General features: G+C 36.6%; 3 protein-coding genes across 4 annotated transcripts; 1 reads left to right on the top strand and 2 right to left on the bottom strand.

The window, feature by feature from the left end:
* The first annotated feature begins 6,240 nt into the window (after positions 1-6,240).
* LOC131046824 (uncharacterized) lies at positions 6,241-8,264 on the top strand. Its single transcript, XM_057980611.2, has 5 exons — positions 6,241-6,499; positions 6,863-6,930; positions 7,037-7,293; positions 7,484-7,574; positions 7,662-8,264. Exons 1-5 carry the CDS (start codon positions 6,318-6,320, stop codon positions 7,745-7,747), a joined length of 684 nt encoding a protein of 227 aa, XP_057836594.1. The 5' UTR covers positions 6,241-6,317; the 3' UTR covers positions 7,748-8,264.
* A 49,352-nt stretch (positions 8,265-57,616) lies between these two features.
* Positions 57,617-61,128, bottom strand: LOC131046761 (protein DMR6-LIKE OXYGENASE 1-like). The gene is made up of 5 exons (XM_059209992.1): positions 60,820-61,128; positions 59,043-59,093; positions 58,612-58,859; positions 58,177-58,498; positions 57,617-58,070 (listed from the first exon to the last, which is right to left on the bottom strand). Exons 1-5 carry the CDS (start codon positions 60,991-60,993, stop codon positions 57,816-57,818), a joined length of 1,050 nt encoding a protein of 349 aa, XP_059065975.1. The 5' UTR covers positions 60,994-61,128; the 3' UTR covers positions 57,617-57,815.
* Positions 61,129-66,679: 5,551 nt separating this feature from the next.
* On the bottom strand, positions 66,680-68,370 carry LOC131046760 (protein DMR6-LIKE OXYGENASE 2). 2 transcript variants are annotated; one of them, XM_057980550.2, is made up of 4 exons: positions 67,982-68,370; positions 67,657-67,904; positions 67,443-67,566; positions 66,680-67,137 (listed from the first exon to the last, which is right to left on the bottom strand). In XM_057980550.2, exons 1-4 carry the CDS (start codon positions 68,204-68,206, stop codon positions 66,880-66,882), a joined length of 855 nt encoding a protein of 284 aa, XP_057836533.2. In that variant the 5' UTR covers positions 68,207-68,370; the 3' UTR covers positions 66,680-66,879. The 2 variants fall into 2 exon arrangements, with proteins under 2 accessions (XP_057836533.2, XP_057836531.2); XM_057980548.2 differs by having other exon boundaries at positions 67,245-67,566.
* Between the last annotated feature and the right edge of the window lie 3,719 nt (positions 68,371-72,089).

Genomic DNA, 72,089 nt, shown 5'->3' on the forward strand with positions numbered 1-72,089 from the left:
GTTAAGAAAAGATCTTTTAGGTTCAGAAATCTCATTATTTGCTTAATGCTTTACTTCATGAATGAGCTACCCGATCTAGGGAAGAAGAGTTGGGCTCATGACATACCGCTAGGTATGCAAATCAAGGAAGCAATCACCGGTCTTGGTACCAACAGGGATGAAAAGATTTGGGGCTATTTCAAAACGTTCTAGGAAAATATGAGACAAAGGGAAAGAATATCAAAGAACATTGTGGAGAAGTACTCCACTGATATATGTTTTATGGTGAAAACTGATGAAACTCTTATGGAGGCAGTAGAACCTAGGATCATACGAGTCACCGAGCTTGGATATGAAGTGGATGATAAAATTTTTGAACTTTATGCAAAAATGTTGCTTGAAGCTCCATTGGATGATAAGACATAAGACTTTGGTATTGCTGAAGAAAAGGGTCTTGAAGTCAAAATTGGATTCGACAAGAAAAGAAGAGAGAAGAAAATAGATAAGATGTCTGCATATATACAAGATGTAATTCATAAGATAGACACTCAACTGGGTTCTGGATCCAAATCGGCAAAGGAACCGACAACGATTAGTGATCCTAAGGCAAAGAGGCCTGAAACTTTCATTTCTTCTATCACTTCTAACTCTAATCCAGAGGATAATAAACCTCTAGCATTTAGAAGAGTACAAAGAAAGAAAGTTGACCAGCCTCTAGTAGAGGAGAAGAAGGTGGAGCCAAGGAGGAAGCTTGTGAGAAAAGTAACAAAACCTATTGCACCCGCACCTCGAGCAAGGAAACCCATTCAGAAGAGGAAACCAGTTACATCCACTCTGGCAACCCACAACAAAAAGAAGAACAATGATGATGATACTAAACCTGGTAAGGATACAATGACCTGTGCTGAATTGATTGATGAAGTAACCAAGGATGTGATGTTGAAAAATGTATCCATTTATTATGAAGGTTTAGAGGATGATGAGCAAAATGAGATTGAAGAGGCAATTTTGTTATACATGGATATATATAAGAAAGCCTTAGTAGAATTTTTGAAGGAAATTCCTCTATCACTGTCCAATAAATTAGATGCTAGAAGACTTGATGCAAACAAGAGGGATAGAGAAATTAAGGAAGTAGAACTTTTGGGTATGTGTAGTTCAATAAACAATGAGGAAATGAAATGATGCATTGATGTTGCAAACAAAATAGTTTTTAGTAGCAAACCCCGACAAATAAGCCTAATGATGGGCAGGGTAAATGAGTTAGTAAATGAGACAAAAGATGGTTGGACCAAATTCTTCCAAAAGAATCCCGATTTTCTCACATCCCAAGAAGAATTTGTAAAAGCAACAACTTCCACCATCCTAGACAGATTTAAAGGGAGAGGTATTTTGGATAGTTCAGCTCCAATTTTGAATAAGCTGACAATAACTATAAGTATATAGACACTATCGATAGTAAAGGAGAGTGCATGGTCAATAGTGACATAAACAACTTTTAAACAAGACATTGTATAGGTTACTGACAATATTGTGGATAATACTCCACCGACGATAATAGATACTATACCAAGTGGCGAAGCCACCGATGCTAAGGAGGATAAGGCAAAGGGAATTGAGACTATACCGACAGTTAATATTGATTCCTGACAAAGGTTTTGGCAATTGACACTTCTCAAGTTGAGAAGAAATCAATCACTGAGATGAGTCCCACTGATTTAATGATGATGGCTACTCAGAAACTAATGAAGGAGGGATCGGCAAATACAAGAATAATAGATAACTCAATCACAGTTTTGCACAAACTAATTCCTGATTGTAAGATTGAAAATGAAGCAAGCCCTTCCGACAAGCTTAAGGAATTAACTGAGCATATATCTAAGAACTTTCAATCTTTGCAGCAAATTTCAGATCAACAGGCACTTGAGAGATTTGCCGTGGCTAAGAGAGCCGCTTTTGATCAAATTATTGAAACAGAAAAAAATAAAATTGAAGGAAATTGATCCTTATTGAGAATTGTTTGAAACAGTGTACAAATATCTATAAGGTCTATTGTAACATAGAAACTCTTACAACAAATGTAGATAGCACATTAAAGGAATTACATGGTAAGGTTGCCAACATTGCAAATTATTTTGATGGATTAACCTCACTAACAACATCTGTTGATGGACAAATTTTGTCCTTGGAGAACCAATTTTTTTGCTTTTGAAAAGGAAAGAGACAAGATCATTGAGAGAGCAAGGAGTCTTAGAGGATTGGTGAGTCCTAGATTGGATTCACTCGGTGTACATAAGAGGGAATGTATGGATATGATTGCTAAGCCCACAAGTCAAAGAGAAGGAAACATTTGCACATTTACTAGGTGGACTTGTATCCATATCTGATACCTTCAGAACTGGCTGGGATACTTATTTACAGTTGCTAGACAAGGCTTACCTAGAAATTTTAAAATTGGTCAAGCTCCGGTAAAGTAATCTATATTCATTAATTCTTTCAAATTCTTTCACCGGTCTTTGGCATTGATGCCAAAGGGGGAGTGTATATAATGTGAAAAATATCAGACACAAAATATGGAAAGGATATTAGGAAGGAGTTTATTGCTCAGGGGGAGCATACTTCAGGTTGAACCAACAGGGAATCCATTTTTCACATGAGTGTTGCCATCAATGCCAAAGGGGAAGATTTTTGGAAATTGACACTCATTGGATTCATATGTTGTCATTGATGGAAACATGGAAACATGGTTACTTGGCAACAATATTCATAAGGAAGCTTACACCGGCATTCATCGATAGATACTGGCATTAGAGATTCCATGTTTACACCGACACTGACATCCAACACTTCAGTGAAGCCGACATCAGGCTTGGACCCGAAGGAAGTTTTATTTGTAAAAATCATTTTGTAATTATTGTATAAAGTCGACATTGTATATCTTTTGTAATACATTGAAAGCTGATATAAGGATTATTGTTTATAAGGGTATATAGGTCAGTCTGCTAGGTTATTTTGTATGAAGTGATATAAGAGAATAATAGAAGAACTGTATGATGCGAAGAATATGTATGTAGATCATTTGTATACAAATGTTATATCATGCAATGATCTGTAGATAGTTTGGAAAGCATTCTTCGAAGAGAAGAGATACCAGTACAAGTGTTCAGGGTTTATGAACCGATACAGAGCTGAACTATAATTGGAACTCTTTTTGGCATAGCAAATGCATTTTGTGAGTTCATTATTACTGTTTTATTTTAGTAGAAGCTTGTAGTTAGTGAGACTCTTTTTGTGATGAACAATGTGCTCTAGGCAGTGTGCCTTCCTGCATGTGCAGGCCCCCATTTTATGTTATATCCTTTCATATGGCTAGTGAACTGATATTGTGGGTCACAAATCCCACCGTAGTTTTTCCACATATAAATTCTATGTGTTATGGTGTTCATTTATGTGGATGGTTTATTTGCTTCAAGTTATATATTTCCTCATTTACCGGTTTATATGTGTATGTTATAAAAGGGTAAAATCATATCTTACCGGTAGAACACTGATTCACCCCCCCTCTCAGTGTTCTTGGACCCCAACAAATGTCCTGGAATTCTCTTAGTCAAAGTAACCAACTTCTTGCCTCCAATAAGAGAACATACTCTGTATTGAGGGAGTCATGTATATGTCTCCAACTTCCTAAGCAATAATTTGTGGTGGAAGATAGATTTAATATGTTCAAGTGGGTTGATGGTTCTCTATTAAGGAACACCAAGGCCAAGTATGTCTATGATTCTCTATGCAATAATGTTGAGTTAATTAATCATCTTTATTTCAGTATGGAATTTGAGTCAAGGAATAATATGGATTGGCAAAAAGTTTTTATCTATTTATGGGGCAGTAATATCATGCCCAAGAGGAGATGTTTTTAGTGGTTATTTAATATTAATAGATTGTCAATTAAAAATAAGTAGCAAGGTACTCATATCCATAGCATTTGCAAGATTGTCGAATCTAGTGTTCATACATTCTTTGAATGTGTTGTGGCTAAAGAAATATGGAATAATTTGGCACTAAATTCTCTAATAGGTTTTCTTACCATGATGTGATTTTTGGATTCATCAATGGTATTAAACAAGATAGTAACTTATTTTGGTTTTCGTTATCCTATGAGATTGTATGGATGATTTGGTCTCTTAGGAGTGAAGAGAAGTTTCAAGGTAAGGGTAAGCTGCTTATTGAGTCTTTGAGAAGACTCATCCTTTACAATGTTGACATGTAGGTCACCATTGCCATGCGATTAGAAAAGAAGAAATTTGAAAGATTTATAGAGGATGGTACACTAGAGTCTACATGTTAGAGCTATCACATGGCTACACGTGGTCAAGGTTCAAGATGGATAGAACTCCCTTCATGAATGCATTGGAGATCTTTATGAATGAAATCAACGAAGCCAAGAAAGTGGAAAGGCAAGAATAGGTCAATCAGGTGGCTACAACAAAAGAGGTAAACTAGAACACGAATATTATATGGGTGGAAGGACCCTTATGATGGACAATGTGGATAGAGGAATAAATGTGAAGATGTTCTCATTTTGTATAGCGAATTTTGAATTTTTTTTTTATATATGGATCACAAATGTATACAATCAATGTTAGTAATTTGTATATGGGTCAATATTTTGTGTATGGAGCACAAATGCATACAATCAATGTATTATTGTACAATTGACTAGTGCATACAATCAATGTATTATTGTACAATTGACTAGTGCATACAATCAATGTATTATTGTACAATTGACTAGTTGTGTGTTGTTGGCCCTTTCAGAAAGAAATATATTTAATATAAAAAAAATATTTCTATACAAATATTAATTTTAAAAAAATAGAAAAAATATAATTATTTTTAATTTCATAAATATTTTTAAAAAGATTATCTTAAAAATTTGTAATATAAATTTATAAACTTAAATGTGAGTTGTAATAACAATTTCCTCATATTTTTTACTTTTGACTTACTTGCAACACATTTTGCTGGTTCTACTAATTTGATTAATGGGAATTGCCTCTTCATACTAAGCTGTACTATTTTTTTTTTTGGTTACTAAAACTCTTCTATCAATATATTTTGTGTTCTAAAAAAAAGTGAACCAAGATCAAGATTTGCCCAAATGTTATAATTAGATTGAAAATAGATTTTACAAAGGTTAAAAAATCATGTCAATCTAGCAAACCAAAGATTTTAATATGTTATTTTAACTTTTTACTTTCTAAAAATAGTGGGAGTTTTTAAAACTAATTGGATAAAAATGTCACAAGTGACTGAAAATTGTCAAAATAAATTGTTAATAAATTGTGTTGTTCATTCTTGAAAATTCTTCCACATCCTTTAAAATTTTAGACCAATGATATTGGTGATAAATAATTTAATATTTTTAAGTTGAAAATTTGCATCTAACTTTAACAAAAACAAATATTTATTTGAATAGGAAAAAAATTCTATATCTGATTCATTTAAAAAAGAGTTATTAATAACTAATTTAAAACAACGTGTTATCTATAGTTCAAAGAGAATTTGGGGAAGGGTACCAATGGCCATTATAGCTAACTTAAGGGATCTTAAAAGGTACATTGATTTCACACACCATAGATCCTAAACGGTACATTGTATTTCCAAGATCTTTTTTGGTTGTCTCACATATGACTTAGTTGAACTTATAGTTATTGTTTTGGATTCGACATGATAACGATGAAAGCTGTGGGATCCATTATGCTAGTCAGGGTCAAAAAGTGGTCATTTCAAAGTTTCACCCAATAGTTACTTAAATATGCCTCAATAATCGAACACTACAACCACCTAAAAAATGAGCGATACTTATGCACAAATGCCCATAGTCCTGGGCTATAAATACCAATAAAGTTGCAAAACTCCTCCAATTAAAATCCAAAAATTCTAACTACTAAGATAAAGTTGAGGGACTTATGATAGGTGTAAATTTTTTTATGAGTTTTTTAGTTATTATTTTTTTGGTTTCTAAAAAGTTAATAATTGAAACTTGGGTGGAAAAAAAGTGAAGGGTAATTGGAACATAGGCCATCGTGCTCTTCCCCCAATCAAAATGTAAATTCAATTTTTAAAAAAAGTAACATATTAAATTTATATTAAAAATATTAATTGACAGCTGCAATGGCGCTTCATTTTCAATTCCATTTCAGCTGGTAATTGGAACTTCTATAAATTAGAATAGCATCTGTCAGGAATTTCTATAAATTAGAATGCATGGAGCATCACTTATCCTCATCCGTGAAGAAAATCTTGTGAGAATTGAGGAGAGCTAGAAGTTACAGAAGATGGAATCGATAAGAAAATGGAGGGATTTTTTTGAGGGCGCAGAGGCTGATATTTGCAGTGTGATTGAATATGCAATCCTCATTGCAGCTTCTGATTGCCCTCATGAGTTTACGAAGAGGAGAGACAAGATTGTGGAGAGGCTTTACACATCTACATCCCTCTGTGAACATCAATATAAAAGGTTACTTGCTTTCATATGCCCAAATCAATTTCTGGCTCTTTGTGAGAATTGAAGTCTTTATATAGGATGAATTCAGCTTTTACTTATACCCAATTGCAAGTTCTTTGCTGGAGTTGTTGCTTTTTTATGTTGCAAAGAAGCTCAAAAGATCTTTTGGTTAAAAGTAGGAAATAATGGAAAATATAGGGATACATTACATTTTTTTGGGATGCCCAATATATTTCTTGTCATAAAATGTTCTCTTATTCATCAGTATTGGACTAGCAAGAGGTGCTTAATTTGAATGGCAGATTTTATATGCATTGCTCTACTTGTTTAAGATGTTTACTATGGCTTGATTACTTTTTGTGTGATGAACTGTAGTAGCTGGAGAGAGGTTTCAGATGAAGCGATAAAATCTGCTGGAAATGTTGCTACAGCTACAATAGCAGGTGTGATCAAACTATTAACCCTTCTCTTTGTTTTCTCCTTCCATTCTTTTAGTAGGTTTAATGAAAGCACAACTTGTATAATATTCATAAGTTTTTGTGTTTTCAGGAACATCTAAAATGCAAGAAGTGCCTGAAACAGAGCAGCCAGACTATCAATGCTATTTGAAAATGGATGCCAATCACTGTAGAAAGCAAAAAATCGCAGCAGAAAACACCAGAAATGGGGTGTTAAAAATGGATGCTCAAAACCATAGTGCTGGTCCTAGGAGACCGCAAATTGTGAGGCAGCAACATATGTTCCATGAAGAGAATTTGCATGACAAGTTAGATTTCAACAAGCCTAGCTTTCTTCCTTCCCAACATGTAAGCAAACTAACTCTGAAATTGAAATTTGATGTCACTTCACCTCATTCCAAGTTTGTAAGAAGTGAAGATATTTATGCTTGTAGTTAAGTTGTGGACATTTTATTTAGATAGATCTTATAGCCTGAATGATAAATTTCTTTGAAGATAATTTCTTTCTCAAGGCATGCTTGTGATATTTTTTCTGCAGAAATTGAACTCTCCCCATGATAAATGTGTAAAAGAGAAGATGAAAGCAGCACAGAGAAGTCTTCAAGAAGGGTACCAACGAGTAGAAAAGGGTGTGTGTTTTTTAATCTCTTAAGTTATGTAGTGGGTGACAAGCCATGAATGAAGTGAGCTAATGAACCAATAATGCTTTTTTGCAGCCAAGAAGCAACGCACAGTTCAAGTTATTGAATTGCAAGACCTTCCATCATTCAAATCTATTAGGCCAATCAGGAGGCGAACTTAAGACATACATCCTTGATTTTGAGATTAAGATTAAATGTTCTCTTTAAGGACAGAGAGATCATGGATTGAATTTTGTTCCAATGTATTAGCTATACATTTTTGCACGCTTAAAGTTAAGGGGAATGAAATTCCCTTGCCCCTAAATTTATTTTGGCTCTATCTTGAGTTCAATATCTGAGAAAGATAGTCGAGTTGTACTTGTGACAGTCATGGAATCTTAATCTAATTCAATTTGAATGTCTAGAAAATTTCTGAGGGTTTTGAAACCTGCATTGAGTCTGAGGTAGAAGATGTTTTGAAGGAGAGTTGCCCCAATTCAATGTGAGATTCTTGAATAATATGAAGTTGAATCTTTATATTTATGCTGTCTATGCCAATGCCCATCTGAAATTGACCAGTACTAGTCCTAATGCTGGAATAAAATATTATTGGATGCCTGTAACGCTCATACATCTCAGGTGTACTTCAATTTGCAAGGTAGGAGTGGTGAATGGAATCTTAATCTAATTCAATTTGATTGTCTAAAGAACGTCCCAAAGGTTATTTGTAGGCTTCAAGCGATTTAGTTCAATTTGTAATCATTGAAGTTTTGTACAACCTGTAATTTGTCATTGAGGCTTCTCAAGACAAATCTTCACAATGTATATGAAATGTAAATTGCCACTTGTTTTGTTTCCTAAAATTTTTACTGTATCTCTTGAGTGCATTCTCTTTGCATACAGCAGATCCTTAGTTCTTGATCTTGTCAGTGAATCACATGCAATAAACGAGAATAAGTGTTACAGTATAGCAATTCTATATATTCATATTTAATAAAAGGGGTAAAAATTTATTCAAAGAAGAAGAAATGCAAAGTAAGGGCATCAAACCGTTCTGTCAAGATCTATGAAGTGATCTAATTGAAGAGACAAATCCAGGGGTAACTGACTCTTATCCACAACATTCCAATTATGCATGTGATCAAAAGCCCATTTGACCAGACAGTCTGCAACACCATTCCACTTCCTAAAAATATGCAAAAAAGTAACACATCTTAATCTCTTCTTTTCTATTTATTTGTTTCTATCAATCTATATTACCTAGCATAGAACTGAATTCATAAAATTACAAGAGCGCTATTTTTAAGAGTAAATCTGTATAGGGTCATATGTGGCGTTTGTTCTAAATGTCATTCATCAAGTAAGATACCAGAATGCGAGTGCCATTATTAGTATAATCTGCCTATTAATTTCTTGACAGTTTAAAAATAAAATTCATATACATTGTAAAAAATTCATGCTATCATTTAACAGTTTAGAAATGAAAATATATACTGATTATGATACCAAAATCTATACTGAGTGTGATACCAAAATCTATACTGTTTATGATACTAATAGTTTTTCTGGCCTGAAATGAAATCTGCAGATGTAAATATAAATTTAAAAAAAAAAAAAAAAACTGGAATTTGTTCAAAAGCTGTAGATGCAAAAATGAGTTAAAAAGGGATTTGTTTGGGACAATTTGTGGGAATATCTGTTATGTAAACTCTGTTTTATCAAAACAGCATCATGAATAATGAATTTATCAGGACCCTTCACCACCATGATATGTCTATTTGTAGTTTTTTTTGGACAAATAAGATTGTTTTTGATATTAAAAGCAGCGAAAACAAGGGGGCTGTCCCAGGTACAGATAAGAAAACAGTGACAAATCAACTGTCAGAGAGAAATCAACTGTCAGAGAGAAGCAGCAAAATCACACCCTCCTAAACTTTCCTCTATCAAAACTTTAAACATGCTATGCATATTAACCGAGTAAATAAAAGTTTTAATTAAAATATGCCACGCAGGGCAAAAGATAGTTAAGTCCAAACATAACCAGAAACTGTAACTATAAGCCACCATTAGGGCCATTCAAAAAACCAAAAACCCAAACCATAGAAAACACAGCTATTTCTTTTTGCCATGGCTCTTCTTGGGAAAGAGCTTCCTTGCCCATTCCTTGGTGAGGAATTTAAAGAGGTCCCTTTAGTCCTCGTCCTCTTTTTCTTTACCTTTGATTGTGCTCTCCTGCAGGAGACAAAGAGTGGTCGTCCAGCTGTGCATAACATTCAGAGAAAATTCTCAATGGCCTCCATTCTGTTGGTAATTTCTTGCAGGTTTTCAAACATGCCCTCCACTTTCTTTTCCAAGTCTGCCAGTCAGCTTCCTCCTTGATGCTGCTCACTTCCTCCACCACCACCATCTTATCAAACCTGAGAGTAGAGAATGGAGAGTTGACCCGGGATATGAAACCACATTGTCAGAGGAGATGAAATTCCCAGTTTCATGGGATGTAGCGGGGTCCCTTAAGGATTTCTCTCAGGGGGTTTGGACTATGCCAATATTTCAGGGGGTTTGGATGCTAATATTTTAGTGAATGTTGCTGAGATTAATTTTTAGGAACTTTTATGAACATGAGGTTTTGTGAATCTTTTAATAATGAACAACTAAAACTTTATGCTCCAAAATATTTAGAATGTTGACGCTCTCATAATTATCTTTTAGCAATAAGAATATTAAATTTATAATTATATAATTAAATTTAAAAAATACTTAACAATTTTTTAAAAATTATTATTAAATGACAACAAAATTTCATTTATGGAGTTTCCTATAGAAAACAACAAACACTGTCAGGTTTTGAACTCTATTCAAAGTTGTTTGTGTTTTCCATTTATTTTATCTATTGTTAGTTGAATATATTTTTCTAACATTAAAAATCAAATTAACGTTAAATTAAAACATGAAATTAAGTTTTCTAACATTTTTCTAAGTTTTAGTTTTGCTAATGTTTTTCTAGAATTTTGACCCTATAATTAGGGTTTATGATTAAATAATTAGGATTTTGCTAATTTTTATGATTAAATAAGTTTTAGTTTTGGTAAAAGTGGGAGCCATTAATTTGGGATCACCCCAAGCCCAAACTTGGAAGTTGCTCCCCTTTAGTGACCTTATTTTTGGTAGATTTCCTATCTCCCCAACTGGGTTTAATGTCTTCAAGGTTATATAAAAGGCATGAGAATCTATTAGGAACTTGATCTCTCATAATGGAATCATCAGTGATAATAATACCATATGTGGGGAGAGATCCATTTGGCAAAACGTATCCCACAAAGGTAGGCCTCTTGCTCTAATCCAAGGATGTTTTGCTACAAGATAAAATCTTAAAGGTATTTATTGTTTTAATGACGTAATCATTAATGGATAGTTAATGCCCTGGAATTCTCTTAGTCAAAAGTACCAACTTCATGTCTCCAATTGGAGAACATACTCTGTATTGAAGGAGGCATGTATATGTCTCCAACTTCCTAAGCAGTAATATGTGGTGGAAGATAGATTTAGTATGTTCAAGTGGGTTGATGGTTCTCTATTGAGGAACACCAAGGCCAAGTCTGTCTATGATTCTCTATGCAATAATGTTGAGTTAATTAATCATCTTTAATTCAGTATGAAATTTGAATTGCAATAATATGGATTGGCAAAAAAGTTTTTATCTATTTATGGGGTAGTAATATCATGCCCAAGAGGAGATGTTTTTAGTGGTTATTTAATATTAATATATTGGCAATTAAAAATAAGTAGCAAGGTACTCATATCTATAGCATTTGCAAGATTGTCGAATCTAGTGTTCATATATTCTTTGAATGTGTCGTGGCTAAAGAAATATGGAGTTTTGACATTAAATTCTCTAATAGGTTTTCTTACCATGATGTGATTTTTGGATTCATCAATGGTATTAAAAAAGATAGTAACTTATTTTGGTTTTTGTTATCCTATGAGATTCTATGGATGATTTGGTCTCTTAGGAATGAAGATAAGTTTCAAGGTAAGGGTATTGAGTCTTTGAGAAGACTCATCCTTTACAATGTTGACATGTAGGTGACCATTTCCATGCGATTAGAAAATAAGAAATTTGAAAGATTGATAGAGGATGGTGTAGTGTCGTAAATTGTACACCCTTGCTAGGGTCGTACAATTTCACACTTAGGTTAGCACCCACCTTAGTGTGTCTTGCATCTTGCATTTCTAATTCCCCTTTAAGCATTTAATTAATAATTTAATTAAATCTAAGGTCATGTCTCATCACTTCAAAGTTGGGCCCTTTACCCTAAGCGTGCCCCTTTTCATTTTATTCCTCCAATGAATCATTTAATCATAAACCCTAATTATGTCTTATTTTGACCCTTTAGGCCCGATTTCGCATATCAAAACATCTCGTAATCAGCTGTAACTTTGGGATGCACTCTAATATCATCATATCTAACAGCCACAAAAAATTGGTGAAAAGTTGGTCGGACCGTGGCGGGAATGCACATGGTCTGTGACTTTTTCCCTGAAATTTCAGGAGCACAATCCTATGATATAATAATGCTTAACCCCAAAATATCAACGGGAAATTCAAATCCTAGGTCGGCCTAAACATGAAATTAAGATCTAGGGTTTCATACTTAAGAGCTCTCTTTCTTCATTTGAAGAGGTCTTCTTCTAAGAATCTAAGAGCAGGGTTTTGGAGCATTAGAGTCTTCTTTGCAGTGAAAGAGTAGATCTTTGAAGTTTTCAACAACATTCAACATTCATCCATCAAAGATTCATCAAGAATCATTTTATCAATTGGGGGCTTTTGAAGATGTAGAAGAACAATAGGAGATCACTGACTGGCGATTGGCTTGTACCTCTCCCTTGGGGTTGGGTATAGTTTCATGTTGTTTTCATATCTTTGCATAAGCTTCATTTTGATTCACATTCATGCTTTAGATCACTTTGCATTGCGGATTTAGAGCATTTACTTTGTCAATTATAAGCAATTAGGGTTTACTCTTTAGGGCTACTCTAGGTTGTTTACTTTCATTCTTAGGATCTTACACACACACAAGGTTCTTGCACACACATTTTTAGTACATTATTGGCTATTCGTGGAGGTGGAAATCACCAACATGAGGGTTTGACTAAGGCAAAATCCTATATAACCACCCAAACCCTCTTTTTTCAGCTTCAGGTACTGTATATGGTGAAAATGGATACAATAATAACGATATTGAAAGGCTAACTGAATTCAACCACAAAAACCCTAGCCTAACAATAACAAAGATCCACCATAACATATGAAGATTAACTAAGACAATGCAAATCAAATGAAATCACAAAGATTATACCATCACATGTCTAATAGGGTTTTGATCTCCATTCTTCCTATCTCCATTGATCTTGTTTGATATATTTGCTCTCAGATTTTATGTGTGCACAAGAGCTCAACAAAGAACGGAATGTAGTTGCAAGTAGGATCGTAGTGTAGTCAAGTGCATAAAAGATGATTAGCATGAACAATTAGTTAGGGTTTGATAATGACGGAAGCATCTCCTTATATAGAAGACACTATATGAAATGGAGGGATAAGATTGAGAGGTGTAAACGGAGGTCGGCTATGATTAGAGGGTAGGTAAAAGAAATAATAAAATAATGAAAGGGGTAGGTAGTGTATGAATTAAGAGATGAATGACATGTGTCATTTGTAGAAAAGGTTAATGAATTAATTAAATAAATAAGGATTTATTTAATTAATAGAAGAAGTGGGATAATTAAATAAATAAAATATTTATTTAATTTAGGAAAAGGATAATTTAAATAAATAAATGTATTTATTTAAATGAGAAATAAGGCTAGAAGAGGATAAATGAATTAATTAAATAAATAAGGATTTATTTAATTAATAGAAGAATTAGGCTTAGATAATTAAATAAATAAAATATTTATTTAATTAGACTGGACAATTTTGGGTGTCTACATTTTGCCCCTCTTTGAGACAATGCGGCTTGTTGCGTTGTTTCAAAGAAGATAGGATGAACTGATACAGAGTTGCCCCAGGATGGGAATGATATGCCCCCTCGAGAGATTGGATGAAAATGTTTGAAAAAGATTGCAGACAATCTCTCGATAAGAAAGAAAGGCTAGAATGGATTGACTGGATAAAGTGACAAAGTCATGGGATAATGAAGACTGACTCGGGGAATGAAGGCGAGGGCTAGGGTAGGCTACAAGATAGACAACGGGGGAAAATACATCCTCATTGTCATCTACACATTCACAAGAGCATATTGCAGAGCGAAAATTGAGTAGGAGCAGTCAGCAGCGATGGCTTTCACTCATAGATTCGACCGCGTTCGCCGATTTCAGAGGCCAACAGAGGTTGGAGAGCCAGTAAGTACCACCAAACCTCCTTGTACTTTGACGCATTTAATTTTGTCATTAATGCATGTCGAATAGGGTAATAAATGCGCTTAGACTAGGGTCCAAAAAGTGTCAAAATACGTCCAAGCGTGTCTACGTTGGTGCCAGGCGCATCTGTGTTCGCTAGGCACGTCTGTGTTTGTGCCAGGCGCGTCTATGTCTGGTTCCGCGTCTGCGTCAATTGCGGCCGCGTCTATGATGGACATGCGCGTTTGTGCCAAGAAGGCACGTCTGTGTCTCCCAGGCGCGTCTATGCAGAGCATAGGCACGTCTGTGTTTTTCAGGTGCGTCTGTGCAGTCTTTGAGCGCGTTTATGTCATGTAAGCGCGTTTGCGTTTGAAAAGTATGAATTTGCATCTTCTAGGTCAAATCGGCAGTTCTGTGATGAACATATGCTGTCGATTGGATAAGCTGCTGAGGGGATACACTCAAGCAAGTCCTCTAGGAAGACTAGGATAGATCAAGGCACTTTGTGATGAACAGTGAGTACCAAGATAGAGTACTTTGTGATGAACAGGGAGTACTGAAATATGAGCAGCACTTTGTGATGAACAGTGAGTACAAATGTGAGTAACACTTTGTGATGAACAGTGAGTGTCACACACGTAGTACTTTGTGATGAACAGTGAGTACTACTAGGATAAATAGCAACACTTTGTGATGAACAAGGAGTGTCACTAGGCTAGATAGCCATATGCATTTAGATAGAAAGTAGCATTTTGTGATAAACAGTGAATGCCACTATAACTGACATGATTGAGTTGTTTGACTGCAGGAGTATTTGCCGATGCTAGAGTCACGGGAGAGATTTCCGTCGACGCAGAGGTTGCGACCTGAGTTGTCGCTCGAGGACAGAGCTGCCATCGAGGAGATGGGTTTGAGACATGTACTGTATGTGCTTGAGTTTCGGGCAAACATGGGTTTGCTGACTGCGCTAGCGGAGAGATGGCACTCTGAGACGTGCACGTTTCATCTGCCGATGGGTGAGATGACAGTCACCCTGGAGGATGTCTACAGGATATTGTAGATACCGATCGATGGGGAGCTGATCCCATATGATCGAGATGGAGACAGAGAGGCATTGAGATGGGTATTTCAGGACCCTGGACTGGAGATGAGGGTAGGACAGGTGGCATGGGACACCATGACAGCCACAGGACTAGCGCTGCCGATAGTGATAGGAGGAGCTATCAGTGGGTTCCTGTGTCTGGATAGGGCGACACGGGGTTTGGCTGTGGGCTGGGGAGGAGCACTGGAGACACTGGTGACATAACACATTAGATATGCCTAGGGACCATGTGTGCTGGACCATTTGTATTATGAGCTTCATCAGTTTGTTTATCATGGATCAGTGGGATTGGGCTGTGGAGTGACACTGCTGCAGGTATGGGCCTACGAGCATCTGTCAGTTACCCGATCGATACACTTTAGGGGTAGAGGTCATGGATGCAGCTTTGTACATTTGTATGATATGATCACATCACAGCCGCAGATTGGCAGGTTAGAGCATTGGCGACGAGTGTTGGATGACATTGATGTGGTCATATGGAGACCATATATGGGCTGCGAGGAGTGGGAGGATGATGCAGTTGAGCTGCCTTACACCTTCCAGAGTAGGTACCCGATTTGGCAGATGCCCTATGTGTTAGAGAGACAATTGGTGGACAGGGTTGGCCGATAGTTTGGCCGGATTCAGAGGATGCCCTGGGGCTCAGGCATGTATGCCCGCACAGTTAGAGATCAGGCACAGTTTGGGCCGTTGCTATCGTATGATCAAACAGTGACACAGCTGGTGGAGATGATGCCCCTACCCTGGGACATGTGGCCAGAGATCGAGGACGCCGGCATGGATGCCGAGTATACAACTTATTGGGCAGAGCATCCGTTCCCACGGTTGACAGATCCAGGAGAGGCATTGGAGGGAGATGGGGGGGGGAGATGATGAGGAGGGTGGAGGTGATGGGGGCAGAGGCTGACGGAGGAGGAGGGGAGTAGTTGGAGAGAGGCGGGTTGCACCTCGGAGGGAGGGTGGAGAGGAGAGGCAAGCTCGAGTGGTGAGGGGTCGCGGTGGATTGCCTTTATAGGTGCCAGCAGCACAAGGTCCCAGGTAGGTACAGATACAGGGACAGGGACAGAGACAGGTACCAGTACAGGTACAGGTACAGGCACAGGGGCAGGCACCCGTAGAGGGGGAGCCACAGGCAGAGGCAGAGGGGTTTGACCCAGTGGAGGCTGAGCTGCTAGATCTGAGGGAGATCTACCAGGGCCAGGCAGATGAGATTCAGGAGCTGGAGAGGGAGAGGGATTGGCTCAAGACGAGGCTCAGAGATACTGAGCGGGAGCAGGATCAGGCTATCTAGCGCTATACAGAGGCTGAGACAACACTGAGGGTGGGGAGACAAGCAGCTGAGGATACAAGGGCAGGATACGCTTATGTCCTACGGGCAAGAGAGGAGATAGCCTACTGGAGGGACCTCTACTATGGTGCAGTGCCAGTAGATCAGTGGGTGAGGAGCTTCCATAGACTGTCGTATACAGCGACAACTATGGGAGGGAGCCGGAGGAGACAGACATCGAGTGGTGGGGTTATGGGCCCTCCGCCACCACCAGATAGAGGGGACAGGCAGGATGATCCTGGGGCGGGTCCTTCAGGGGCTCAGATTCCACCGAGGCCAGGCGGCTCCGAAGAAGGGAGTTCATCATAGCCCTAGAGGGCTCCCTTTGTATTAGTTTTGTACCATTTTTGTATTGTAGACACCTGCGGGTGCTTTTGTAGCCATATGATTTTGACATCATTGTATCATGACACTTTATTTATATATACGAGATGATTCATTTTTGCGGCAGCTATATGCATGTGTACCTATGTGATGAGATGTTCTTATGTGATGTTTGTTTTATGCTATGGATGCAAATATGTATGTAATGCAATATTTTTGTTCTTTTATGTGTTTAACATGTTATGCATGATGCAAATGTGAATGTATGTAATGCAGATGAATATGATAATGCAAATGCAAATTGTGCTAACAGGTGTTGTGTGCAGGATCTGATGCAGTTGTGATATCTATATGTATGTATGAAATGCTTATATGTGGTAATGCAGGTGTAACTACATGACATGCAAATGTTTTTGGTGTGTCATTATACTCAGTCATGTGATAGCAGGCTACACGGACTCGAGAAGGACGATGGAAGTCAATCAAGAAAGGGGGATGAAAGACAGAAGATATGAAAGTGAAAGAGCTTCTTATGCGTTATCATCATTGAGCTTTATTATGGCAAGTAGGTTATGACAATCGAGGCATATGTTCGACCCAGAAAGTCATTGTACCTGTTTGCATGGAGATAAGACAGTCACAAACAAGGAATGCCCCAGTTCACACTAGACTCACAGTGTCCTCATATCCATGGACAAGTCATAGCATTACTAAGAGACAATCCACAGATAGCAAAAGAAAATAGGTGACGATACCCCATCCTCGCCTTTCTAGTCAAAAGACATCCTGGAGATAGAATCTCTAGTTAGAGACATCCCGAAAAAGCTAAAAGACATGTCACCAAAAATAAAATCAAAAGAAAACCAAGACTCGACACCAACATCCACTGTAGTCCTTAAGTTTAGTGTCTCTTGTCACTTGTATAAGTCTTATTTGATTGTGGTCACAATGTTTACTTTCACAAAAAGGATAGATAGCACTGAACCATAATGTTGTCTGAGTCTGTTGAAAGATTTGATTATTTGAAGCCCATTGTTGCTGCTGCGTCCCATTTGAAACTGACTAAATCCATGAAACTGATATCTTATTGCGAAGAAGACAAAACTTTATTGCGGATTTGTGATGCAAATGCTTCTTTATTGCGGATTGTGCGCGGATAGCCTGAAGGAAGCCGAAAGAAACTGTACTCCTCGAAACATGTGATGTTCTCAGTTCCACACCCATCACTAGACGTAGGATTTGCCTTAGCCACAGATAGGATCTGATTTGTTATGGATGGAAAGGGAGGTTTATTATGAATGGCTAACCAATCTTAGGGAGATCAATAACAAGCCATGATGGGAATGGGTAAGTTTATTATGAACGAATAGGTTGTGAGTGTGTGCCAAGTGAAGTGATAAAAGAGAATCCTGAAGGAGGGAGGAGCAATGTCTCTACACATGGCGCTGGTGACCTAGTTTTCACCATGGTACTTGCCTAGGGCGCCACCGAAGTGGTTTTCACCATTGGACGAAATTATTTCTCTTTACTTTTTTCAAATTTTCAATGTTTTTTTGTGTCACAAGGCGCCTGTTTGCTAGGTTTTCACCAAGTAACGATTTTTTGTTTTATAATTTTATTTTTTTTGTATTTTTGAATTTTTTTGATTTTTTTTTTTGAATTTTTGAATTAGGATATTCCGAAGAGCTATGTGTAGAACCTGCGAAGGTGCATGTTGTTGATAGGATCCTCCAAAGGTTCACCTTCTATAGTTGAGAGCTGATATGCACCAGATCCATATGCTGCTGTAATAATGTAAGGACCAAGCCAGTTTGGTTCGAACTTTCCCTTCTTCTCTCTGTCTTGTTGATTTTTTGGATTTTTTCTGAGAACCAAGTCACCTACCTCAAATGTGCGAGGCTTGACCTTGTGATTGTAGCTGTGACTCATTCGTTGTTGGTAAGCCTTGAGATGATTAAAAGCAGTTTGTCTTCGTTCATCCAATAGTTCTAGCTCTTGTAAGCGAGAGACCCTATAGTCTTCATCACTGATGATGTTTTGCAGAGAAACCCATAAAGAGGGTAGCTCAACGTCAATAGGAAAGATAGCTTCAGTGCCATAGACAAGTGAATAGGGTTAGCTCTTGTAGGTGTGCGGACACTTGTGCGGTAGGCCCAAAGTGCAGGATTAAGTTGGATGTGCCAATTACGACCAACATCGTCGACTGTCTTCTTTAGGATTTTAAGGATTGTTTTGTTAGACGCCTCAGCTTGGCCATTACCTTGGGGGTAATATGGTGTGGAGAAATGATGGGAAATATGGAAGCGGTCACAGAGTTCACAAACATCCCGATTTTTGAAGGGACGCCCGTTATCAGTGATAATGGAAACAGGAATATCGTATCGGCAAATGATATAGTTAAGGATGAATGTAGCAATCTATTTTCCAGTAACTTGTGTGAGAGGCACGGCTTCAATCCATTTTGTAAAATACTCTGTGGCAGTGATAATGAATTTATGACCATTGGAAGAAGGAGGGTGAATCTTGCCTATGAGATCGAGTCCCCACTGACAAAAGGGCCAAGGAGACGCAAGTGGTTGAAGTTCTTGTGCTGGCGCATGTATGAGGTCTCCATGAATTTGACATTGCTTACATTTCTTGACAAACTGATATGAGTCTTTCTCCATATTGGGCCAGTAATATCCAGTCCTGATGAGTTTCTTGGCCAAGGTAGGACCACTAGCATGCAGACCACATATCCCTTCATGCACTTCTCGTAACGCAATCTGAGCTTCATCGCTTTCTAAACATCTAAGAAGAGTGCCATCTAGACCTCGTCGGTATAGGATATCAGCTAAAATGACATATCGAGAGGATTGGCGAATGAAAGTGCGACATTGGTTATTTGATAGATCAGGAGGTAAAGTATTGTCACGTAAGTATGTGAAAATAGAGCCATATAACTGGGATTCGGGACCGACAATGCCTATAGTCTCCATAGGCATGATCTCATATGAAGGGACCAAAAGGTTATCTACCAAGAACTCATAGCGGGTCTCGTTTGGAGGTAGATCAATCAGGGAAGCAATTGTAGCCATGGCATCTGTGGCGCGATTATTCTCTCTTGGTATCTGCTCAAAGTCTATCTTTGTGAAGTGTTGTTTTAGGTCATCCACCATTTGTTTATAAGGCATTAACTTTTCATCTTTTGTTTGGTAATCATCAGTTGCTTGACGGATGACAAGTTGGGAATCCCCAAAAACATGAAGCTCCTGGATCTTCCATTGAACTGCAATTCGTAATCCTGTTGTTAATGCCTCATATTCCACTATATTGTTAGTGTAAGGAAATGATAAGCGGTATGATTTTGGTATAGAATCTCCTTGAGGAGTTATAAAGAGGATGCCAGCTCCTACCCCATGTTGTGTGTATGAGCCATCGAAGTATAGTTGCCATGGCTTCGCATGTGACATTGTCAAAATGGATTCATCTGGAAATTCAGAACTTAGAGGAACATCATCTATCATGGGAGCATCTGCTAATTGATTTGCGATGGCTTGTCCTTTTATTTCTTTTCTGTCCACATACTCGATGTCGAATTCACTCAGTATCATTACCCATTTGGTTAGTCGCCCAGTAAGTGCTGCCTTATTGAGAAGGTATTTCAATGGGTCTATCCTTGCAACTAACTTAGTCTTATGAGTAAGCATGTAATGTCGTATTTTCTACGAAGCAAAGACCACGGTGAGACATGCACGCTCAATTGGTGTGTAATTTAGCTCGTATCCCACCAATGTGCGACTAATATAGTATATTGCTTTTTCCTTGCCTTCAGCAATTTGTTGTGCTAAGAGTGCCCCCAGTGCTGTTGGAGTCGCTGATAGGTATAGTAACAGTGGTTGACCTAGAACTAGTGGCATCAGAACTGGCGGATTCAGAAGATAATCTTTGAGCATCTGGAAAGCTTGTTGATAGTTATCATCCCATTTGAATTTGATGTTTTTATGTAGCAGGTGCTGAAAAGGATTACACTTATCTGCTAGTTGTGCTATGAATCTTCAGGTAGACTGGACTCTACCTTGTAAGGATCGAAGTTGACTGATATTTCTTGGTGGTTGCATTTCCAAGATGGCCTTGACCTTTGCTGGATCAGCTTAAATTCCTCTTTTGGATACAATGAATCCTAGGAGCTTCTCGGAGGTTACTCCAAAGACACATTTTTTGGGGTTTAATCTTACTTTGTATTTTTCCAACCGATCAAATACGACTGAAAGTATGTCCAAATGTGTATTTCTGTCTATTGATTTTCCCAAGAGGTCGTCAACATAATCTTCCATGGTTATGTGCATGAGATCATGAAAGATAGTAGTCATGGCTCTTTGATATGTCGCACCTGCATTCTTTAGTCCGAAAGGCATGACATTCCAGCAAAAAGTTCCCCACGGACAAGTAAATGATGTTTTGTGTTGATCCTCGGGTGCGATCCTTATTTGATTATAACCAGAGAATCCATCCATCAATGATAACATTTCATGACCTGCTGTGAGATCAACAATCAAGTCAATATTTGGCAATGTGAAGTCATCCTTTGGGCAAGCTTTGTTGATGTCTCTGAAATCTGTACATATTCTGATGCTGCGATCTGGTTTGCTAATAGATACCAAATTGGAGATCCATTCAGGATAATCGATTGGGCGTATGAATCCGACATCCAATAACTTCTCAAGTTCTGCTTTGACTAGTAATGCCACTTGTGGATGCATTTTTCTTAATTTCCGTTTCACTGGTTTTGCCCCCAGTTTGACTGTCAGATGATGCATTACTAAATCCGGATCTAATCCAGGCATATCAGCGTATGACCAGGCAAAGTTAATTTGTCATTCTTTGAAGAAACTTATGAATTTCGACCTTTCGGACTCTGTCAATGATTGAGCTAGGAATATGTTGTGTGGAACCTCTTCTGTACCAATGTTTGTTTTGATAGTCTCCTCTACCAACATGGATGACTTTTCCTCATATGATGTTGGGAGAATGTCGAGCCTTCCATCTTCGGGTGCCTCAAAGAGGTTTTCACCCTCAGATACGTCCTTTCTTTTTAATTTTTTGAGGTCAGACAGTGCCACAGTGTGGTTTTTGCCATAAGACCCTTGATTTGTTCTTATTTTCACATTTTTGCGACTGGAAGGTCCAACATCCTCACCAAAAAATGCCATGCTATTGAGTTCTATAGTGTATCCCACTTTATGGTCTCCAAGGGGAAGATCGTCTCGTATGCCCAGATAATCAATAAAAGCTTTGTCGTTTTGGAATGTATCAAATTGTGCAAGCCCTTCATGATCCCAGTCAATGAGTTGGTGGTGGACAAGGGGAAGGCCGTTGATGTCTTCGAGGTTAGGGGAGCTAAGAGTGAAGATGTGGTTATATTCGGGTATGTCAAGGTAATTATCGAGGTCATCGATGGCACTCTCCTCATCAGTCTCGATCACAAGCGAATCCAAATTATCATCACTAGTAGCACACTACGGGACAGGTGTTCTCATTGTATGTGATTTCAACCTAGAACCTTGAGACAAGGACTGTGTGGAATCCTCCTGGGTTGTTTCTTGACCAACTCTGAACTTGTTATAAAATTCCTCTTCTTTTGTGGGTTCATCTGGCTCTCTGAATACCTCGGTGAGCTTGTAGTCAGTGGAAGACTTGTCTGAACCCCATTCCCATTCGTTAGAATATGTGGAATAGCGATCCTCTTGTTGAATTTTGGCAGCTTTGATTTGTAAGGCTTCTTCTGTCCTTTTGGTGTGGACCTTGGAAGTTAAGAAACCAAGTCCTTTCGAGCGTTCCTTCTTGAAAGTCAATTCAGGTTGTAAAGGTTCAATGATACCTTCCTTTCGTAACCCCAGAGGGCTTTTTCCATCATACCCGAATTTTTGCAGAATTTTGAAGCCTTTGCCATATTTCTCACATGGTAGGTTAATGTGGTCTTGTGTTTCCTCTTCATTGTCCCTGAAAAGCATTTTGTATAAATCTTCTTCTTCTAGTTCACCCCATCTTTGAAAGGTAGTAGGGTCCCATTTGAGCATCATGATGGATACTTGCTTGTTAGGATGTGGTCTTCCATATTATTTTGGGGAATTCATGACTTGTCGTAAGTACATGGTTTGGTTGAAAGTATATTCCCCCATGCCTTTGTCCTGAAACTTGCCTTTAAGCTCACCTTGTTTTGAGGTCGAGGGTTTTAATGACTCAGGATCAATGTATGCCGACGAAGGAATAGCCTCCCAATTATTGGGAATGATGGTCTCAGTCTTTGATTTCAGGTTATTGCAGTATATGAATGGATTAGGATCACCGTTAACTGTTACTTCCACTCCATTATGAGGAAACTTAATGCATTGTTGATATGTGGATGGGACTGCCCTCATTTCATGAATCCAAGGATGTCCTAGCAATATGTTATAAGTGAGATTTAAATCTAGGACTTGACAAACCACATCCTTTGTAACTGGCCCAACTCTGAGAGGTAAGGTGACTGTGCCCTTGGATGAACGCTCTTCGTCATCATATGCCTTAATGGTGATTTGATTTGTAGAATTCACAGCTTTATCAGAATATCCCAATTATGTGATAGTGCTTAATGTGCAGATGTTTCGACCTGCTCCTCCATCTATCAGGACTCTTTTTATTCGATGCTTGTGTATGAAGGCTTCAATGTGTAATGGTGCATTATGTGGCTGACTTACGGAGGCATCATTGGCTTCTGTGAAAGTAAAGGAGTGTGGAATGGAAAGGTATCCCACCATGGCTTGAAATTGGTCCACGTTCAAATAAGTAGGAACAGCAGTATCTCTCAAGATTTTGTCAAGAATAGCTTTATGTGCGGGAGATATGTGTAATAGCTCAAGGATTGAAATGAGCGCGGGTGTCTTCCCTAACTATTCTACAAGGTCATACTCAGGTTTGGTTGATGAAGAAGTGGTGTTTTTAGTTGGAGCACCTTGCAAAGTGAATTTACTTTGGCGAGTTGTAACATGACATTCAGAGGTAGGTTCCGAAGAAGATCCAACACCTTTTAGGACAATCTTGGGTCTCTGAGTAGAATTCTCAGACACTTTGTCCTTGATGATAATAGTAGAGACGTAATTGTCCATCGATATGTGATTGATAGTTGAATCATAGTTATAGGATGCTCTGGTATAGTTGGTTTGGTCATCTGTGGCTTTAGCTTTTCCCTTGTCATGTTTTGGGAATGGTTCCTTAAACATCTCATGTTCTTGATTGGATGAATGTCCCTCAATCTCAATATCACCTCTATTAATGAGATCTTGTATGATGTTCTTTAGTCGATGACAATTTCCTATCTTATGACCCTTGCTCTTATGAAATTCACAATACTCATCATCATTCCACCAATTTGGTTTGACCTTTGGTTCATATGGCGGGAAATCTGGAATTGTGATCACCTTGTTTGCTACTAACTTCTTGAAAACTGACTCAAGTGGTTCTCCCAATGGGGTATACTTCCTTCGTGATCTGGAAGTTGTTTGAGTATTCACTTGATTGTTTGTAGAACTTGATCCAGAAAAAATGAATTTGGGACGCATTGTGTTGGCATCAACAACACCATCATTGACTGTGTTCTTGTTTTTATTCCAAAATCTTGGCTTGTCTTTTCCTTTAAAGTCATCTTTGTTTTCCTTGAATATCTTAATGACTCCTTGTTCAATTAGGACCTTTTCTGTCGCTAAGCCTTTTTCAATAACATCCTTGAAGGTGGACAAACAAGCTTTCCTTAGATCATAGCCAATGTCTTTGTTAACATTTTGTGTGAACATTTCTACCATTTGTTTTTGGGGAATTTCACAAGAGCATCTGCTGGCTAGATTTCTCCATCTTTGTAAAAATGATGCAAAAGATTCTCCCTCTTTTTGCTTGGTGTTGCACAAAGTAGTAACTGATATGTCTGTCTCTATATTGTAGGAGAAATGTTGAATAAATGCCTCTGCTAGGTCACCCCATGACTTAATGCCAGGTGGAAGTTGGGAGAACCATTCCATAGCTTGATCACCTAGGCTTTCTGGGAATAATCTCATCAAATATGTCTCTTCTGCTGCTACCTCAATGCAAGCTGTAAAAAACTATCTTATGTGTGCCTTAGGATCCCCTTCTCCTCTATACTTATCAAATTTAGGGGTCACAAAGTGTGTAGGAAATGGAGGCATTGGAATGCTCTTGTCAAATGGATAAGGACATATGTCTCTCATTGTGTATGTTGGCTTTGGTGTATTTATGTCCTCCATTTTCTTTTGTAAGTCCCTGATTTGTTGTTCCAAACTGCTCTTAGGTGGAGATCGACTTCTTGGACCATACCCCATGTTTGAGGTACCCATTGGAGGGGGAGCATGTTGCATATATGGATGATATTGATCATACACATGTTCATATGGAGGAGGTCTGTAATGATGCTATGTATATGGACCACTTGGTATAGATTCATGTTGAGGAACACCATATCTATTTTGTGCATGTATACCATATTCTACAGGCATGTCGTGTTCTATTGTGTTGCCCCCAAATTTGACATGGGGTTTCCTTGTGTCCAAATTTTGAGCATGCCTTTGAATATCCCATTACTTTGGTGGTTGATCCTTAGCATTGGTATGTGATTGAGCATATTTTTCTCCATAAGACTTCCATAATGGTCTACGAAGGTAAGTATCATATGCTTGACCATGTGTATGTGGGACCTCTAGTTTTTGAAGCAAAGCTGATGGTGATTCAGGTACCATGTGTGGTCCTCTATTTCCTCCACTATTAGGTCTCCTTTGATCCATGTTGGAGTGAGGTTGTTGCAAAGGTCAATTTTCCATTATTTGAGACATGTCAAAATCATGAGGTATCTTGGCTCCACTTTGTGCCATCATTTGTAAGAAGTATTGTCTATCCCTCCTCATTATTTCCTCAACCAATCGATTGGAATGGGGATTCATAATGGATTCTTCCACATCTTATGAATGTACTTAAAAGTTGTCCACATTGTCATTTTGTGTAGCATTGTTGTTTATAGTGTCCATGTTCTCAACATTTGGAATGTTTCTATAGGTATCCATGTCAGGTAATGTAGTATGATCAGAATTGAAAAAGATATCATTGTCATACTCATAGGAACTCATGTTTGTGGACTCTTGAGCCTCTTTAGTTTCTCTCCTAGATTTTTGAAAATGGGTTTCAACCATGAACTAGGTATTGACCAAGATGTTTGAGACTAGATGAAAAATGGAAAGAGTATGGAAGACCAAGAGTTGGATGGAATTTAAATGAATCTGAGGTGTACTTGCAATGTCCAAAGTATAAGACCAAGTATGTATGTAGTAGAGTAGGTGTGACTTCCAAAGAGAGGATAGTTTCTCTTGATGAGGTAAGTTGACCTTGACTCTAAGTAAGACCAAATGAGACCCAAAGGTAAGAAACCTTGATGAGGGACCACTTAGCAAAGTGTTGTTGTATGTAGTGTGTTGACAAAGTATAGTGAGGACAAGCAAGTGACCTTTTGACTCAAGTTTAGACAAATGTGAATGTAAATTGAGGTGTAAAGCAATGATGGACTGTGTGAGACCCAAAGATAGGTTGAATGCTAAATGAAACCTTGGAGAAATGACCTAGGAAGCTCAAGAATTCTGAAACTGACTGTGGTTGTTTGCTGGACTGTAACAGTTTTTCAATTCTGGACACAGAAGTGCCTGTATACTTCACAGACGTGGTTTCCCGACACAGATGCTACTCTGTTTAACACAGACGCGCTTCTAAGATTTTTTTTGCAAAGTGTAATGTTGATTTTTGTGGACACAAACGCGTTTCTACCCTTCACAGATGCGGCTAGACAACACAGATGCTATTATGCCAGACACAGACGCGTTTCTGCAAATTTTGTGCAATTTTTTCCAATCTGTGAAGTTGTTTTGTTGTGACCAAATCTGACTGTTTGACTGTTTTTCATGACAAGAGGACACAATGTTGATGTGGACTCAATGTTTGCAAGTGTCTAGACTCCAAAATGACTCCAAGAAAAGTGTGTTGTTTGATGTAACAATGTTTTGCATACACTTGAAGACACAAAAGACACAATGTTTTGTTGTTTGGTCTTAAATGTTTTGAATGTTTAACATAAGTCAAGCACAATTCTTATGGCTGGCCAAGACAATAGTTGTTGATCCCACATGGGGTTTTACCCCCGAGGCTACGCTATTCAGAGCGGATACTTAGATGCTTGACCTCACTGGCTCCACCCTCGACACTCACTTCTCGGGTCAGCCAAGCATCAGTCCCCACGAAAACTCCCCGTGGCAAACTTTGTATCTCTACTAAGAACTGTATGTGTGTGGGCCGCTACTAGAGGTCTGACCTCCTGCCCCAACAACTAGAAGGATTTGGGCTTCTAAAACAAAAAGGTGCTAGTAAGGGCATTCGCTTGTGTGGCCATACATGCGGCACTTTCAGCTCTGTAAATATAGAAGGCTCCCAGCTGGTAGGGGTTACGCCCTACAACTGATCAAATAAATTTGATCAAACGGGTTTATGGGGAGACATAGTGTCGGTATGAACTAATCAGCACACGTTATTCATAGTTTTCACCATGAATGCAGTTATTTATAGTGGTTTGGAAGAAGATGGCTTTTCTTTTGCTACCACTTGGGTCATTCTCTTCTCATTAGTAGTCCTAATGACCACACGGGAAGATAGGCCCTCTAAAGATTAAACAAAAAGAGCCTATTGCTCAAGACACAAAAGACAATGATTCAATTTTAGTGCACCAATTGAAGTGTTTGCTAGTCTATGAAAACAAGGCACACAATAAAAAATCCAAAAACCCTTGCCAAGGTCCTGCAGCAAAAATTTGTTAGTAGTTTTTGGTTGTTTCAAATGATTACCCCTTCCTGCAAGCACACAAGTTAGGTAAATTTTAAACCCAAAAGACTTTGTGAAAATAGGGGCCTTCAACCAAATGATTTTGCTTTCAAGACAAGCTGCACCACTTTTGTTAGCTAGATCGGAAAATGTTAGCTCAAAATAAACCAGATCTGAAACCTTAGATGCAAAATCCGAAAACCGAATCAATAAAAACCCAAAATTCGAAACTGGTGAACACAGACGCGGTTACCCTCTACATAGATGCGCCTTTGAGACACAGACGCGGTTGTGTGATGCACATACGCGACTACAGAACACCGACGCGCTTCCTGGACACAGACGCGGCTAAAAACATCACGGACGCACCTTTACAACACATACGCGCTTTTCTGGAACCTGCAAAATAAAATATTGCCAATATCGTAGATGCGATCCCAGATGTCGCAGATGCGCAAGAAAATCAAAAACGCGATCTGAAAGTGCGCAGACGCGAAAATGTTGAAAATATTGTCGAAAACGTTAGATCTGCAACTTCGAAATACAAAATCTGCAAGAAGATGTTAAATGTAAAAAAAGGACAAGAGTCCCACCGGGCGTGCCAAAATGTATATGGTGAAAATGGATACAAAAATAACGATATTGAAAGGCTAACTGAATTCAACCACAGAAACCCTAGCCTAACAACAACAAAGATCCACCATAACATATGAAGATTACCTAAGACAATGCAAATCAAATGAAATCACAAAGATTATACCATCACATGTCCAATAGGGTTTCGATCTCCATTCTTCCTATCTCCATTGATCTTGCTTGATATATTTGCTCTAAGATTTTATGTGTGCACAAGAGCTCAACAAAGAACGGAATGTGGTTGCAAGTAGGATCGTAGTGTAGTCAAGTGCATAAAAGATGATTAGCATGAACAATTAGTTAGGGTTTGATAATGAAGGAAGCATCTCCTTATATAGAAGACACTATATGAAATGGAGGGATAAGATTGAGAGGTGTAAACGGAGGTCGGCTATGATTAGAGGGTAGGTAAAAGAAATAATAAAATAATGAAAGGGGTAGTTAGTGTATGAGTTAAGAGATGAATGACATGTGTCATAGGTAGAAAAGGTTAATGAATTAATTAAATAAATAAGGATTTATTTAATTAATAGAAGTGTGATAATTAAATAAATAAAATATTTATTTAATTTAGGAAAAGGATAATTTAAATAAATAAATGTATTTATTTAAATGAGAAATAAGGCTAGAAGAGGATAAATGAATTAATTAAATAAATAAGGATTTATTTAATTAATAGAAGAATTAGGCTTAGATAATTAAATAAATAAAATATTTATTTAATTAGACTGGACAATTTTGGGTGTCTACAGGTACAAGTTCGGATCCAAGCATCGCTGAAAGTTTCGGGACCAAAAGAGCACACAGGGACAGTTCTGGGTTGCAGATCTTGGCAGAAACCCCAAGGACAGGGGCATGGCACCCTGGTCCTGCCTAGGATAGTGGTGTGGCGCCATGGTCCTGCCCTCTGTCAACAGGACTTGGTAGAACAACACTTTGCAGGCTCCAAAATCCCTCCTGTCAGTTGCAATTCCATAATTGCACAATCAAGACAATGGTGTTGCACCCTGATCTTGGACATTTCTGCTTAGATTTTAGACATAGGTGCACCTCTGATTTTGCCTTCTGATCTGTACTTTGCAGCAGTGTATCAGGTGTTCTTTGATTTCCATTCTCAGATTAGGGTTTGCTTGCTTGCTTACTTTCTAGGTTAGATTGCATTTTGCATCATTCCTCTCTCTCATTTACAACAAAGGAATAGAAAACCTAAGAGGTAATCCATGACTCTCTCTTTCTCATAAGAAGTAGTCGACGTGCGTTACCTCCCTAGGCTCTTTCGTATTCCATGAGTGTGTATGAGAGTGGGATTAGGGTTTCCATACTTAGTCTCACTTTTTCCCCTACACAAATGGTACACTAGAGTCTACCTATTAGAGCTATCACATGGCTACACGTGGGCAAGGTTCAAGATGGATAGAACTCCCTTCGTGAATGCATTGAAGATCTTTATGAATGAAAGCAACGAAGCCAAGTAAGTGGAAAGGCAACAATAGGTTAATTAGGTGGCTACAACAAAAGAGGTACACTAGAACAAGAATATTATACGGGTTGAATGACCCTCAAGATGGACAATGTGGATAGAGGAATAAATGTGAAGATGTTCTCATTTTGTATAGCAAATTTTGACAAGAATTTTTGTATATGGATCACAAATGTATACAATTAATGTTAGTAATTTGTATATGGGTCAGTATTTTGTGTATGGATCACAAATGTATACAATCAATGTATTATTGTACAATTAACTAGTTGTGTGTTGTTGGCCTTATAGGATGCCTCAGAAGGAAATATATTTAATATTAAAAAAAACATTTTTATAAAAATATATTAATTTTGAAAAATAGAAATAAAATATAATTGTTTTTAATTTCATAAATTATTTTTAAAAGATTATCTTGAAAATTTTTAATATAAATTTATAAACTTAAATGTGAATTGTAATAATATTTTTTTTAAAAATATTTATTAAGTTAACAATTATCATTGTTTTTTACCTCAGATATAACAAATAAGGGTTACCATCAAATTCTAGTCCTCAAATATAACAAATAAGGGTTCTCTTGTTGTAATGGTGTCGCAGATTACCTGGCCAAATGGGCTTCTGTTCGAAGGGATGGATGAAATATCAAGGATAAGGGACAATCAACTTTGGAATTGTCTCACATGTTGGAGCAGGTTGTTGCTACAATTAGTGTTGTTTAATGTGTTGTTCTTTGTAGGGCTTTTGACCCTTATTGCTTTATAATTCTCTTTGTGTTGAATAATTTTTTTTGATAAAAAAATTCTAGTCCTAAACAATAGTATAATAGAATTATTGATTTTATTTTATTTAAAAAAAAATAAAATAAAACTCACGACTATATTTTTATCAATGAAAGATGTAATTTTTAAACAACAAAAAGACTAAATGAATATCCAAAAATGTCATCCGAGAATATATATATATATATATATATATATATATATATATATATATATCCTGCCTCAAAAATCAAGACCACATTCTTGCTAAATGTGGTAGGACAATTTTTCTCTTTGATTTAGATCCAAATTGAGAACATTCCAATTGAACTCCCATTAGGCATGAAACTATTGCCCATTTTCTAAACTTGACATGTGGTTGTACAAGTGGGCACTAGAATAGGCTATCAAACAAGGTATGCCACACAAGGTTCTAACCTTGCTTCTTGATTTGTTACTTGGGTTGGTAAAGAATGAGAATTAGAATTGTTTTATAATCAATTTATTTATATAAAAAATATTTTAATTAAATAAAAAAATTATTAAATGAAAAAAAATATTTTAAAATTTATTTTATATTTTAAAATTATTTAATTCTAGTGAAATTCCCAACAAAGTACATTTAAATTCATATTGAATTTTTCAATAGAGTTACTATACAAAGTTTAACCATAATTTTACTACATAATAGAATTGAATGAATATTTTTATTTTTTTATTTTTTTCTAAAAATAGAATAGACTTTTATGATTTTTCTTTTGGCTTAGGCATCTAAATTTCCTCATAGTTTTTAATTGCAACACATTTTGCCTATTCTATTAATTTGATTAATGGTAATTGCCTCTTCATACTAAGTTTTTACTATGTACTAGATTTTTTTGGTTACTAAAACCCTTCTATCAATATATTTTGTGTTCTCAAAAAACAGTGAATCAAGAATAAGATTTGCCCAAATGTTATAATTAGACTGAAAATAAATTTTACAAAGGCTAAAAAATTAGATCAATCTAGCAAACCAAAGATTTTAATATGTTATTTTAACTTTTTACTATCTAAAAATAGTGGGAGTTTTTAAAACTAATTGGATAAAAATTTCACAAGTGACTAAAAATTGTCAAAATAAAATTTAAAAATAAATTGTGTCTCTCATTCTTGAAATTTCTTGCACATCCCTTAAAATTTTAGACCAATGATATTGGTGATAAATAATTTTAATATTTTTAAGTTGAAAATTTGCATCTAACTTCAACAAAAACATTTTTTCTTTTTGGATCGATAAAAGGTTTAATATTTGTATTGTTTGAAAGGAGAAAATTACATGCCTCCAGCTGCTCTGCAAATTTTCTACTATCATAAGACTATATGGGGTCTCGCCCCTACAAAACTCAAAATGAAACCCGAGACAGAAAAACAACACCAGCTATGCCTACAACTAAGGTTACATTCCTTACATTAGTGAAAAACCACCAAAGAAACCAAAGGCCTACTAACAGAAAATTCCTCACAAAACCATCCTAACGGAACCAGCCTAGGGTCTCCTCCTTGGAGAAATTGGGGATGGCATGAATGGGTCTTGCATTAGACTGCGCCATCCCAACACTGGTCATGGTTCCCAACCGTCCTCCTCGCAACTCTCTGTGTTCCACGATCTTCGCAATCTTCCGTGGGATTTGATGTCGTACCATCAGCCGCCCATCCTCACCAATCAGAGCTTGCGACTTCACCATCACTAATACATTTGGACTAGATTTCCGACTGAGGTTTCCAATGGAGAAGGTATATTGTGGCCAAATTTGATTTTTTTTTGAAAAAATGCCCGCATTCGTCATAATTCCGATGACAATTACCCATTTGGTTTCGACGAAGAAGGCATTAGCAATGAGAATTTTCTTTTTTTTTAAAAAGTGCTTGAGTTCTTCATAATTCTGATGACAACGGCCATTACAAAATAAAAAAAGAGGCGGGGAATTCATTTGTGAATTGCAATCTCGCGTAGGCGTCCGTGGCGACTTCAACCCCCAAGAACATCAAACCCGCGTCGAAGGCAATCCCATGTAGGAGGTAGATTCAAATTGCCCTAGTTTTTAATTTCATGTTGCAAAAAATATATATGTGGTGGTTAATTGTCTTAGTTTAATCTTGTAAAACCATAGAATTGTGATTGAGGAGTGAGCGTTCAATTTTGTATTAGCAATCCCTTCCTCCCGTATACGCGCATGTTGATTGTTCACATGAGATCACATCTCTTTGCGGCATCGTATCAAACAATTCATGAGCCTTGTCCATGTTTCCACATTTTGCATTCATGTCAAGCAGGGTATTGCAAGTACAACACCTAACAAAATTCCTCTATCCGCTATGCTTTGATGAATGTCCATACCCTATTCCAAAGCTCCCATTTTTGTACAGGCAGGGAGGATGCTGGCAAAGGTTGTGGAATTTGGCTTTATGCCTTCCAATTTCATTTGCTTGAAAGTGTTTAAAGCCTTTTCGACAAATCCATTTTGTGCATATCCAACAATCGTTGCAGTCCACGAGACAACATTTCTTTCAGGCATTCTATCAAATAGTTCACGTGCCTTGTCTATGCTTCCACATTTTGCATACATGTCTACCAAGGTAGTTACAACTACAACATCTGACAAAATTTCTCTATCCTTTATGCTTCGATGAATGTCCATACCCTATTCCAAATCTCCCATTTTGGCATAGGTAGGGAGGATAGTAGCAATGGTTGTGGAATTTGGCTTTACACCTGCCGATTGCATTTGCTTGAAAGTTTATAAAGCCTCTCAACAAATCCATTTTGTGCAGTTGCAACTACATCTGAAAAAATTCCTCTATCTTTTATGCTTTGATGGATGTCCATACCCTGTTCCAAAGCTCCTATTTTGGCACAGGCTGGGAGTACGCTGGCAAACGTAACTAAAGAAATGCAATGATCAACTCCAAAGACATCAAACCACTACTAACAAAACTGAGAGTCTAAAATATGATAGGGTAATAATGTGAGCTGTCTTGAAATAAAATATTTTATTTTCAATTTCAACTAAAACATAATTACTCAGCCATTTAATGTTATTAATAAGTGTTTAATTTATGAAAGAGATAAATGGTTGGCCACAAGTACATGAGTTACTAAATGCACACAAATAAGTGAATTTGATATTCAAAACTATCTACAATGAATTCAATTCTTGTCCATTAGTCATTTATGTTTGCAATAAGCATCTTTCTTTGTTTTTCTTAATCTTTATTCATAGTTATGTGCATATTTCACATTCTATAATTAGGATATCAATTGCTATGGCTGAACACTAGCATGATGTTTGTGTTGTGGTATAGATGCATGGAAACATAATTATGGGATTGTTATATTATAGAGATCATAAATCTAGATATCACATATTAGTTATAGCTCTTCTTGGATTGAGTCTAAAGTTGACATACAGTCATAAAGCCATTATTAGCAGATCTATCCATTTCTAATAAAGACAATTGAGAAAGTCATTTTGATATTGAGAGTTTCTTATCTGTTTACCTATTGATCATTATTAAGCCATAATATTTAGGTCTATTTATCTCTCTTGCAAAACCTCTGTAAGTGTCTTAGATTGTCCCTACTACTCACTCTTCAATTCAGAAAAATGGAGTTCTAAAGATTTGTTGCACAAGATGGTGTTGGACATATCAACAAGGCTAGCATGGAAGGCATGTTCAAGCTTCCACTTGTACAACTTACAACAAATGATTTGTTGATAGAAGAAAATCTTGAAATAGGGATACAATCGAAAGACAAGTACATACAAACCTCCTCAGTTGAAAGTAAAATCTATGTATAAAAAGAGTACATTGAATCCCAATCCATAAACACAATAGAGATACCGATGGAGACTTAATTGGATGTAGCATGTCGCACCAAAGTTGTTAGAGTATGCTAAGCTAGTACATAATGTTTTGTAAAGCCACATTAGTATTTTACCCAGATCATTATCTACCAAAACTAACTATAGTAATCCTTTTGAGGATTAATTTCATGGTGCTAGATCTTCATTTAGTTCCACTTCTTGTTGGAGAAAAGAACAATTATTTCTTGAGGTAGATGAATATCCCATCAACAAAGGACAAGACCCTTTCTAGAATATAACAAATTCTACTCCAACAAAAGATCATGGGGGTTTCACTAGAGATATTGAATAAGAGATAGACTTCTACTATTGCATTAAAAGCATTGGCATGTTCTTCATTTATTGATGTAAACTCTCTGTGACGCCACCACAACCAACAAAGGTGTAAAAAGTTGTTTGCAATGCATGGATTTTTAGGATTGTCCTTTGAGAAAATAGAATTAAAGTATGGAAGCAGGATCTGCCAGCTCCTGAGGGAAAGACCATGTCAGACAATAATTTCTATTTTCTTGTCTGTGAAGAAAGACCATGTCAGACAATATCAATGAACAACAAAATAAGGAGACAATTGCTAGATTGTGGTCTAACTTGAAAAGAAAAGGTGATGGAAAATGTTATTGTCCGTGCAAAATTTGTAAGGGGTTAAAGACTAGAAGACTTCTAATCAAAACAACAAAGAAACATTGTAGGCTACATGGTCACATTGAAGGTGGACATGATTATCATCCATTGGTAAGTTTTTCATTATATCGTTTTGACAATTTATATACATAATAAATCACGTGACAATGAGATCATGATCACAGTTTATTTATGTATATCAATTTTATATAGGTCGAGCACCCCAGAGCACATGGTATGGATCAACACAACCATGAGAATATGGTTTTTTAAGTGGACGAACATGGAGGTGTGAATATCGAAGCTGAAGATAATGATCCCATGGAAGATGACGATCATGAGCCAGAAAACACAATTGAAGATGATGGTACAAATACATTGATCCATGACTCATTTAGTACTCGCGTAGCTGATCATGATGATGAAGATGACCTTGATGTTGTTCATGATGTCCCTCTACTTGAGAAGGCATCTGAGGCCCTTTATGAAGGCTCGCAGGCAACTCTTCTCTCTGTTGTATTGTTGTTGGTGAACTTGAAGGTTATGAATGATTTATCCAACATAACAATGTCACGTATGTTAAGGCATGTCATATATGTCATAATAAATTGTGAATCATGTTGTACCATTAATATTCTTTATTATAACAAATTATATTTTGTTTTTGTAGATTGATAGGTGAGTTTTTGTTACCACCATCAAATATTCTACCTCGCTCATACTGAGAATTATCTGCCGTTATGAAAGATATTGGAATGGAGTATCAATCAATAGATGCTTGTCCCAATGATCATATTATATATCACAAACAACATGAATTTCAAACTAAATGCCCTGAATGTCATATCAGTAGATATCGAACATATCAAATAACAAAAAGGGTTCCTCGCAAGGTTCTTCGCTATATTCCCATTATTCCACGTATGTAATGATTATTCAAGTGCACTAGCTTGGCACAATTTATGGATTACCATGCACGCAATAGAAGTCAAGATGACATTATTCGAATGCCTATAGATGGTTCAACATTTATGGACATAGAGGAAAAGTGGCCACACTTTAAAGAAGAACCTCGTAATCTCAGGGTTTCATTGGCAGCAGATGGTGTCAATCCATTTAGAGAGATGAGATCTGTTTACTCAGTGTGGCCTATTTTTGTTATCAATAATAACATTCCTCCATGGATGTCAATAAAGAGGGAGCATATAGTGTTGGCAATGATTGTTCCAGGTATTTTATCATTTAAATATAGTCGTCTAAATTTAATTATAAATATTGCAGTAAAATGGTCATAATAATTATGTAATGTTTTTGTTCATTTGATTAGGTAAGTACCAAGTTAAAGATATGAATGTATATATCGAGTCTCTTATCAATGAGTTGCTAGAGTTATGGAATGGTGTCACTATGTATGACGTCTCTAGACCAATAGGACAAAGACAATTTCAATTCCGTGCGATGCTTCTATGGACAATACACGATGCCCCGGGGCTAACACATTTTTGTGGTATGTTATAGTGTTTAAGTTGTGCATGAACATTATAATTCAAAAAATTATCATATTTAATCCAATTATACATTATCTTGTAGGTCTTCAAACAAAGGGAAAATTTGCATGTCCTGTTTGTGGTCCAAAGATGAAATCTCGTCATTCAAAAAGTTTAGGAAAGAAGGTGTTTGATGAGTATAGGCACTTTCTCCACAAAAAATCATAAGTATCGAAATACTGAAAAACATCTTTTCAATGGGAAAGAAGAGAATACATCAAAGCCACGAAGAATGACACCTCACCTGTGGAAGTTGGAATATAAGAGAATTAATCATCAAGGTAATGCCATTCTATCTATTGGTTTGTCATAAAACATCTTTTCTATTTTGTTTTGTTTACTGATGATGTGATTGATGATCATGAAGGTCGTGAAGGCATACATGACCACCTTCCTAAGGGAATAAAAAGTTATCTCCAACAATTTAGTAGGTTGCCCTACTACGAGCAGTTACAAATTGTTCATTTGTTTGATAGTATGCATATTGGAAAGAATATAACAAAGACATTATGGAAAATATTGGATGGAAGGCGTGACAAAGAAAAAATTGTCAAAATATGTAGTGACATTCAGGATTCCAATCATGCAATGATAAATGTCATTCAATCAAATAGCCATGGAGACCAGATTAATATAAGTGAGCTTCCTTGGTTATTAACGGACCAACAAAGAAATGCTATAAAAGAAGTCATACGAAAAATTCGATTTCCCACAGGATTTGCTGTGAACATAAACAATCTCATATCAAAGAAAAGTAAATTTGGGCCAGGGATGAAAACGCATGATTGGCATACCTTCATTAAGGTAATTCATGTTCTTGTGTTTTTAGTATGTATTTAAGTACTGAGCATACGTGTACTTTTCATTATGTTACAAAAAAATGAAAAGATAATTTTATAATTGTTGCAGTACATTCTACCTCTATCTCTCCCAGACAACTTTGACAATAATGTCAAGCAAGTCATATATGATCTTGGAAAATACATAAGGTAAGTAGTGATATTTGTTTAGTTCGTTGTATAGATATTATATTTGTGATTTGTTTTACTTCTTATGTAATATATTTTTTTGCGTCTTGAATACCTTGTAGGTGCTTGTCATGTAAAGAAATTCATAAAGATGATATAAAATATTGGAAGAGAAAAATTCCTCATTTAATGTGTGAAATGCAAAAGTGTCTACCTCCAGCTTTTTTCAATGCACAAGAATACTACCTCATACACCAAGTTGAGGAGATTGAATTGTGTGGACCTGTACACACTAGGTCAATGTGGATGGTTGAGAGGCACTTGAAATTTTTGAAGGCTTTGGTTCGACAAAGAGCACATCCAGAGGGTTCTATGGTGGAGGGATATATGGTATACCAGACTATGGTGTACATTTATGAATATCTTTCTAAGTTTGTAGCTGTGTAGGAGAAAAAGTGACACTAAGCAAACATGCCCTAATCTCACTTTCAATCACACATTTGTGGAATACGAAAGAGCCTAGAGGTATCACACAATTGGCTACTTCTTTTTGTGGAAGAGAGAGCCACGGGCTACCTATTAGGATTTCTATTCCTTTGTTGTAATTGAAAGATAAAATGATGCAAGTTCAATCCCTAACCCCAAAGTGCAAGTATGAACTAATAACAAGATTGCAGAATTGAACTTAAACAATGGAAAGCTGTAAACACAAGGACAAGACAAGAATGCAAATGCGTACTCAGAGTTAAAATCTGATTGAAAATGTTTGGGACGGGGGTGCGGGCGCCATTGTCTTGATTCTACCCCTGAAACTACTCCGGAAACTGCTGTTTTGCACTCTAGAAAAGCTGTCAAAAATGCTGAAAATGTTGTCTGTCAGGAGGACCAGGGCGCCCAGCGCCCCTGTCCCAGGGACCAGGGCGCCCAGCACCCCACGCCCCTGTCCAGGTCTTCTGCTCTGCAATTTGGTGGAAAGGTCGGTCTTAGTCTGCTTTTCCCGGATCTGTCACCTGCGGCGTCGTCCGAGTCCCGAAACCTGCACTTATATCTGAAAAAGGGTGTGTGGGCGGCTATATAGGGTTTTGCCTTAGTCAAACCCCCACTTCGGTGATTTCCACCTCCACGAATAGCCAAGTTGTAAAATGTATTGTGTATGCAGACCTAGTGTGTGTGCAAGGTCCTAAAATGCAAGAAAGCAAACTAGAGCAACCTAGAAAGTAAACCCTAATTGCTTGTAAATGATAATGTAAGTGCTCTAAATCAATATGCAAAGTGATCTAAAGCATGAATAAATGATATATTGAAGCTTATGTAAAGACATGAAAACAACATGAAATCATACCCAACCCCAAGGGAGGGGTACAAGCCAATCTTCAGTCGGTAATCTCCTATTGTTCTTCAATGTCTTCCAAGCCCTAAGTGGATGAATGAATTTGATAAATGCTTGATAGAAAGATGTTGAATGTTGTTGAAGTCTTCAAATATCTGCTCTTTCGCTACATATCAGGTCCTTCAAACCAAAAATCGGATCCTTTCAAATGAAGAAAGAGAGCTCTTATGTATGAAACCCTAGGTCGTAATTTCATCTTTTGGCCGACCTAGAAATTGAATATCCCACCAATTTCTTGGGGTTAAGCTTTATTTTATGATTGGATCGCGCTCCTAAAATTTCAGGAAAAATGTCCAGGACCATGTGCACTCCGGGCGCCATGGTCCTGACAACTTTTCACCAATTTTTCAGGGCCGTCGGATATGATGATTTTAGAGAGAATCCCGAAGTTACAGGTGATTTCAAGATGTTTTGACCCCCGAAATCAAGCCCCCAAGTTCAAAATAGGACCTAATCAGGGTTTTAGATTAAATGATGTATTGGAGGAATAAAATGAAAAGGGCACACTTTAATGAAAGGGCCCAACTTTATGATATAGAAGATGATGAAATAGAACCTTAGACCTAATTAATTTAATTAATTAAGTGCTAAAGGGGAAATGCAATGCAAAATGCAAAATGCGCCAAGGCGGGTGCTAAACTAGGTGTGAAATTGTACCACCCTAGCAAGTGCGTACAATTTACGACGCTACAGTAGCAAAGATCCATGTGGATCACATTTGGGATCCCAACACCATTAACAAATTCGAAGGGGAGTACTTGACGGGGAAAGGTAGATTGAGGAAAGTGAGAGGTAATTATAAGATGTTATTGTAGTTAATTAATTCTTAATCTTCAAAATAAATCAATTGTAAGACGTCTATTTATTTTTTGTACAGTTGGTCAAGAGTGGGATGCACTACATTTGTATATTGCAAACAATCTTGATTGGATGACAGTAGGGATTGAACGTTGTCAACATTCTGGATGCACATTAACATGGGAAGGTGTGGCTTCATTGGTTAAAGAAGCACATTGTAATGGAGATTCCAATGTTACGCAAAGGGAAATTGATTTAGCATATGGTTTAAGAGATAAACATGTACGTATAAATTTATTAATCACCCATATGTTTATCAACTCACAATGCAATAAATTTTACATGTTTGACATATCGCAGGTCAAACACCACAACGCTATGTGCTGCAATGGTCATGAATTTCGCATAAAAAAGTTGGATGACATGAAGAAAACTTGTGATTCTGGCATCACTGCAGACTTTGAGGTGACAAATATTTCATCGAGAAATGACATTCATCCTCAATAGTCTCAAAATCGATACTATGACATTTTGGATGATATACTTGAGTGTGACTTTAATTCCTTCAAATTAGTTTTGTTCGTCGTCAAATGGTACAGGCTACGATTGAATAAAAATGATCCTGATAGAACTGTTATTGAACATGATAATGGTTTTATAATACAAGGTCATTTGAACCAGTTGGGGATGAGCCCTATGTTCTTCCAAGCCAATGTGAGCAAGTATTTTACTCAAAGGTTCCACATAAACCGGGTTGGTCATTTGCTGTTAGACATGATCCAAGAGGAAGGCCGATAAAGTATAATGTGAAAGAAGAAGATACCGAAGAAGTAGAAGATGAAGTGGATGATGATCATGATCAACAGTTTCACAATGACGATGAAGAAGAAGATGATGAAGAAGAAGAAGAAGAAGAAGAAGAAGAAGATGATGATGATGATGATGATGATGACTGTGATGGTGATGATGGTGATGATGATGGCGAAGACGTTGATGATGATGACGACGACGACGACGATGACGACGATGACGACGATGGTGATGATGATGATGATGATGATGATGATGATGATGATGATGGCGATGATGACCTTGATGTTCATGATGATGAGGAATGAAATGTATGAGGAATGTGATTAGTATATTATCTATTGAATATTGACTTCTTGATAGATTTTTTTTTACATAAGTAATTCATTCTATTTTGAATTCTAATGCCATTACATAATTAATTCATGATGCACCTTTTAATATAGAGATGGAGATAGGGGGTGTGACTATTTATGTGACAATTTTTAAACTATGTTTATTTATGGAAATTGGATTGTTTATTAGCTATGTGACTATTTATGTGACCATTTAGTTGAGGATCCTGCATAGTCTACATAAATTAAAGGTAAGGAATTACAAAATTTACAATGATTTTGATGACAACATCTTTTTATTATTTAATACTCTTTTTGTCTACAAAGTTCATGTTGTTCATGTTGTGTATGATGTAATTTCGCTAACGTTTTTTATATTTTTTCTTTGTCACAGGCCGACATGGATCCATCACATATCGCAGACAGAGATGTACCTTGCGACACTTCTACCGAGCAGGTAAACCTCATTAATTGTACAAATTAGGTAGAAGCAAACTGTTACATTATTATGTTCTTTTTTTTAGTGATTTATACTAATTTTGTAATTGTTAATGATATTCTTGACACAGACGGATGTTCGGGGAAAGGGAAAAGGGGTTTCAGTACCTGAGCACCTTTCTATGGATGTGGAATCATTAGGGTTAAGCAATGATGACCCTGAAGATCCCACAGACCTTGTGAAATTCTTTAAAATGCCTCTTATAAAAATTAGAAAAGAGATTGTTGCTTTGGCAATCGTGCATCCTACCACTGATGAGATATGACAGAGGGTGGAATTATTGTATAAGACAACATAAAACTTGCAAGTAAGCAGTAATGAAAGCTTTAATTATAACAAAAGTTCAATAATGGTTTATATTTTATTCTCTTTTTATGTCATTAACTAAAATATGTACGTATTGTTTTTACAGCAATTTATCCGCCCACATGAAAGTCGTTCCTATGATCAGGGTGTTGCAGGATCAGGTGATGATGATTTTCTTGTATTATCACTTGCTTGGCTTATCACTCTGAGTACCCAAAACACATCATACTTGATACTATCAATTTTCAAAATAAAGGTTCATCCTTGTTTACAATTCTTGCACTTTTCATATATTTAATGTATTATTCTTTAGGTGCTGTCAATGTTACTGTCCAAATGTTGACGCCACCTCATCAGAGCTCACCCTCACCTGTATTGCCGACTGCAATGTTGGCAACATGTAGCATGCAGACATCCTCTAGTGCACGTCATATTGGCCCGCCCACTGTTGGTAGATCCCTCTTTTGCTCTATCTTATGTTATGTGTTTATTTCCCTTCAAGCGTTCTTTCTTGAATATCTAATGCCATTTCATAGTGGATTCATTTTTTTTAGGAGGAGATGCACGTGAGGATGTGCCAGAGATGACTAATGCTGATAACATAGCATCGTTTCCTGGATCTTCTTGTATTGCTAGTATGGGAACATTGCAGGCCACATTCATGGTGAGTGACGAAGAAATGCTTCCCTTAAAGATACAAAAGGTTCCAGGTACTTTAAAATTATTATTATATATACTCTAATTGTAATTTACTTTATGATCACTTGTTTTGGACTAATATTGATCCCATGAATTTTTTGCAGGCAATGATATTTTCTATAAACATCTTAGTGACATTGCATTGTAGATATTTGGGCCCACCATACGTAAAAGGTGGTACATCATATGTGAACTAACCCTTATCCACTTTTGATTTCATATCATTGCTAGAATACTTTTCCTTTGATCCATTTCTTGAAGTGTAATAAATGTAGCTTCAGTTCATTTCTCAATCTAATAGGTTTTTTTTTGCTTTAAAAGGTGGAATGACCAAGAAAAAAGGTTAAAAGATGAATTGACAAACCAAATGGTTGAGTGGTTTGGAAATGACACCTTTGACAAAACCAAGCTCCTTGAAAAAACTGGCACATATCTAAAGTATGTGAGGGACCAATGCAGGACCCATTTGGAGAGGAACCTAAAGTACGAGCGTCCCCCCATGATTCCAGAGAGGGAGTGGAAGGACCTGATTTTGGATGCCAAGGAGAGAATTGAAAGGAAAAAAGGAAATACACCAGTAGACAGCAGAAGAAGGTATGGGATACTATTAAGAATGTAATTATGTACTAATTAATTACTCTTTATATTTATATAATCTAACATATTTCAAACTTTTTATAGACTGAGTGACACATCAAAGGCAACCAAGGCAAGGCAAGAAAAGAACGGGCAACACAAACTCAGCTCTGGTGGTTACATGAAACTTGTTGCATGAATTGTAAGTATCTCATGTAAACTCCCATATTATCTCAAAATATTAATAAATTGCAAACATTTTTTTTTTATCAAACAATGCAAGCAAAATTCACGGTACCAAGCAAAAATGCAAGGCTCTGAATTCAATAGAGCACCCACAGAAGATGACAAGAGAATTGCCTACCAGCAAGGCTATTCAGCCGTGGCTGATCGGCTATGAGAATTAAGTGGACATACACAACATTCGAGTGCATCCGTCACATAGGTAAATATGGTAAATGTAAGTTGTTTCAAATTGAATAGTTTACCAATAATCTAATTGATGTTGAGTTCCAACATAAAGTGACTATATTTGTTTTAAATAAGCAAGCAATGATAACAATGTGCATGTCATTGGAATGCAGCCTACTAATTGTGAAACACCACCTACGCATGAAGGTCCGAATGTGCATCCCAGTAGTGGAGGTATTCATTTGCTATTCAAATTTATTTATTTAGCTATTAATACAATTAAACATCTTAATTTGTAATTAGAGTAGTAATTAATGTAACCTTTCTTGTTAATATTTTAGAGCATGTAGTCGGTGGTGAGCAAGTGGAGCATGATCTGGGTACACAACCTGAAGAACGTGATGTTCCCCACTCAGGTGAAGATGACCATGGTGTTCAACATGTTGAGGTTGAGGCTACACAAAATGATGTGGCCCCATTAGGTAAAGAGCACAACAATTATGTTCTCTAAATTAATGAAATACTTGTAACAATAATAATTTTTTTGTTTTGAATTTAACCCATTTCTTTGTTATTGCAGAGGACACCCCTTCGCTTCAGTGTCCTCGTCCTTAGTATAGGACTAGGCATACGTTGAGATCACAAGCAGTTGGCAGAACATCTGCAGAGGGGGGAAATGATGAAGACACCGATGTTCCACTTAGTCTTTTCATAGCTTCAAAGAAAAAACAAAGAAAGAAATGATTGTAATCTAACTTATTTGATAATGACTGATTTTTATGTGTTAGTGAATGTAAGTATGTGATATTAATGGTTATGGATGATATGTGTTAATTAATATTGATGAATGTTGCATGTTAATTAATGTTAATCAATGTTAGGTGTTAATGAACGTTGTGATATTAATGAATGAATGCCATATTTTATTAATGGTAGAAAGAATTAATGAATGAATGTTATAAGATGTTAATGGGGAATTTAGAGTGATGTTAGGGGGGGGGGGGGAGGGGCCAAATGAGCTTCCACCTTCACGTGGTTGGCCCTATTAAGTAGAGAATATTAAACTATTCTCGAAACCAAGCGAAGCTCAACAAGGTAACACACTTTTCAATATTTCATTATGTTGCACAGTTAATCTTATTGAATAATGTATATTGAATCTTAATTGCAGGGTCCAACAGAGCCAACATGAACAACAACACCACGAGTTGCTGGGTATAATGAATTCCCATATTGTCTTGTCTGTACACAAACAATATGAGTTGCTTCTAGTGTTGATATCCAAGGTGGGACTGCAAAAGTTATGAATATGGCTCATCCTTGTAAGTTTTTTTATTACAACTCCTAATTCTTGAGACTAAACTTTTTGTTTTTGATGTTTTTCACTAGTTGTCATAACCTCTGACTTTGATGCTTGTGCCTTAATAGAACTAGATGTTTCTTGTATGCATACTTGGTCAAGGACTGCATTATGATGCTATAGGGCTACAAACTAAGATTATTTATTGTATTGAGTTGCACATTTGACATGACTTGCCCTATGACTGCTATGCACATTTATGTATATACACTATTTCTAGTTTGTATATTGATATTAATTTTGAGAAAATATTACAAAACTCAGAGTATTCTCCATAAGACTAGAAACAAGCTCAGATAAATTTCTGCAGCATTTTCTTACAATTACTTGCGATCATTTTTTTAGGAGTCCTGGTATCCATTTATAATAGTATGGATGCATACAAGCTTTGGACCCTTCAAAAGAAAGTCTGTTACAAACAACCGGTCGTTTTCAAGAAGCAGTTATAAGTCCTTTTCAACATCTGCGGCTTCCTCTGCTTGTTGTTATGTTGCAACCTCTTGTAACTGCTCCTGAGCATCTTCTTTCTATCCCATATACTTATCTTTCCACTCCTGATACACATCATCACTAGGCCAAGTAAAACTAGCAATCTTCTGTTTCATATCTTCTAGCCGCTTCCAAGTGACTCGTACATGCCCAATCTCTGTTTCTATGAAACCATATTGAGATTTCAATTTTTCAATTTCCTCAATTGTTTGGACAAATAAGGATGTGTCATTAGTACTAATAATCTGATTGATCCTTAGGGACAAATTATGGTCCACCTCCTTTAACCAAGTCTTCTCTTCCTTTAGCTGGACATGACCAATGAAACCTCCTGGAAACATTTCAAATTTATGATTTGAATATTCTTTCCTATAAAGTTGGGCTTTTCTTTTTATACCTGCTCCTTCCACTGAAAGAATATTCATCTCTTTTATAAAGTCACATGTGGACCTTAGATTGTCATTCTCTTCTGCATCTGCATGGGAAGAACACATGAGCTCTAACTCTTTACCTCTAGGCACCCACTTATTCAGGACTGGTTCCAAAGTGGCTTCTTCTTCTCTCAATTTGATCAAAATATCAAGAATCCTCTTCATATTTATGTATACATTGGAGGTTTTGACTGAGTCAACAAACTTCAAGATGGTGGCTTTCACCTTCTCCTCATATTTGTTTGCATACAATGTCTGAGCTTGTTTCAATTTTTCCAACTCATGTTTGACATTTTCAGGTAATTGGGACCTAGAAGGCATAGGAGAAGGGGGATATTCAATGATGGGACTAGTAGGAGGGGGTCTTGTTGGAGAGGAGGCTATCATGAGTGTAGAAGATTCACCAGGATGATATTGACCTGCCAGTTGACTTTGGAGTCTAGCAATTATGCTGTCTTTGTTGGCTATTCCTTCTTTAGCATCATTGTAAGCTTTTAAAATAGTCTCCAACTTCAATTGGAGATTAGCCTTTTCTTGTGCCTCTTTCTCTGCCACTGCAACACTGAATTTTGCAGTCTCTAGGACTGTGCTTGTAGCTTTCACTACCCCTATGTCTTGGACTCATTTAACTATCATGCCTCCTAGGAGGCTAGAATCTGATGCATCCTTCCTTCTTTTGTTTTCATCCTTCTTTAAAGACCACATGACAAGAGCAACATTATCTTTGCTGAATGTCACTCCTTCCATAGGCTTTGTTTCTTTCCTCACTGCATCAAGCACTAAGGCATCAACTATATCCCATTCAGGGAGAATCAACACACCAGCCTTTGCTACCATTTGTCTTCCTTTCTCAGGGGTGATTGCTTTGAAATCCTCCATCATTTCTTTCTTAACCTCTTCTTCTACCTGAGTTGTATTTTTAAGAGGCTGTTCGCTTTTCCTTTGTTCACATCTAGTCTTGAATTGATCAATATTTTGCTTCCATAGAAACTGTATAAAATCTCCTGATGTGACAAAATTATTGTCAGCTAGGAATTCTTCACTAGCTTGCTTAATAGTAAGGTCCATTTCTTGGCCCTTTAACTCACCATCAGTCAAATCCATTTCAACATTAGGTGGCTCTTCGGGCATCCTCTCTTGTGTCTCCTCATAGGTATAGGCAATCTCATCGAGACTCCCTAACTGCATTAATTGTTCAACCATAGCTTGTTCATCTCCAATGTGGATAGGAGACTGAGATGGAGAATATTGAGGCTCATCAGTTTCAATTTCCTTTCCCACTCTCTGCTTCTTAGGGGAATCCTGGATGTCAATGACATCTTCAATTTTCCTCTTCCCTTTTGAAGTGGAAGGCTCACTTGTCACTGGCATTATCACAGTGTACTTTGACCTTTTGTGCATTACATACTCACCATGTGGGATATCTCTAGCAAAGGCAGGCTTAGCCAATACCATCTTAGCCTTATCAGGCTCATTTTGCATTATGGCCTCCCTCTTTTCTTTTAAGGTCTGCATGAGATCTTCAAAATAAAGAATCAGGAATTTTATTTTCTCCTCAAATGGATTGAAGTTAGAAAGGGGGTCATAGACAGTGTCAAATTGATGGATAAAATCAAGGGCTTTCTTATATGCCACCCACTTCTCCTTCCTCAGTTCTTGCTCATCTAAGCTGAATTCATTTCTAATCAGATCTTCTGGGAACTGAAATTGATGTGGCCTACCTTTGCACACTGCTCTTTTTCTGAACATGCCATTGAAAAAATCCTCAGGGTCTGCACATCTTAACACTACAGTAGACAACCTATATGGCTTAAAGAATTCTTCAAAAAATCTCCATCCACCCTTAGTGATCACAAAATGGCGAGCCATGGTAATAGTTGGGAAAATAGTCCCTTTACCTCTATTGGTTAGCTCTCCTTCTTGTACTCCCCCAATTTGTCTCAGGACTTCTGCAATCCCTATCTTCAATGGGACCTGATAGGGTAGTAAAAAGGAGGTGCCTCTAAATCCAAACACTCTAAAAATAGTAGACACAGGGTACAAAGATATGTCTCCCCAATTGTGAACAATCTTGATATCCTCTGCAAACTCCTTTGGTCTGAGAAACTCCAAAAGAGCCTTAGGAATTCTAGGGTTTTCTCTGCATAGAAGAATCCTAATTTTAGATGCAAAGCATCTATCAAACTTTAAATAACTTGCATCTTCTCTATCCCAAGATAGAACAATACTCCACAATTGCACTGGCATCTCCTCTTTATCCTTGACCTTAATCAAGTCCATCTCCTTTCCAAAATAATCAACCCCTTTGAACAGAAACATATGCATTAACATGGAGTACCATCCAAATGGCCTATCCACCTTACCATTTTTGATTCCTACTAGCTCTTTATGAATTGCATCAGCAAGCTATGAGGCATAATCAAATGTTATTGCTAGGGAGGGGTTTAGAATTTGTGCAATCATTAACATATAATGGGTTGGCATATCCTTTTTAGCATCCTCTCCAAAAATCTGGCATAATGCCCAATACATACCCTTAGCTCTCAGAGTGAATAGGTTGAGAGAGAATGGTTCCATTGTGCTGGGGCCTACAACTGTTAACCCCCCTATCTTTACAAAGAATTCTTTCAATGGGCCACTTCTAAGATGATCCCTTTGTGTGTTGTAAACCTGGGCTAACGACTCAAAGTCAATAGGTTCTAACAAATTGGAGGACTCACTGAGTTTAAACACTTTCCTGAATTCATCTTCATTTATCTCAATCAAGACTGATCCCTTTAAGTTCCTGATGCATCTTGCCACAGAGTCATGATTCTGTGCAATCAGGGCTAACAGATCTACATTCATAAAAACACCTGGGACCACAAGCTTTCCTACATCCTGCTCCCATATGCCATTCAAAGGAGCTGGGGAATTCCTCTGCCCAAAATCGACTTTGAAGAGTCCTAAGCCTGACAATCCTATTTCAGGGTCCCTCAACCAATTACCCTTATCATAAAGGCCATCTCCAATTTTTAAACGAGGGTTCTTAGGTACTAGATCTTTGGCCTTAGCCCCAGCATTGGTGGACATGGTTAATTTCTCTAAAAAATTGTCACAGATATTTCGGTCCTCGTACTTCACTTTCCCTGTAAATTCTCTTCTGGGTGCCATTCTAGTCAAACAATTATACCACTAGAAGCTAGCACAGACCTCTAATGAAGTAATTCACACAACAGTATTTGAGAACAAACCAAGAGTTATCAAGAAAAGCAGAAGAAACCTGATTATTCGCCTGAAGAAAATCACTCTGCAACAATTCGCTCTGCAACAAACTTCGATGAAACAATACTTAGCAATCAAGTTGATGCGAACTGAAAAGGGCAAGTTGGCATTTAAGTTTTTAGAAATTAACTCCACATGCTTCGACTTTCTTTTCAGAATTAAATTCGCCAAATCGAATTCAAAACTGGCTCCAATGGGTCATAATTTCTCTAAGTCTTTCCTCTGTTTCGCTCTTTTGCTACTTCACAGAACATAAAACCCTTGCTATTTTCTTTTGTGAAACAACGCTGGCCGTTGGATCTCGAGAACTTACATCGCCTTTATCTCCATTTAATCTCTTTGCTTTAGTGTCGGGCCCTACCTCCTTTTCGCCACTTCATAGAGTTTAACAGTTGTGCACTTTTCCTTCGCGAGGCTATGCCAAGCGTTAGATCAAACTCAAATCACCTGGCCTTTAACTCCAACTAGGACCGTCAATCATTTTAACTAATTGCGCCTCATCTTGACAGCTAACGATTTTTGCCATTTCGCTGAGGTTAAGCTGTGGGCATCTTCGGGTCATGAAACAACGAGAAGCATTGGATCAATCTTGAGATGAATGCCTTTTAAGTGGGCCCTTTATTCGGGAATTACTTACCCCACTTGTTATCCGGTTAATAAACGCCACATGGCAGTTGGCCATTAGCCCTAGAAACTCCTTTTGGTTCCACCCTTAATCCGTCACGTGTTCCCTTTTACTATTCCCACATAACTGTCGGTTACACCTAGGCGAGCCCTCAACCACCTTTTTACACCATGTGTCACATCACTCCTCCATGTGATTTCCACCTATCTTTCACGACTTCATGAACATTGTTCTTCGTTTGGCTTGCAACCACGAAACCACAAGAACCGTTAGATCAAAACAGATCTGATCTGCTTTTAACTTCATGCCATGCCTGTCCCTTGGGCCCATCGGCCTTTTCGCTACTTCACAATGACTAACTTGCTAGCATCTTATCTTCGCGAATTCATGCGAGCCGTTAGATCTCAAGAACTTGCTCGTTGTTTACTATTTTTATGACAACCTTGCCTGGACCCACTGCATACTGCCAACTCAGTGCCTTGTCACCACCATGTCATCGCCAACTGGGGTTACCACATTTACTACCACTCTTAGCAGGACCCTCCACCTTTTTGCTATTTCGCTGAAGGTATAGCTCGTGCATCTCCCGGCCACGAAACAACGAGAAGCCATTGATCTTTTTCCAAGCTCTACAAAAGCGACAGCTGTTATGCCACATCACTCCTCCATGTGATTTCCACCTATCTTTCACGACTTCGCAAACATTATTCTTCATTTGGCTTGCAGCCACGAAACCATGAGAACCGTTAGATCAAAACAGACCCGATCTACTTTTAACTTCATGCCATGCCTGTCCCTTGGGCCCATAGGCCTTTTCGCTACTTCGCAATGACTAACTTGCTAGCATCTTATCTTTGCGAATTCACGCGAGCCGTTAGATCTCAAGAACTTGCTTGTTGTTTACTCTTTTTATGACAACCTTGCCCAGACCCACTGCATACCACCAACTCAGTGCCTTGTCACCACCATGTCATCGCCAACTGGGGTTACCACATTTACTACCACTCTTAGCGGGACCCTCCACCTTTTCGCTATTTCGCTGAAGGTATAGCTCGTGCATCTCTTGACCATGAAACAATGAGAAGCCATTGATCTTTTTCCAACCCGATCATTCTTTAACCAAAGAAGACCGCTTATCTTTGGGACCCGCCAAACCCTTTCACCACTTCGCGAAGCTTAAAACACGTTCAGCTTGATCTCACGAAACCACGCTGTCCGTCCAATCAGATGAAACTTGATCGGTGTTTAGCTTTGGTCCAAACCTATATGCCGGGTCCACCTTCGCCTTTCACTACTTCGCGAAAACTAAGTTTCGAGCACTTTTTGGTTGCGAATCAACATGGGCTGTCAGATCAACAGAAAATCTCATGATACTTATAAGGCCCGACGCCCGACAGACATTAGAAAAGGCAGATTAAAAGCGAGCAAGAATAAAATATTTAAAGGGACTGCCTAGGTAAATGACAAAGGGAGAACACTTTTATGATAAATGGACCCATCGCTTAAATGAATATAGTAATGCCAAATTAGAAACCAAAAGGGCTTTTCTCAAGTATTGAAGCGACTAAAAACCTAAACCCTGAACCCCTTAGGATTTAAAACAAATTGAAAGAACTTCCTTCCTTCAATGGCTCTTTTATATATATATTTTTTTATAAAAATGATCATCGTCGAAATTACGACGAATACCAAGCTTTCGACTGACGACTTCTTTGACCGTCGGCAGAGTCCACTGGATTGTCGAATTTCTGACGGGCATGGCATCGTCGACCAATCTAATGCCGAGTTTTCGACGGTGGATTTTGTCGACACTCCGATGAAAATTCATTGAAAATCTGACAAACGGCCGTTGGAAATCAGCTCCGAATGTACTAGTGTGTTGTCTGCTTGCGGCACAGTTTCGCCTGCTTTGTCGAACCCATCTTCCGCACAAAGTCCAACAGATCCTGCCACCCTTCCTTGCATCCTCCAGCTGGATTTCAACCGAGCGAGAGGCCAACCACACCACCAGAGGCTGCACTACATCATTTCACCTGCTTAAGCGCCTCCACGACCCTTGCTCCATTCGCAAACCCACACCATTCTCCGCACGTTCCACCAACTCCTCCAGGCCAACCGACCATTTTGGTCTTAGAACTAGAGATGCCACCCGCCTCACCTCCTCCCTTGAACTTCCCACCATCAGCGCCAGTGCCACAAACAGGGACGATACATCCAAATTAGTTCGTGGGCGACAATCAGTGTCCAAGAATTCGTCTCCAAACATCAAACGAACAACCTTCCAAAATTCTTCCTCATCCACCCTAAATACATTCTTCAGACAATGGCTTGATGTAGGGCCTCAAAAGGTAGATATTTGGCCCAGAGTGATCAATGAGAAATTCGCTTCCATCGTTTCCCTACCACACAACCAAGAAACAACGCTCGCAAAGGAAATTGCAATCCCTCTTCAAAATGCCAAAAACCGAGGACCATAATGTCACAAAATGCTGCCACCCTTTCCATTTATTACACCGCACACACCACCTCACACTGCACATCGCCAACAAATCCAAAGTTCCATTCACTGTCATAATTGCACTTATGCCGCCATTTTCTCTACTTGCTACCATTGCAGTGTACTCAATCCACATAAACCTTCCCCACCCCTCAACATGCATATCTAAAATGGGTTCACACATAGCTTTTCACAACTTCTCGGGTTCACCTTTCATACTCAATGCTTCTTCATACAAATTCTAAGGGATCCAAATCCCTTAAGTCTTCAAAGAAATTAAAATGTTCAACCAAGGAACCATTTGCACCTACGTTTGAGAGCACATTAGCTTCTTCATTCACTTCCCTTAGCACATGCGATACTTTAAAGTCCTCGAACCCATTTAGGAGGTCATGTATTCTTCTGATATGTTTATCCAGGTGCCAAGGATCCATCCTACCCCTAGCGATGCCATTAACCACTATTTGGGAGTCCCCTTCAAGGTGTAGTTTTTTCTCCAATTTTTTTGCCATAAGAATTGCTTCAATTGCCGCCTGACACTCAGCTTCATTGTTAGTGCCATCCACCAATCTCTTTGCTCCAAATGCTAAAATACTACCTTTCTCATCTCGAGCAATGACTCCTGCGCCGGAGATCCCGGGATTCCCCCTGGATGCCCCATCAAAGTTGATTTTGATCCATCCCCTGTTTAGTGGCATCTACACATGACTTTTTTCAACAACTCTTGGAGGATAAGCCCTCAAAAGCACATTAGCAAGCCAAAACAAATATTTTTTTGAATAGGAAAAAAAATTCTATTTCTGATTCGTTTAAAAAAGAGTTATTAATAACTAATTTAAAACAATGTGTTATCTATAGTTCAAACATAATTTGGGGAAGGGTACCAATGGTCATTATAGCTAACTTCAGGGATCCTAAAAGGTACATTGACTTCAGGTACCATAGATCCTAAATGGTACATTGTATTTCCAAGATTGTTTTTTGGTTGTCTCGCATTTGACTTAGTTGAACTTATAGTTATTGTTTGACTTAGTTGAACTGATAACTATGCAAGTTGTGGGATCCATTATGTTCGTATGGGTCAAAAAGTGGTCATTTCAAAGTTTCACGCAATAGCTATTTAAATATGCCTCAATAATTGGGCACTACAACAGCCTAAAAAATGAGCGATACTTATGCACAAATGCCCATAGTTGTGCCCTATAGATATAAAGTTGCAAAACTCCTCCAATTAAAATCCAAAAATTCTAACTACTAAGATAAAGTTGAGAGACTTATGATAGATGTAAATTTTTTTATGAGTTTTACACTGTCAATTTTTCAATAAACGACTGCGATTGACTAGCCATCGTGCTCTTCCCCCAATCAAAATGTAAATTCAGTTTTAAAAAAAAATTGGCATATTAAATTTTTATTAAAAATATTAGTTGACAGCTGCAATGGCGCTTCATTTCCAGTTCCATTTCAGCTGGTAATTGGAACTTCTATAAATTAGAATAGCATCTGTTAGGAATTTCTATAAATTAGAATGCATCACTTATCCTCATTCGTGAAGAAAATATTGTGAGTATTGAGGAGAGCTAGAAGTTACAGAAGATGGAATCGGTAAGAAAATGGAGGCAGTTTTTTGAGGGCGCAAAGGTTAATATTTGTAGTGTGATTGAATATGCAATCCTCATTGCAACTTCTGATTGCCCTCATGAATTTAGGAAGAGGAGAGACAAGATTGTGGAGAGGATTTACACATCTACATCCCTCTGTGAACATCAATATAAAAGGTTACTTGCTTTGATGTGCCCAAATCAATTTCTGGCTCTTTGTGAGAATTGAAATCTTTCTAGTTATATTGGATGAATTCAACTTTTACTTATACCCAATTGCAAGTTCTTTGCTGGAGTTGTTGCTTTTATATCTTGCAGTAAAGAAGCTCAAAAGATCTTGTTGTTAAATGTAGGAAATAATGGAAAATTTAGGGATACATTACGTCTTTTTTCATGCCCAATATATTTCTTGTCATACAAAGTGATCTTATTCATCAGTATTGTAGGAACCATCCCTAGGACTAGCAAAAGGTGCTTAATTTGAATGGCAGACTGTATATGCATTGTTGTACTTAAATTGATGTTTACTATGGCGATTACTTTTTGTGTGGTGAACTGTAGTAGCTGGAGAGAGGTTGCAGACATCTGTGTTTAACCAGAATTGTAATCAAGCATTAGGAGATGCTATTTCCATAGTTCATTTGAGACTTCCCTTTTGTGTTGAGAAGTGAACTCTAGGCGGTTGGCATGTTTGCAAGTGCAATCCTCATTGTAATATTTCACATACTGCTGCATAAGTATTATCTGACTGTGGGTAGGGTTTCCTACTGCGATTTTTTCCTTAGTTGAAAGTTTATAATCTGCGTTAATTGTTTAACTTGTGGAAAACTGAATCACCCCCCTCCCCCTCTCAGTTTTCCTCCGGTTCATTCTAACTATTGGAATCAGAACTTGTTAACATGTTTCATATCAAAGGTATCATTTATCATTTCAATCATTTTCATTAAGGTTTTAGCTTCTATCCTTTCTGAGGATAAGCTCTCTTTTCATTTAACACTACTATAGTGGAGGTGGAAACACCAATATAGAGTTTGACTTAGGAAAGTCCCTATACAACACAACCTTTTTTTCTCTTTTCATGTGTGCAAGTACAAATCCTACAATTGAGAGTTACAAAATTATGCACAATAGATAGCTATAGGCAGTCTTAGACTTCAAACAGATGGAAACCAATGGACTATGTCGAATTAATCCAATGTTTTACACTTTTAGGGTTGTTGGAGAGATGGATCTATAGAGTTACTTATCTCGAATCCAAAACCCTTTGCTAATAAATACACCCTTAGACTAGGGTACCTTTATCCATAGTTTGACATATTATACTCTAGATTGCAATCACAAGTTCTTCTCTATTTCCCAATTCTCGATTTGTACTTCTATGTTGGTTTTCAATTCTATTACCTTGTTGTTTATTCTTAATGTTCTCATTTTCTTATCATTTTACCTAGGTTTTGCATAAATTGAATCCTCATATCCAATCAAATCAAATAAAAAAGGGAACACTTAACCAAAATGTTTAGTTCTCCTTTAGGAATGAAGTTGAACCTTGTTGTTTGTCCCCAATGAAATGATTATAATTGGAAATGGTGAATGAATAAGTTCTTAGTTTGCATCCTTAGGCTAAGACCCCATTTCCACACATTTCAAACAATAAAAGAGATACGTGGTTGATATAGAAGAATCAACCAAATTTATAGTAATAATAAGGTGTTGATTATTAGATTATAATAATGTATTAGTTTATTAAATTATATTATGTATTGGAGGAAGTGAAGCCTTTCTAGTAAAAAATATGTGCTTCCTCTTTACATATTATACTTTCACACCCACATCTTTATATTTGAGAGCATCAAACTTCTCCTTTATCATAGCTTTGTGGACCTTCTTGTGGCTTCATGCCATTATACTTACATGGGTGTTTCTAGTCACTAAGGACCACACCACCATCCTTTGCTCATACTAGGGCAACATTATTGTTAAGTTCACTAATACCATTTGCCCCTATATTCTTCTCATGGTTATCATAGTGTATTTTTTAGTTATTGTTATATATACTCGTATAATTACATGATTATATGGATTATATGCTTATATGCTTAAGTCATATTTACTCATAATGTGTTATTTTTTCCTCTTCCAACACTTCCTTGTATTATCTTATGGACTCAACCAATTTTCAAGGGTTGGAGACATATCCTCTCACTAATATTTTCATATTATAGGCACTTCTAGAGACTCATCTTATGGAGAATGCATATGAAAAAAAAAAATCTGCATGATCATATTCTCACATGACCCATTATTTTATATGAACCCTATGGCAATATCCTTTGAGTGTATAAGATATTTACTTTATATGCATATCTGCAAGTGCTACATATTTTTAAATGCATGATTATTTTAAGATTCACGTACACTTTAAACTATATCATGAACCCACACCATTTTCCATTTAATTTTGTATCTATTTTAAAAACAGATAAACAAATAAACGTATTAACAAATCCCATAATTTTATGCAAAATAGAATCCCTTGATCTATACTATCCATCTATCAATTACACATACTTTATACACTTATTCTTACCCCTCGTCCATAACATCACACACCTATACTCCCACATACTTTTATAGACACATTATCCACCAAAATTTAGCTTGCCCATTTTTAAATTATAAGTTCAGCAAAATTTTCGTCAAAGTTACAGAGTTTTTGAAATAACAAGAATCCTGTCACAGCTATAGAAATCCCAGTCACAAGCCTTAAAACCATTATCTCCTTAGAGTTCTCCCCTGCAACCTCTCTATTTCAAAAAAATTGAAATTTGTCATGCTCACTATTGTTTATAAATTATTTTGAAAGGTTTGATTTAGATATTTAGTTTTGTTAGTTAATGGGTGGATGACTTTTTCCAGAAGATAACATGGGTGTCCAGTACCGCAGAACCAAACCTTCAAAGAAGTCTCTGGCAGTGTCCATCATGTTTTCATCACAAATTTTGATACCTCATGGTTTATAATCTGAATTTAGGAAATATCCAAATAAAAAGGGCAAAATATTAAGACAAATAAATGTTATTATTAAAGAATTCATCACCTTCACAATGTTCAAATGACTTAAATCACACACATTAAGTTTTAACTTTTAGATTTAAATCATATACCTGCTGGAAAGATGTAGGAATGACAGACTTCAGACATGTAAATGCATATAAGAATGACAGATCCCAGACATGTGGTTGCATAGATCATTTATCTTTGAAACAAATAGAGAATGAAAAGAGGGAATGTAAAAATACTTTTGGAACAAACAACAGGAGTGTTGAAACCATCCCTACAGCTATTTAAAATCATGTTCTGACAAAGCCAAATCCAATGTATATTGTTGATAAAGAGAAGGGTGTAAACTCTTCAAACTTGAGTAAAATATAAAATTGTTATTGATTTTAGTGTCTTCATTTTGTATGTTCTATTAGATAAATTTTTCAAAGATTAGTTAGAAGTCAAATTTCAGATTTTTCATTTGTTAAGATTGTTCTGCTACAAAGTTACTGGTCTTTGTTGTTACCAGTTCATCTTTGGTCTTAGTGTGATTCATTCTCTAGCACGTCCTTGAGTCAAATTGCAAGTACTCAGGACTCCTAGCTTAGCCTGGCACTACTAACCTAGACTCTGATACTATATTAAATTTTTCGACGTAAATCCCCTCTCTTGTTGGGGATGCTCTATTTCTGGACTACCAGTTCCCTTTGTGATTGACTTATCTTTTGTTCAAGTATGACTCATTTTCTGACGCAATTTTGATTCTCAATATTGTTTTTACAATATTATTTGTTATATTTTTTTAATCCAAAAATAGCTATATATATCTAATTTTATCACAATATTATCTATTATATTTTTTTCTTTTGAAGATTAAAATATTTTTAAAAGATTTGAAATTTAAGTTAGTTCTTGTAGAACACATTACTTATTTCAAAGTCTACTTATGTTTCAATAAAAACCAGAGTAAAAAAACCTTAAATTTTTTATTTTTAAACTATTAAATAGAAGCTGTTCTTACCACCTCTCAAATTTAAATGTAGAGGAATAGGTTGGTCTCTTCCACCTTATTCCCCAGATAAAGCATTGCTATACAACGTAGTGTCTACCTTCCATACTAGCATATGTATATTACAACAACAGCTGTTATATACCACTTTTTTCAATCATGGATTGACTTCAATCTTGAAGCGATCCAAAATGCTCTTGCCCTTCAAAGTTTGGCCAAAGAATGCCGTCATGTATTCTTCAAATTTATATCCTCTGTATAAAGCCGGATGCTCCTCATCCACCATGGATGCTGCAGGAGCAATGAAGGAATCAAACGAAGGCCCATAGAAGGAGGGAATAGATATACGTGCAGTAGTTTTATTGGTTACAGCCCTGTGCTCGGAGCTTTTGAATCTTCCATTGCTTATAACCTAATAAACCCCAAACAAAAACAATTCAAAATTCAGTCCTCCAAAAACAAGTTTTAAACAGGAAGGAAGCCTGTATAGAGTGAATATCATTTATATTACTATAAACCTGAAGTTGATCAGCCAAATTGACCACAAAAGCATTGGGTATTGGTTCTACTGCAAACCATTTCCCATCTTTTAGCACTTGCAGACCGCTCACATCTCCTTGCATCAGAACAGTGATGCCACTTGGATCTGAATGAGGTACAACACCAAAGGTAAGATCTGGATTTGGGCATGGAGGATAGTAATTTATGAGCATTTCCTGAGTATGCTTTCCAAAGATTGCATTCAAATAATCAGAATCTTGTCCCAGAGCTTCAGAAATTGCAGCCAGAAGCCTTAGAACCAGTACTCGTATCTCCTTAGCATAAATTCCTGCAACCTCTCTGTTTTTCAAACAAAAGAAAATGAAATGAGAAAAAAAATGGGTCACACACACTTGTTGGTGAATTCCTGTGAGAAACTTTATTTTGTTTTCTTAAAGTTTTTTTGTCACTACCTGTAAAGTGTAGGCTTTTGAGGCCATGAATTGATAAATTCCTCCAGCGGATGACATGGGTGTCTTAGAGAATCCTTCCAGCTAAAGAATTTATCTTTGTTGACATTGAAGCTTGTATAAACCTTGACAGCCTGCCGTGGGTCCTCTGAATAGAGACAAACCCTATCTTCCACACGCATTTCAAAAAATTCTTTGGCAATGCCCATCATGCTTTTCATCACAGTTTCTGGCACTCCATGGTTCATGATCTGAATGATTTGTTCATGAATAAATGTCCAAGAATCATTTATTTAAAAAAAAGAATAGATATAAAGTCACATCCATCCCTAACTTGAATATAAAATCACATCGTTAAAATTCATACCATTCTTGAATTTAGGCGATACCCAGAAGAAGGAAAAAGAACATTTATACCAGATCTAAATGTTTACCTGGAAAAAACCATCCTCCTCGCATGACCTCTTAATCTCATTGACTACCTTTATTCTGTTGCTCTTTGGTACTTTTGTCCTCGATGACAAGAAAGAAAAAAGGTGATGTGTTGGCATACACGGACATACTGACTTGGCTGACGTGTTAAGTGTTTTTAAAACATGTTCTTTGGAGCCATGTTGGTGACACGATAGCTCTGACTTTGCATTTATGTTAATGACATTTTTGGTTTAAAATTGCTACGGTTTAAAGGGCATATTCCTCATGATACTTATTGTATCGAACAAGTTAATGTTTTTCTTGGAAGTTGCATTTGGCGTTTCATTTGTTTTGGTTTGGAGTCCATCAAACCCTAACGCCGTGTGAGTCACAGTGCCGCTGGAGCTACAGAGCTCGAATCAGTTACAGAGAATGGTGCGAACAATGGTTTCATTCAAGAGATTAACGGTTGACTGGTTAGTTTATTTGTTCAGTTTGCATTTAACAGGTATGGTTCTTGAAACACATGATTTAAGAGATTCTGTTTACCTTGGTTCGAATTTTTCAGTTATGCAAAATAAAAATAAGGAAGTGGTTGTGCTTTATTTTTGTTTTTCATGACTGGGAAATTAAAATGTCTTCCGTTGCACAGTTAGAATCAGTTATTTGTTTTTCAGTTTACAAATCTTGTAAGTTAACGGGTTATTTAAGATGAAAACGGGATTCTTTCTGTGTGTGCATAAAAACAGTTTGACAAATCAGTCTGTGAGAAGAAAAAACGGAGAAACACAGTGCCATAGTTTGAGTGTGAACAAAGTTCTAACATTAAAACAGAGAAATACAGTGCCGTGTTTTGAGTGTGAACAAAGTGGAAGCGTTAAACAGTGCCGTAGTTTAACAGAACCAGCCGAGGGTTTCTTGAGAATCAATACTCTGTTTTTGTTACAGAGTATATGAGGCTTCATTGAATTGAAACCATATTATTCAGTGTTTATTGATTTGAAATCATACAGTACAGAGTATTTGAGGTTTTATTTGATTTGAAATCGTATTGTTCAGGGTTTGTTGATTTGAAATCACACTGTTCAGAGTATATGAGATTTTATTGATTTGAAACCATATTTTCAGAGATTGGATAGTGTTGAAGAATATTATTGCAAAATTTTCATATGTACAGACTGATAAAATATTCTCGCTCAAATCCCTGATGGTTTTGTGACTGCAAGAATAAAATGCATGCATAAAATCACCAATGGTTGTAGCTCGAGTTGAAAGATACATTGATAAGAAGAGGGGTTGGTGCTCCTTGAGGCCTTGTGGTTTCTAAAACATGTGAACTGAGTTGGTGCTCTTTTTGAATTAATATAAGGGATCTTCCGAGTGGTTTTTCTACCCCAAGAGGGTTTTCCACTCATGCAAAATATTGTGTTATGTTGCATTGTCGTGTTTCATTCTGTTTACTAGTGTATGCTCTGATACATCATATTTTAGTCCTCTTTATCTCATACTCTGTTTAGTTGGATGTATGTAATGCAATATTGAAAGTATTTTTAATGTTTCAAGTTTGTGTAATATTTTAATACCATTTTGTTAAACAAGGTCTGAATCAGATGTTTTTAGTTGGTTCAATGGTATACTTTATGCTGCATTAATGTACTCCTTCAAAGTGTTAAGTCTCAGCCATCTGTTCACACTGTGAATTAAAATTGTCAAGGTCCATAAAAGTATAACTCGTTAAAATTTTGTTACACTCTGATTCACCCCCCCCTCCTCTCAGAGTGTTTTCCACTTCCAACATATTCTACGAGGCCCATCCAGATCTTTGAGGTCTATGACTGGAAATCTATATAAATAACAGACCTGGGACATGTCAGGACGTTCACCAGGAGGAAAGACATACTTATCCTGAAGGTGAAGATGATTGTGGCCATTGGACAGGAGTTTCTCCACAACAGGGGCTGTGGATGTCATCGTGTACTTGAAAAGAAGATAAGCTTCAATTGCTCCGAGATTCGGATATGTTTAGCTTCAATTGCTTTGGGATTCATTTCATATTTGGGAGAGCTAGCTCCGGAGCTACAGGAAAGCTCCACTATTGTGGATGATGTGTATTCATAAATTATTTGTAGACACTATTTAAAGTTGTTTGTGTTTCTCATTTATTTTACATTTGACATGTATTTTTCCTAAACATTGCTAACTGTAGAAATGCATTATTCTAATTGAAAATATAATATTAGAACATGTATATTTTAAAAAATCTAAGTTAAACATACAAGAAATCAAATTTAAAAATATTTAATATTCATAAATAGTAGTAAAAAATTGATTGTAATGAGATTGATGTGAAATGGTTCAATAAATTCTTTAGATCTTTTGAAAAAAAAATTCAAAATATGAATATTTAACGTTTGATTTATAATGATATAATTATATATAAATATTATATTTAATATATGTGATATTTTTTCTCAAAAAAAAGAGTGTTGTAACGTTAATCCTTATTGAAACCTAATCCTAATCATATCTATAATTCTAATTCTAACCCTAACCTTAATTCTTATCTAATATTAAATCTAACCACAATTGAATCTAGACACTAACCCTATTTAAACCCTAATGTAACACCTAATGCTAATTCATCCGTAACCCTAATCTTATATTTAATTCTAATTCTAAACTTAACCTTAATCCTAATCTAACATTTACCCTAACTATTATTAATCTCTAACCTTAACCATAATTTTACCCTAACTCTAATTGAACCCTAGCCCTAACTCTTATTGAACCCTAACCCTGACCATAATTAATCTCTAAGCATTGCAATTGAATCTACAAACACAAATCTAATTCTAATTTTTAGATTCATAAACAATTTTAAGGTGATAGTAAGGCTTTTTAGCTATGGATATTATTCTAATGTGAGGCTAAACCTCATTTAGAGCATTCAATATGATGGTCAATTTGGCCTTCTAATTAGCCTTATCAAACCATCTATGTTCATCTCCAACTTATGCTAATCTAGTGCCTATTTTAGAAACAAAATTTCACAAATCATCAAACTCGAGTTGATTCTTAACCTTGGTTTCCTCACAAAATAATTATTAGCTCCTAGCAATTAAGGTTCTTTAAACATTATTTTGGAGCACACATGAAGCCATTTTTTATAAAGGTCCTTATCTCTCCAAATAATGGTAATTTTTACAAATTTTATTTTCCTAACAATTTAAGAGGCCAATTCTATAGATGTTGTAGCGGTTTTATTAGAGACATCTTTTTACTAAATGTTGCTTGTTTATTATAATATGTAACAAATAAATGAATTATATAATTTAACACTCTTAAAAAATATAATTCTTTCTAGAGAATAAATAAATCAACCATGTAGTCTTCTTTTGCTATACTATAATGTACTTTTGAAGATTTCCCTTTACAATAAATAGTTTGCGAATATTTCATATACACTTTAAAGTATTTTTTTAATTATTATTTTTTAATTTAATATTATGCTTCTAAAACCATTATATTGTTTCAAAGTTTATAAGGGTGGGATATATTTATAAAAATGAAAATAAAATAAAATTCTTTCTATACACAAGTACGTAGGCTTGGACATTGAGTCCTCTTATATTCTAATCATCATTCATAGTTTTCGTTGATTTCTTTCATCCAATCTAACTATCAATTGACCATTTTTGTACACAACATTTTTGATCTTTTCTTCTTCTTTTTTTTAGCAAGAAAGTAACATTACACCTCCATATTCACACAAATTATATGAAGGGTGACATTAGGTTTTAAATTTTTTAAATAGTAGTGAATTCAAATTCCTAGTGGACATGGAATGTTCTATTTTTTATGTCATTTATCAAGCCTCTATAAATTTTCACTCAATCTTTTCTCAAAATTACCTCTTTTCAAAATCTTCATGGCAATTTTCACAAGAACAAGGATAAATAATGCTTTGATACCAAATTAAAGTCATGGAGAACAATGAGCAATAGTAAGAATGTAGCATAGTAAATTGTATACCTCTACAACTTTGAGTCACTTTAGTGGTTGTGCCTTATGTTCATGATTCATGTCTTCTTCTACTTAGTTTCAAGACCATTTCTAGAAGCTTAATGCAATCCCTTGCTCAATAACCTTTTTTCTAGCCTAGAATGTTGGGACTAGGGAGCCTAGCACCCCTATCCAAGCATTTTGGCCCAAATTTGAAATCATAACACTCAGATTTGTGAGTAGTAGGTAAGTGCTCCTCGATGTTGATCTTAACCAAAAATTAAGTTACCTAAAGAGGCATGAAAGTTGCAATAAATACAACTCCCTCTCTCATTTGAATATCTATACATAATCTATCAAATCAAGTATCAATTCCAATTCAGAATTCAATCAAGCATATTCAAAGCAATTGAGGATAAGTTTGCAATCAAGGATTCAAGCATTCAAGCTTTCAAGTTTCAACAATAATGATCAAGTTTAATGCGTTCCTCTGTAATGAAGGCATGCATTAACATCAATCAAGCAACATCAAGGTTTGTGTGAGACTTCAAGGAAAGGGTTTCATATCAAAAGTAGCATTTATCATTTCAAGCATTTCCCTTAAGGTTTTAGCCTTTGTCCTTTTGGATAAGCTCTATTTTCATCCAACACTGTTGTAGTGGAGGTGGAAACCCCAATGCGCGGTTTGACTTCAACGAGCCCCTATGTACAACACAACTTTTTTCATTTTTTTTTATGTGTGTAGATACAAATCCTACAACTGGAAGTTACAAAATTGCATAGAGAAAATAGCTACAGACAATATCAAACTTTGAATAGGCGAAAACCCGTGATTATGCCAAATTGCTCTAATGTCTAATGCTTTTAGGTTTTTTGGAGACGAATCTATAGAGCCTTCTAATCACTTCGCTAATGAAAACACCCTCAAACTAGGGTGCCTTTCTCGATAGCTTGACATATTATGCTCCAAATTGTTGTCACGGGTTCTTCTCTAACTCCTAATTCCAAATCTATAGTTCTGCGTTGATTTCCAGTTCTATACCTTGTTGTTTATGTTGAATGTTGTCAATTAAATCTTATAACTTTACGTAGATGTTGCATAAATTTAATCAAAATCATATCCAATCAAATCAAATAAAAAAGGGAGTAATTAACCAAAGTGTTCAACTCTCGTTTAGGAATGAAATTGAACCTTGTTGGTTGTTCCCCAATGAAATGATTAAAATTGAAAATGGTGAATGAATAAGTTCTTAGTTTGCATCCCTAGGTTAAGATCCCATTTCCACACATTTCAAACAATACAATAGATACACAATTGATATATAGAAGAATCAACCAAATTAACATTAATAATATCATGAGGATTATTAATATTATAATAATATATTAGTTTTTAAATAATATTACATTGGAGGAAGTCAAGTCCTTCTATTAAAAAATATTGTGCTTCCTTTTTACATATTACACTTTCACATCTATATCTTTATATTCAATTGCATCAAACTTCTCCTTTAGCATAGCTTTGTGCCTTCTTGCGGCTTCATGCCATTATACTTACATGGGTGCTTCTAGTCACTTAGGACCACACAACCATCCTTTGCTCATACTAGGGCAATATTATTATTAAGTTCACTGATACCATCTCCCCCTAGGTTTTCTCTCATGGTTATCATGGTGCATTTTAAAAAAGTTGTTATATATCCTAATATAATTACATGATTATATGCTTATATGCCTAAGCCATATTTACTTATTATGTGTTGTTTTTTCTTCTTCCAACAATTTCTTGCATTGTTTTATGGACACATCCAACTGTCAATGGTGGGAGACATATCCTATCACTAATATTTTCATATTATAGGCACTTCTAGAGACTCATCTTATGGAGAATACATTTGCAAAAAATAAACCTACATGATCATATCCTCACAAGACCCATTACTTTATATGTACCCTATGGCAACATCCTTTGAGTGTATACGATATTTACTTTATATGCATATTTGTGAATGCTACATATTTTTAAATGTATGATTATTTTAAGATTCACATACACTTCAAAGTATATCATAGACCCATGTCATTTTGCATTTAATTTTATGTCTATCTTGAAAAATGATATAATAAACAATGATCATAAACCCATGTCATTTTGCATTTAATTTTATGTCTATCTTGAAAAGTGATATAATAAACAATGATACTGACAAATCTCATAATTTAATGCAAAATAAAGTCCCTTGAACTATACTATACATCTACCAATTACACATACTTTATACACTTATTCTTATCCCTTATCCATTTTTAAATTAGAAATTCATAAAAAAATTCATCAAAGTTACAGAGTCTTTGAAATAAAAGAATTCTGTCACAGCTATAGAAATCGCTGTCACAAGCCTTAAAACCATTTCTCTTTTATCTCCTTAGAGTACTCCCCGGAAACCTCTCTGTTTCAAAAAATTAAAATTTGTCATACTCACTATTGTTTATAAATTCTTTTGAAAGGTTCGATTTAGATTTTTAACTTTGTCACCGTAAGCTACAGGTTAATGGGTGGATGACTTTTTCCCAAAAGATAACATGGGTGTCCAGTCAAAGAAATTGTTGCACAACTTAATCTTCAAAGAAGTCTCTCGCACTGTCCATCACGTTTTCATCACAAATTCTGGTTTAAAATCTGAATGATCCATATTGAATTTAGGAAATATTGAAGAATTTTTTTATATTAGTTAGATGTTAATGTGTTATTAATGTTCTTTTTGTTAAATTTACATCTGTTGAGTTGTTTTTATTGGGACAGCAACCTTATTTTGCTATTTTTTATTATAAAAAAAAACACAACTAAATCTTTATCATAAAGAATTCTTCACCCTCACATGCCTACTGGGAATATATAAGAATGGCAGACTTCAGGCATGTAAATGCATATAAGATTGACAGATCTCAGACATGTGGTTGCATATATCATTTATCTTCGAAGAAATAGAGAATGAAAAGGGAGAATGTAAAAATTCTTTGAAACAATCAAAAGAAGTGTTGAAACCATGCCTACAGCTATTTAAAATAATATTATTGACAAAGTCAAATCCAATGTACATTGTTGATAAAGAGGAGGGTGCAAACTCTTCAACCATGAACAAAATCTAAAGATGTTATAGATTTCAGTGTCTTCATTTTGTATGTTTGATTTGTTAAATCAAATCTCAGATTTTTCATTTGTTTAGAGTGTTTTGCTGTTGAGTTATTGGTTTTTATTGTGACCAGATCATCTTTGGTCTAGGTGTGGTTCATTTTCCAGCGCTACCTTGAATCAAACTGCAAGTACTCAGGACTCCTAGCTGAGTCCGACCCTACTGAATTAGGTAAACCTAAAACCTCTCATCTGCTATTGGGGTGCTCTTTTTCCCAGCTACTAGCTCCCTTTGTAATGGATCTATCTTCTGTTCAAGTATGACTCATTTTCCAATACAATTATATTTTTGGATCCAAAGATTAATATATATATATGTATATTATTTTCTCACAATATTATCTATTATCCTTTTGAAAATTGAAATATTTTTTTTTGAAAGATTTGAAATTTAAATTAATTCTTGTAGAACACATGTAATACTTAATTCAAAGTCTACTTATGTTTCAATAAAATCCAGAATTAAAAAAAACTTAAAATTTATATCTTAAAACTATTAAATAGAAGCTGTTCTCACCACCTCTCAAATGTAAATGTAGAGGAATAGGTTGATCTCATCCACCTTATTTCCCAGATAAAGCATTGCTATACAACACAGTCTCTACTTTCCATGCCAGCATATGTATGTCCCAACAACAGCATGTATATACCACTTTTTTCAATCATGGACTGACTTCGATCTTGAAGCGATCCAAAATGCTCTTGCCCTTCAAACCACATTTGCTCCAGAATGCTGCCATGTATTCTTCAAACTTATATCCTCTGTATAAAGCCGGATGCTCCTCATCCACCATGGCTGCTGCAGGAGCTATGAAGGTATCCAACGAAGGCCCATAGAAGGTGGGAATAGATATACGTGCAGTAGTTTTATTGGTTACAGCCCTGTGCTCGGCGCTTTTGAATCTCCCATTGCTTATAACCTTAGAAAGCCCACGCAAAAACAATTTCAAAATCCAGTCCTCCAAAAACAAGATTTAAACAGAGAGGAAGTCAGTATACAGTGAATATCATTTATATATCTATAAACCTCAAGTTGATCAGCCAAATTGACCACAAAGGCATTGGGTATTGGTTCTACTGCAACCCATTTTCCATCTTTTAGCACTTCCAGGCCACTCACATCTCCTTGCATCAGAACAGTTATGCCACGTGGATCTGAATGAGGTGCTATGCCAAAGGTAAGATCTGGATTTGGGCATGCACGATAGTAACTTATGTGCAGTACCTGGCTATGATTTCCAAAGATTTCATTCAAATAATCAGGATCTTGTCCCAGAGCTTCAGAAATTGCAGCCAGAAGCCTTAGAACTAGTACTCTTAGCTCCTTGCAATACTTCCCCGCAACTTCTCTGATTCAAAAAAGTGAAGTGAAAAAAAGGGATCATACACACTTCTTGGTGAATTCCTGTGAAAAACTTTCTTTGTTTTTTTGTCAGTACCTGTAAAGTGCAGGCTTTTGAGGCCATGAATTGATAAATTCCTCCAGCGGATGACATGGGTGTCTTAGATAATCCTTCCACTCAAAGGGTTGACCTTTAGTGACATTGAAGCTTGTGAAAATCCTGACAGTCTCCCTTAGGTTCTCTGAATTGAGACAAACCCTGTCTTCCACTGGCATTTCAAAAAACTCTTTGGCAATGCCCATCATGCTTTTCATCACAGTTTCTGACGCTCCGTGGTTTATGATCTGAATAGAATGATCCATATTGAATTTAGGCGATACCCAGAAGAAGGAAAAAGAACAGAACAGATCTAAATGTTTACCTGGAAGAAGCCATCCTCCTCGCATGCCTGCCTAATCTCATTCACTAACTTTATTCTATGAGGTCCATCCAAATCTTTGAGGTCAATGATTGGAAACGTATAAGAATGACAGATCTGGGACATGTCAAGACGTTCACCCGGAGGAAAGACGTACTTATCCTGACCCTGAAGATGATTGTGGTGATTGGACAGGAGTTTCTCCACAACAGGGGCTATGGATGTCATCTTGTACTTTAAAGGAAGGTACTTCAATTGCTCTGAGATTCAGATATGCTTAGATTTTTCAGCTTCAATTGCTTTGCGATTCAGGTCTGGACTTAGGGTATCTAGTCGGATCAAATAATATTTGGGAGAGCAAGAGAGCTACAAGAAAGCTCCATTATTGTAGATGATGTGTATTCATTAATTAATTGGAGATAATCTGTGACGTTTTAAACCATAGAATACATTATTCTAATTTATTTAACTAGAAATATAAAATTAGTATAGAAATATAGGTAAAGTAGGTCGAAAGATATATATTTGTTTACTATTTCACTTAAAAAATAATTATATTAATATATTATGATATTGTAATCAATATTATATTATTATTAAGATATTATTATATTTTAATATTTTAATATTTCTATTAAACTCTTCACCAAAACAAAAAAATCTATTAAGACTAATTATTATTATTATATTATCATATCTTTATATTATTATTATAATATTATTTTGATGAAGTTAACTATTAGTATGATGGAGATAAATAGAATTGATTAATAGTTAGAGTGAGTGGTAGTTGAGAGGAGAAAATAAATAAAATATTTTTTTAGTTTTTCATGCATTTATTTTAATTTGGGTTATTTAAAGTTATTTAAATTATTTAAGTAATAGTAAAATTAATTGTAATTATGATAGGTGTCATACAAAATGACGGGTGCCAATTTTAATCATAAGGGATTTTTAATCACGCATATTATCAATCCATTATGTGAGTATTAATACGCCTTTCGACATAATTAACATGTTAATATTTTAAAATTTTTATGAAAAGTATAAGAGAGAGATCAAATTTGAAAATGTTTAATATTCATAAAAAATAGTTGAATGTAATGAGATTGATGTGAAATGATTTAATAAATCTTGTACATTACTTGAAGGAAAATTCAAAATATAAATATTTAACATTGGATTTATAATGATATAAGTATATATAAATATTAGATTTAATATATGTGATATTTATTTTCTCTAAAAATAGAATACATTGTAAAGTTAAACCTTATTGAAATATAATCCTAATCATATCTACAATTATAATTCTAACCTTAACCTTAATCTTATCTAATATTAAATCTAACTATAATTGAATCTAAACACTGACCCTATTTAAACCTCAATGTAACACATAATGCTAATTCACCCCTAATTCTAATTCTATCTTTAATTCTAATTTAAAACCTAATCTTAACCCTAATCTTAACCCTAATCTTCTCCATGCAGTTTACATGTTTAAATTTCTACGGAACATTTGCTTCCGAGAAAGAAAGTCTTTGGAGAGAAAGCACAGACTTTCACCTTATTCCTTGGACACATGGCATGCTAGCGAAAAATCCTTAAGGCTTCTCTTGCTGCTATATCTGGGTCTTCCACGAGGCCTCCATGTGGAAGGGTAAGTGCACCAAGTTGTGGTACCAAAAAGGTGCCACTTCTTAATTTTTCATAAAAATGCGTCATTGGCATGAAAAGGTCGTCCAAACCTACGGGTTGGATGCCCAAGGCAAATCCAACCCAAAAGGTTGGTATTCTCACAAGCAAACCATTTGGCGAGCGCCAAATATGGTGCTCGCCAAATGCAAAATTTTGAATTTTCACATTTGGCGCTCGCCAAATGCAAAATTTGAATTTTCACATTTGGCGCTCACCAAATGTGAAAAGTCAATTTTTTGCATTTGGTGCGCGCCTAATGACTTGCATTATCCAATGTGAAGGTTTTGTGAGTGTGTAGATTTTTCAATCTTGGCACAAGTTAAATCCACCCCCGAAGGAGAATATATACATGAAATACAAAATTTAAGTATAGCTCTATAAGACTTATAATGTAGATTCTAGTTTTTAGAGGATCATATAAAATTTCAGACTTAGTCAAATTTCAATAATCGACATGTCAAATTTCAGTAATCAACATTATCCCATTAGCATTCTTTAGCTATGTATCTCACTCTCTTTATCTTCCCCAAACTCTAGACCTATCTCTCTCCCTCTCTTGTCTCTCTCGCTTCTTTATCCTTGACTCTCTCCCTCTCTCTTCTCTCTCACTCCATTATTGTTTCTTTCCCCTCCCACTCCTTTCTCTTGGTCACTACATATCCCTTTTATCATCTCTCTCCCCATATCTAGGGTTGTCCCTCCCTCACTATTCACCTCACTGTCTCTCCCTCCCTATATTATTACCCACCTTTCTCTCCCCCTCTAGGTTTCTCACTTATCTAATTGTCCACCCTCTAGTTCCCTCCCTTCGTCTCCACCTTTCTCTCCCTTCTCCTTACCTCTATCTATTTATGAACTCTCTCCCTCTCTTCTCTCTCTCTCTCTCCAAACCTTTCTATCTCCTCATTCTCTAGGTCTCACAATCCCTCCATGTCTACCTCTTTATCCATCTCCTCTTACTCATCTCTTTGTTCTTCTATGTCTTCTATTCTCCCTCCCTCCCCTCTCCAGGTCTCTACCTTCCTTTCTTCCTCTCTCCCTCTCTATCTCCTTCTCCCACTCTCTCGTCTTCTCTCTTCCTCTCTTATTCTCTATCTTTATTGTCTAGGTCATTACCTCTCCATCCCACCCTATCTCCCCTCTCTATGTTTCTCCCTCCCTTCCTCTCCACCTATCTACCTCTGCATATAGGTCTCATTACCCACCTCTCTTAATCCCCCTCTATCTATCTCACTCCTCTCTGGCCATCTAGGTCTCTCACCTATCTATATGCCCCCTCTATAGTCCTCTATGTCCCTCTCTACCTCTCTCTCCCTCCTCCTTAACCCTATTATGAATTCCCTCCTTTTCTCTTCCTCCCCTAACCTCTTTATCTCCTCCTTCCATAGGTCTCTCACTCCCTCCATGTCTTCCTCTCCATCCATCCCCTCTTATTCCTCTCTTTGTTTTTCTATCTCTTCTCTTCTCCCTCCCTCCCTTCTCTAGGTCTCCCCCTTCATTTCTTCCCCTCTCCCTCTCTACCTCCCCATCCATACATACCCCCATATATATCTCACTCCCCCACTTTTTTATCTCTCTTCCTCTTGTATTCTCTCTCTCTCTACATTCTAGGTCATCAACTCTCTCTCACCTCTCTAGGTTTACCACTTCCTTCTTCTCCACCTATCTACCTCTGCATCAAGTCTCATTACTCACCTCTCTCTCCCACCATCTATCTCTCTCGTTCCTCTCTCTTGTCATCTAGGTCTCTCATATCTCTTTCTCAATATAGTTCTCTCACCTATCTATTTGTCCCCTCTCTAGTTCTCTCCCTCTCTTCCCCTATATCTCCCTCCCCCTTTACCCCTATTTATTTTTGAACTCTCTCCTCCTCTTCTCGCTTCCCCCCCACCTCTGCATCATCTCCTTCCCTAGGTCTTGTAGTCCCTCCATGTCTACCTCTCCCTCAATCCCCTCATACTCTTCTCTCTCTTTATTCTTTCATCTCTCCTCTTATCCCTCCCTCCTATTTATAGGCATCTCCATTATTTTCTTCCCCTTTCCCTCTCTATCTTCCTCTCCCTTCCCTACTAATTCTTATTCTCTCTTTACTGTCTACATCATCATCTTTCCATCACACCCTCTCTGACCCTCTCTAGGTTTCTCCCTCATTCTCTCTCCACCTCTCTACATCTCCATCCATATCTCATTACAAACCTCTCTCTATCCCCCTCCATCTATCTCAACCTTCTCTCTCTCTCTCACCCTATCTAGGTCTCTCACGCCTCTTTCCCCCTCTAGGTATCTTATATCTCTATATAACCCATCTGGGTATGTGCAGGAGCATGGACCCCTTAGGAAACCATTACTATCTATCTTAGGAAACCATATGACCTCTTAAAACAATATATGGCATCGTTACAATTCATAT

The sequence above is a fragment of the Cryptomeria japonica genome, chromosome 8 (assembly GCF_030272615.1).
Source record: "Cryptomeria japonica chromosome 8, Sugi_1.0, whole genome shotgun sequence".
NCBI classification, from domain to species: Eukaryota; Viridiplantae; Streptophyta; class Pinopsida; order Cupressales; family Cupressaceae; genus Cryptomeria; species Cryptomeria japonica.

Coding starts and splice junctions, on each gene's coding strand:
- LOC131046824 (XM_057980611.2), top strand. CDS start 6,318: ATGGAATCGATAAGAAAATGGAGGGATTTTTTTGAGGGCGCAGAGGCT. Junction 6,500..6,862: donor TGTGAACATCAATATAAAAG/GTTACTTGCTTT, acceptor GATGAACTGTAG/TAGCTGGAGAGAGGTTTCAG. Junction 7,575..7,661: donor GTACCAACGAGTAGAAAAGG/GTGTGTGTTTTT, acceptor GCTTTTTTGCAG/CCAAGAAGCAACGCACAGTT.
- LOC131046761 (XM_059209992.1), bottom strand. CDS start 60,993: ATGACATCCACAGCCCCTGTTGTGGAGAAACTCCTGTCCAATGGCCAC. Junction 59,094..60,819: donor TGGATGGGCCTCGTAGAATA/TGTTGGAAGTGG, acceptor AGCAACAGAATA/AAGGTAGTCAATGAGATTAA. Junction 58,071..58,176: donor ATTTGGCTGATCAACTTCAG/GTTTATAGTAAT, acceptor GGGGTTTATTAG/GTTATAAGCAATGGAAGATT.
- LOC131046760 (XM_057980548.2), bottom strand. CDS start 68,206: ATGACATCCATAGCCCCTGTTGTGGAGAAACTCCTGTCCAATCACCAC. Junction 67,905..67,981: donor AGGAGGATGGCTTCTTCCAG/GTAAACATTTAG, acceptor CATTCTATTCAG/ATCATAAACCACGGAGCGTC. Junction 67,138..67,244: donor ATTTGGCTGATCAACTTGAG/GTTTATAGATAT, acceptor GGGCTTTCTAAG/GTTATAAGCAATGGGAGATT.